The sequence below is a fragment of the Hemiscyllium ocellatum genome, chromosome 10 (genome assembly GCF_020745735.1).
Source record: "Hemiscyllium ocellatum isolate sHemOce1 chromosome 10, sHemOce1.pat.X.cur, whole genome shotgun sequence".
NCBI lineage: Eukaryota > Metazoa > Chordata > Chondrichthyes > Orectolobiformes > Hemiscylliidae > Hemiscyllium > Hemiscyllium ocellatum.
This window is the reverse complement of record NC_083410.1, coordinates 37,565,806-37,637,894: the sequence shown is the minus strand read 5'-3', so window position 1 is coordinate 37,637,894 and position 72,089 is coordinate 37,565,806. Positions and strand designations below refer to the sequence as shown.

Genomic DNA, 72,089 nt, shown 5'->3' with positions numbered 1-72,089 from the left:
AGTGACTACACTAACTCATCCCCATTTGCATGTTATTGCACATAAACAGATTTTAATTAGATTTCAAACATTCATTATCTGATTGAATGTAGGGGTGATATTTATTAGTTATTTGAAGCAAGTTAATTTAACTTACTATGTTGACAATTACTGTCATTGTCCTCATATTTCATAGTCCTAAATTAAATCAAAGTTAATTGATTTAACAATGAGTTTGTTTATGAATCTAGGGAAAATGTGTCGAATCCCATGTACTGCCAGATACAGGTGAAATTGCAAAGTCTGAAGGTCGTAAATGGTGATTAGGTATACCAAAACTCTCTGAGGAATTGGTTTGAAGTGTGTCTACTTCAACGCCAGAGGTATCCGAAATAAAGTAGGTGAGCTTGCAGCATGGATAGGTAACTGGGACTTCAATGTTGTGGCCATTTCGGAGACATGGATAGAGCAAGGTGAGGAATGGATGTTGTAGGTTCCAGGGTTTAGATCTTTCATTAAAACAGGCAAGGCGGTAAAATAGGGGGAGGCATGGCCTTGTTAGTCAAAGATAGTATAACGGTGGCTTTTGATGAGGACTCATCTACTGAGGTAGAGTGGGCTGAGATTAGAAACAGGAGAGGAGAGGTCACACTCCTTGGAGTTTTTTATAGACCTCTGCAGAGTGCCAGGGAGGTGGAAGAGAGGATTAGCAATATTATTCTGGGTAGGAGTGAAAAGAACAGGGTGGTCATTATGGGGGACTTTAACTTCCCCAACATTGATTGGAAATGTTATCGCTCTAGTACGTCGGATGGATCAGTTTTTGTCCAATGTGTACAGGAGGGTTTCCTGACACAGTATTTCGAAGAGTTGACAAGGGTGGGGGGGTGGGGGGCAACACTGGATCTGGAACTTGGTAATGAACCAGGCCAGGTGGTTGATTTAGTTGTAGGTGAACACTTTGGAAAGAGTGACCATAATTCACTTACGTTTAATTTAGCGATGGAATGGGATAGGTACATGCCACAGGTCAAGAGTTATCGATGTAACAAGGGCAATTATAATGCAATTAGGATGCATAGAATGGGGTAGCAAAATGCAAGGGATTCAGACAATGGAAATGTGGAGCTGGTTTAAGGAATAGATATTGCATGTCCTTGACAGGTATTTCCCTGTCAGGCAGGGAGGAAGTGATAAGGTAAGGGAACCGTGGTTTACTACATAGATTGTATCTCTTGTTAAGAAGAAGAAGAAGGAGGCCTATGTGTTGATGAGGCAGGATGATTCAGATGAGGCGATGGAGAGTTACAGATCAGCTAGGAAGGATTTAAAGAGAGAGTTAAGAAGAGCAAAGAGAGGACACGAGCTGTCTTTAGTAAAGAGAATAAAGGAGAACCCTAAAGCTTTCTAGAAGTATGTGAGGAATAAAAGGATGATTAGGGTAAGAATAGGGCCAGTCAAAGACAGAAGTGGGAAGTTGAGTGTGGACCCTGTAGAGATCGGAGAGGTGCTAAATGAACATTTCTCATCAGTGTTCACTCAGGAAAAGGAGGATATTGTAGAGTAGAAGAATGAGGTACGAGATATTAGACTAGAAAGGACCGAGGTTAGTTACGAACAGGTGTTATCAATTCTAGAAGGAGTGAAAGTAGACAAGTCCCCTGAGCCTGATGGGATTTATCCGAGGATTCTCTGGGAAGCTAGGGAGGAGATAGCAAAGCCTTTGGCTTTGATATTTGGGTCGGATTGTCTACAGGTTTAGTACCTGAGGACTGGAGGATTGCAAATGTTCTTGCAAATTGTTCAAGAAGGGCAGCAGAGATGACCCAGGTAATTATAGACCAGTGAGTCTTACTTCTGTTGTAGGAAAGGTATTGGAAAGGATTATGAGAGATAAGATTTATAATCATCTAGCAGGCAACAATTTGATTTCAGATAGTCAACATGGTTTTGTCAAGGGCAGGTCATGTCTCACAAACCTCATTGAATTCTTTGAGGAGACCAAGCATGTAGATGAGGGTAGGGCAGTTGACGTGGTATACTTGGACTTCAGTAAAGCCTTTGATGAGGTTCCACATGGTAGGCTGTTGAAGAAAATGCAGAGGCACAGAATTCAGGGTGATTTAGCAGTTTGGATTAGAAACTGGCTTTCTGGAAGAAGGCAGCGAGTGGTGATTGCTGGAAAATATTCAGTCTGGAGTCCAGTTACTAGTGGTGTGCCACAAGAATCTCTTTTGTGACCACTGCTGTTTGTCATTTTTATTAATGACTTAGGTGCAGGCATAGGTGGATGAATTAGTAAATTTGCAGATGACACTAAAGTCAGTTGAGTAGTGGACAGTTTGGAAGAATGTTACAGGTTGCTGGGAGACTTGGATAAACTGCAGAATTGGGCTGAGAGGTGGCAAATGGAGTTCAATGTAGCTAAATGTGAGGTGATGCACTTTAGGAAGAATAACAGGATGGCAGAGTACTTGGTCAATGGAAAGATTCTTGGTAGTGTGGATGTGCAGAGAGATCTTGGACTCCATGTGCATAGATCCCTGAAAATTGCCACCCAGATGGACAGTGCTGTTAAGAAGGCATATGGTGTGTTAGGTTTCATTGTTAGAGTGATTGATTCCGGAACTGCAACATCATGCTGCAACTATACAAAATGCTGGTGCGGCCACATTTGGAATATTCTATAATGGTCGCCCCATTACAGAAAGGATGTGGAAGCATTGGAAAAGGTGCAGAGGAGATTTACCAGGATGCTGCCTGATCTGGAGGAAAAGTCTTATGAGGAAAGGCTGAGAGACTTGGGTCTGTTCTCATTGGGAAGAAGAAGACTAAGGGGCATTTGATCGAGACATACAAGGTGATCAGAGGATTAGATAGGGGAGACAGTGAAAGACATTTTCCTAGGATGATGACGTCAGCTTGTACAAGAGGGGACAACTACAAATTGAGGGGTAATAGATTTAAGACAGATGTCAGAGGCAGGTTCTGTACACAGAGAGTAGTAAGGGCGGGAATGCCCTACCTGCTAAGGTAGTCAACTCAGCCACATTAGGGAGGTTTAAACAATCCTTAGATAAGCACATAGATGATTTTGGGATAGTGTAGGGGGGCGAGCTGAGAATAGTTCACAGGTCGGCGCAACATCAAGGGCCGAAAGGCCTGTTCTGCGCTGTATTGTTCTATCTATTCTATGTTCTATGAAACAAAGATTGAAAAAAGCAATAGGTTTTACAGTCCACAGATAACAGAAAAGACTGTAACAGGAGGAAATACAACAAATTTACTTGTATACAGTAAGGACATAAGGATTAAAAAAAGGCAGGTAAGATGGTACATTTAAAGTTTATAAGAAACAAGAGAAGAATCTCAAAGGAATCACTAACAGTAGCTATTTTATTGAAGTAAAAGCAAGAAACATTGCCATGAAATGAAAGCCTGGATTTGGAAAAAGATTGCTACACATCATCACATAGATGGTCAGTTTCATCCGCTTTCATCCATGGCCTATGTTTTCTTCTCTTTGTCACCTCCCTCAACTTTGCAGTCCTCTGAGAACTCATTAGATATTTTGAACTTGCTTTGCAAAATGATTAGTGGCCATGCTTTTAGACATTGAGGCCTTAAGTTACAAACTCTCTCTGGTACCTTGTGTGGGCAAGTTGCTATTGCTTCACAGAATAACCATGATATTGTTTTATTTGGTCTGGTGTGTGAAGGTTTTTTTTACTAAGTATTGCAGCAATCTTGAACAAACTTGTGCTTTCTTAAGATTTAAAAACTGCCAAGGGAAAAATCTGTGATTAGTATGAACAATGAAGTCTAGTGTCTTAGGAGTACCTTTATTAATAAGTAACAATTTGACATCAGACAAATACAGTGAAGCACAGAATGTTGACAGATCGAGAACAAATAGTCTCAATATTTGTATAGTACCCTGCACAACCTCAGGACGTCCTTAAGTGTTTCATAATCAGTCACATATTATTTTGAAGTGTGATTACTGTTCTAATGTAACAAAACATGGTAGATTATTTATGCACAGTCACATTGTGAGCACTGAATACAGTCTCCTCTATATTGTGGAAATGAAGTGCAGATCACTTTGCAGAACACCCAAGTTCTGTCCACAAAAAAGATTTAAGCTTTCAGTTGCCTGCCACTTCAACACAGTTGTTCCCTGGCCAACATCTCTGTCCCAGGCATGCTGCAGTGCTCCAGTGAAGTTCAGCACAAGTTGGAAGATCAGCATCTCATTCTACACTTGGGAACACTGCAGTCTTCTGGACTTGATATCGAGTTCAACAATTTTAGGGCTTGAGGCACTTTCTCCCATGTCCTTACCCAACCCCCACTCACCAGGCCTTGTCATCATGTGGGCTATTCCTACACACTACCCATTTTCAACTACTAATCACCCTTATTACCAGCTGTTCATTCCCCCAGACTGACCTTTCACCACTCCTTTGTCTGTCCAACGGTTTTTCCTCTCTCTTTAAGCATTATCGCCACCTCTTGTTTACTCTCCCATCTCCCTTCACCCATCTTCTGTACAAATATCCACCTTTTTCTTACAACCATTATGGAGGAAGAAGGGTCACTGGACTCGAAACATTTCTCTCCACAGGTGCTGCCAGACCTACTGAGATTTTCCAGAAATTTCTGTTTTTGTTTCTGATTTTCAGCATCTGCAGTTCCTTTCAGTTTTTAGTCTGCGAGGATTCTTGTCAGGCTATTGAATCAAACATTATTAAAGTAGACAGCAATGTGAAATTCAGAACATCTGCAGATCAACCAAAATTGTATTGAATGGCAGAGGAGGCTTTAGGAGCTGAATAGTCTACTCTGATCCTAATTCATATGTTTGCATGAATATATGTTGTTACTATCTATCTTATACCACCCCTTACACAGTAGTAAGTCCCTTACTGTCTGGTTCACGGGGCATATGTAACCTGTTGCCTCCTCTGTCTCCTCTTCATTTCCTTCTCATTGGAAAAGATTCCTTTAAGTCCCCATCAGGTCTGGAAGGAACAGTTCCTTCACCTAGGAGAAAGTGAGAACTGCAGATGTTGGAGATCAGAGTTGAGAGTGTAGTGCTGGAAAAGCACAACAGGTCAGGCAGCATCCGAGGAGCAGGAGCATTGACGTTTGGGGCAAAAGTTTCTGGCATGATTCCTGATGAAGGGCTTATGCTCGAAACATCTATTTTCTTGCTCCTTGGATGCTGCCTGACCTGCTGTGCCTTTCCAGCACCACACACTCGACCCAGTTCCTTCACCTCCTATGATTGTCCTATCTCAGGCCCCTTTTCCTTCTCTCTGTTTATTTGTGATAGCAGCCTGAAAATGGGGAATAAATAAAGTCTAATAAAATCCAGAAACTGCCACATAGAGAAATGGTGTTGGAGAAATTGCTGGGATTGAAAGCTGATAAATCCACAGAGCCTGATAATCTACATCCTAGAATACATAAGGAAGTGGACCTAGAAATAATGGATGCATTGGTGGTCATCTTCCAATGCAGAAATTCAGGGAGCTAGGTTGGAAGTTTAGAGCTAGAACAAACAGAGTTATTATCTCTTGTTTGTTGCCATCTACTAGTGAGGTGAGGAATAGGGAGAGAAAGAGGAGTTGAACACGTAGCTATAGGGATGTTGCAGGAAGGAGGGTTTTGGATTCCTGGATAATTGGGGCTCTTTTTAGGGTAGATGGGACCTCTACAAACAGGATGGTTTTCACCTGAACCAGAGGGGTACCAATACCCCGGGGTGGGGGGGTGGAATTTGTTCATGCTCTTCGGGCAGGTTTAAACTAATTCAGCAGGGGGGTGGTAGTTCAAGTATACAGGAGTTGACAGTAGTGAAGTCAGAAATAAGATTTCACAATCCAAGAAGGCATTGGCAAGCAAGAAGTTGGTTTGAAGTGTGTTGACTTCAACGCCAGGAGCATTCGGAATAAGGTGGGTGAACTAGCAGCATGGGTTGGTACCTGGGATTTTGATGTTGTGGCCATTTCAGAGACATGGCTCGAGGAGGGACAGGAATGGTTGTTGTAGATTCCGGGATTTATATGTTTCAGTAAGAACAGAGATGATGTAAAAGAGGGGGTGGTGTGGCACTGTTAGTCAAGGACAGTATTACGGTTGCAGAAAGGACGTTTGAGGACTCATCTACTGAAGTAGTATGGGCTGAGATTAGAAACAGGAAAGGAGACGTTACCCTGTTGAGAATTTTCTATCAGCCTCTGAATAGTTCCAGAGATGTAGAGGATCCTCAACAGGAGCAAGAGTGACAGGGTAGTTACTATAGGGGCTTTAACTTTCCAAATATTGACTGGGAATACTATAGCTCAAGTACTTTAGATGGGTCAGTTTTTGTCCAATGTGTGCAGGAGGGTTTCCTGACACAGTGTGTAGACAAGCCAACAAGGGGCGAGGTCACATTAGATTTGATACTGGGTAATGAACCTAGCCAGGTGTTAGATTTGGAGGTAGGTGAGCACTTTGGTGATAGTGACCACAATTTGGTTATGTTTACTTTTGTGATGGAAGGGGATAGGTATATACTGCAGGGCAAGAGTTATATCTGGGAAAAAGGCAATTACCATGCGATTAGCCAAGATTTAGGATGCATAGGATGGGGCAGGAAACTGCAGGGGTTGGGCACAGTTGAAATGTGGAGCTTATGCAAAGAACGGCTACTGCGGGTCCTTGATAAGTATGTACCTGTCAGGCAGGGAGGAAGTTGTCAAGCGTGGGAGCTGTGGTTTACTAAGGAAGTTGAATCGCTTGTCAAGAGGAAGAAGAAGGCTTATGTTAGGATAAGATGCGATGGCTCAGTTAGGATGCTTGAGAGTTATAAGCTAGCCGGATAAGACCTAAAGAGAGAGCTAAGAAGAGCCAGGAGGGGAAATGAGAAGTCATTGGCAGATAGGACGAAGGAAACCCCTAAGACTTTCTGTAGGTATATCCACGAATAAAAGTATGAGTAAGATTAGTGCCACTCAAGGATAGTAGTGGGAAGTTGTGTGTGGAGTCAGGGGAGAGAGGGAAGTGCTAAATGAACACTTGTTGTCAGTATTCGCACTAGAAAAATACAATCTTGCTGAGGAGAATAATGAGATACTGGCTACTAGACTAGATGAAATTGAGGTGCATAAGGAGGAGGTGTTAGCAATTCTGGCAAGTGTGAAAATAGATGTCCCCTGAGCCGGATGGCATTTATCCTAGTTTTCTCTGGGAAGTCAGGGAGGAGATTGCTGAGATTTTAGCTTTGATCATTATGTCATCATTGTCTACAGGAATAGTGCCTAGGACTGGGAGATAGCAAATGTTGTTCTTTTGTTCAAGAAGAGGTGTAGAGACAACCCTGGAAATTATAGACCCGTGAGCCTTACTTCCGTTGTGGGTAAAGTGTTGGAAAGGTTATAAGAGATAGGATTTGTAATCATTTAGAAACAAATAAGTTAATTATGGATACTCAATGTGGTTTTGTGAAGGGTAGGTTGTGCCTCACAAACCTTGTTGAGTTCTTTGAGAAGGTGACCAAACAGGTAGATGAGGGTAAACCTGTTGATGTGGTGTACATGGATTTCAGTAAGAGTTTGATAAGGTTCCCCGCAGTAAGCTATTACACAAAATACAGAGGAATGGGATTGACGGTGACTTAGCAATTTGGATCAGAAATCGGCTAGCTGAAAGAAGGTAGAGGTTGATGGTTGATGGGAAATTTTCATCCTGGAGTTCAGTTACTAGTGGGGTACAGCAAGGATCTGTTTTGGGTCCACTACTGTTTGTCATTTTTATAAACGACCTGGATGAGGACATAGAAGGATGGGTTAATAAATTTGTGGATGACACTAAGGTCGGTAAGAGTTTTGGATAGTGACAAAGGATGTTGCAGGTTACAGAGGGACACAGATGAGCTGCAGACCTGGGCTGAGAAGTGGCAAATGGAGCTTAATACAGAAAAGTGTAAGGTGATTCACTTTGGAAGGAGTAACAGGAATGCAGAGTATTGGGCTAATGGTAAGATTCTTGGTAGTATAGATAAGCAGGGAAGATCTCAGTATCCAGGTACATAGATCCTTGAAAGTTGCCACCCAGGTTGATAGGGTTATTAAGACCACATACGATGTGTTAGCTTTTATTGGTAGAGAGATTGAGTTTTGGAACTATGAGATCATGCTACAGCTGTACAAGACTCTGGTGCGACCACATTTGGAGTATTGCATACAGTTCTGGTCACTGCATTATAGGAAGGATGTGGAAGCTTTGGAAAGGGTTCAGAGGAGATTTAGTAGGATGTTGCTTGGTATGGAGGGAAAAGCTTATGAGGAAAAGCTGAGGGTCTTGAAGCTGTTTTCATTAGAGGGAAGAAGGTTGAGAGGTCACTTGATTGAGACATATGAGACAATTAGAGGGTTAGATAGGGTGAATAGTGAGAGCCTTTTTCCTCAGATGGCAATGATTCACATAAGGAGACATAATTTTAAATTGAGGGATAACAGATAAAGGACAGATGTCGGAGGTAGTTTCTTTACTCAGAGAATAGTTGGGGCATGCAATGCACTGACTGCAACAGTAGTAGACTCGCCAACTTTAAGGGCATTTAAATGGTTGTGAGATACACATATGGACAAGAATGGAATAGTATAGGTTAGATGGGCTTCAGATCGGTTCCACAGGTCAGCACGACATCGAGGGCCAAAGGGCCTGGATTGTGCTGTAATGTTTTATGTCCTTTTCTTTAGAATCGGTCATTCCCACAGATTGGAGGGTGGTTAATGTAGTCCCTCTACTTAAAAAGGTAGGCAGAGAGAAAACAGAATTATAGACCAGTGAGCCTGACATCAGTAGTGGAGAAGATACTAGAGTCTATTATCAAAGATTTTATAGCAGACCACTTAGAAAATGGTAGTAAAGTTAGGCACGGTTAGCATAGATTTACAAAAAACAAAAGCTACTGGACTTCTTCAAGGATGTAACTAATAGAGTTGATCAGAGGAACCAGTGGATACAATTCATTTGCACTTCCAGAAGACTTTCTATAAAGTCCCACATTAGAGGTTAATATGTAAAAGGTAAACTCATGGGACTGGGGACTGTGCGTTGGAATGGACTGAATATTAGTTAGCCAACAGGAAACAAGAAGAGGGACATAATGGTTCATTTTCTGAATGACAGTGGGGCACTGCTGGGATCAGTACTAGGACTCCAGCTATTCACAATAAATTCACAAATATTAATGGTTTAGGTACGGGAACTAGATCTAACATTTCAAAATTTGTAGATGACACAAAGCTGGATGGAAGGGTGAACTGTCAGGAGGATGCAGAAATATTGCAGTGTGACTTAGACAGGCTGAGTTGGTAAGCGAATGCATGGCAGATGCAATTTCGTATGCACAAATATGAAGTGATCAACTTTGGTAGCAGAAATAGAAAGGCAAGTTATTATTTGAATGGATGGAAACTAAGAGGTGGAGGGGTGGGGGGTAAACGTTTAATCAGACCTGGGTGTCTTCGGGCAGGTGTAGCACACAGTAAAAAAGGCAAACTGTAAATTGGCCTGCATTGCAAGGGGATTCAAATACATGGATGTCTTGCTGTAATTATACAGGGGGGCATTGTGAAGGCCAAAGTGGGAATATTGCATGCAGTTTTGGTCTCCTTATCTGAGGAAGAATGTTATTGCAATAGAGAGATTGCAGTGAATGATTATCAAATTGATTCCTAGGATGATGTATGAAATGCGATTGAGTTGGTTCATTTTGCATCCACTGGTGTTTAGAAGCATGAGGGAGGGATCTTATAGAAACATCTAAAATCCTAACAGAATTTGGCAGGTTAGATGCAGGAAGAAGTTCCTGATGGTGAGGGAATCTGGAACCAAGGGTTACAGTTTTAAGGATAGGGGGTAAACCTTTTAGATTAGGAAAAATGTCTTCACCCAGAGAATGGTGAACCTGTGGAATTCACTTCCACAGAAAGTGGTTGAGGCCAAGACATTATGTGTTTTCATAAAGGTGGTAGATGGAGCTCTTGTGGCTAAAGGAATCAAGGGATACTGGGGGAGGACAGGAGTACGATATTGAACTCGATGATCAGCCACGATCATATTGAATGGCCTCCACATGCTCCTACCTTTTATGTTTCTCTGTCTATGTTTCTATCAGCAGAGTTTGCTGATCCAGAGAGGTACAATTCCACATTCTATCCTTTTAATGCTTCTGACACTTACTTGTACCTGTGTAACTTATTCCCAATGTTTTGCTTGGTATAAAATGGAGTGGACAATGTAAAATCACAGACAAGTAGGCCTTTACCAGGCTTATTGATTGGTGGCTGAGAAATAGTGCGTAGACTTTGAATTTCAGTGGATGTTCACTTCCTGTTGTTGTGGGGAAAATCACCGGCCTCAGAGTCAGAGTCGGGGTTCAACAACAGAGTTTATTGTACAAGGAAATACCGGTGCTCCAGGGAGAGAGAGAGAGAGAGACATCAACAGCACAGTGGTCAGCTGTGAGTATTCTCTCTACCCAGAGCACATGTCAAGATATATTTATACATTTTGTAAGAAATAGGTCAGTGATGAAATTATTGACATTGTAATATAATTTGTTTACTGTAAACATTGCAGAATTATTGATAGTTTTGGTGCAGTCTTTGTCAGTTCCAGCACAGCCTTTGTTAATTTCAGCATGGTCATTGTCAGTTTCAGCGTCTGCGCGGAAGTCCATTATGTAGTAATGGGTGCTAGTGCTAATCGCTGTTCCTGAGAAGGATGATTATTGCAGTCCTGGCTATTAGCATTTTGTATTGAGTCTGTAACAAACAGCTAGCATTTCTATCAAAGGTGTGGGCTAGACCTTCAGCAGGCAATATATGCTTCTCATATATATTCCCTCCCCCACCCACCTTAAACTAATCAACTAAGTGGTGAGTGCATTGTGCTGGCATTCTGGTGGCCTCAGGCAGTGCCTGTATTTACTCTGCTGTCTCTCTCCATATCGTGGTCCAGTGGCCATCTTATGTGTTAGGTGGCCAACTTATGGCTCAGTGGCCATCTTGTGTGTCTATGTGCCTAGTGTCACCCTGCCCTGTGCCATCTCCCACTTCACTGTAATATCAGAAATTAGCATAATGATGTCAAACCATCAACCCAATGTCATCATGCCATATTTTAATTAGTGCAGGGAAGACAGTCTTTCTGATTTGCGGTTGTAAAAATTCAGCTCAAGATTTAATTTCCCCATTGAAAGGCATATAGAAGATTACAATGTACTAAATTGCAATTGCACTTTGAGAGGTTGTGAGCATTAAGTGTACACAATTGAAAGAAGTAGATGAACACATAGTCCAATCATTAACCAAAGAACAGACAATTTTGGCCTCTGTGCTGAGCTGATCATCACTCTGAAGAATAGGTCTTTGAAAATGAGGATTGAGGAATAGACAAAAGATGGTGGGCATGTAAGGAACACCTTACTGTTTTGTCAGACTGATACCCATTGGTGGGTGACCTGAGGAAATAATAAATTAACCTGTAGGATACAGTTTTACTTTATGGGAATGAGATCTCATCCACCTCTTGAAGTCCATTGAACTGGACTTCACTGAAGGATGGCATGGTGGCTCAGTAGTTAGCACTGCTGCCTCACAGTAGCACGAACCAAGATTTGATTCCAGCCTCGGGCAACTATCTGTGCGGAGTTTGCACATTCTCTGTGTGTCTGCTTGGCTTTCCTCTGGTGACTCCAGTTTCCTTCCACAATCCAGGGGTGTGCAGGTTAGATGAATTGGCCATGCTAAATTACCCACAATGTTCAGAGATGTGTAGGTTAGGTGCATTAGTCAGGGGTAAATGTAGAGTAATAGGGTAGGGAAAGGGTCTGGCTGGGTTACTCTTCGGAGTGTCAGTGTGGACTTGTTGGGCTGAAGAGCTTGTTTCCACACTATAGGGATTGATAATCAAAAGTTGGGGAAACTCAGTGAATATTGTTTGTTTAGGTTACAACTACACTTTTAATACAGTGCCACATCAAACATTAGTCCACAAGTTAGAAGTTGTGGCTCTGGTAGAGTGCAACTAAAGTGTGTATGAAACAAAAGATTAAGAAATGAATGCTTGTACATGGATCAATATCAGCCGATAACTCGCATAGTGTCTCTGGGATCAGTATTGAGTGTTTGCTACCTATCCTGTATATAAACTCTAAAATTTAAGATGATGTCAAATTGAAAGGGGCTACAAGTAACTGATTATCTATGGCACAACCTGGATGTGTACTGGAGCTTGTGTGGCACATTATCACTGTAAAGTGGAAAAATGAAAAATGTTGATACTGGAAACTAATAATACAACAATGTCAATATTTGCTAAGCAGTGTGGCTCCATGGGTTCAGCACAGAAGAACAGCTTGAGAGTATTAATCAAAAGATCATTGAAGGCTCCAGCAAGTTGTATGACTGCAATAAGGAGAGCAAAAAGAATCATGGGGAACATAACCAGAGAAATTTCAAAAATTAATTCTGACCTTGGACAGATTGCCACCGGGCTTTCATCCAAACCAAAGTTAAAAGTTGTCCATAACATTTTTCATCCAATCACAAATTCAATGGAATAGCCCAATGTCTGTAACAGAAGCTGAAAATGCAGTTCAACTCTCATTATTTTAAGCAGAAGATATACTTATCACATCCTAAATATTCCCACATAAGGTACGAAAAGGTGAGAGAGAGCACCAAGTCAAATTCCTGAATAAACCAAAAAGGAACCAAGGGTGATGTGTTTAATTTCGTTTCGATTAAGTAATTTGGCAAGGAACCAGGTGGCTGTGAAGAGAGAGATCCTAAATGACGAGAGTTTGCTGATAGTTTTACATTACCAGATTCTATCTAAACCTGCAGGAAGATTCAGGGCCATGACAGAAAATTTTATCAGTGTTCAAGATCAGATTGAGAGATAATAAGCTTAGTCGCAGAATTAGCAATCATCCGATCTGTGGTTTGCTAAAAATGAAGCACCAACGATGCATATCTCAGCCATAACCCTTCCATTCTACCCCAAGTAGTGGCAGACCCGCTTAGTGTTTCCAATCTCTTGCTCTATTTTAACAGTGAGCCACAGAGTTAAATTACAAAACAAACTAAAAAGGCCAGGTTTCATTAAAAAAAATACAAGTAGGTGGCAGGTCTAAACAAGTCTGAAAGCAAATTAAATTTACTTCATTTATTTGCTGTTTGAGAAAGCACTTTTCGAACATTTCTAACACATTCACTGTAAAAATGGTAATAATACTCAACATCATCCAATGTAACCTTTCATTTACCAAAACATTATGTTGTTAGTACATTCATTCATTCAGTACTGAGTAATGTAATCAGCACCCAAAAAAAATCTGACAACCAGGTGAATACATCACAGAAAACTGGTAATTTTGTTAACATGCATGTTCTAGAGAAATCCATGCTGATTTTTCATATATTAGCAGCTGGCTTTAAAACTAATATTGCATTCCTCATAAAATTTAATAAAAAAGAAAAAAATGTATATATATACCCTTCACGCAAAGGAGATAAAGAGGGGAGCTGGTCTCACAGCTCTTGTTGTTAATAGTGCACTATTGACTCCAAAGTTGCAATGGCATTTTCAGATCATCAGTGCTAAATGAGCACTGTAAGTTCAGTTTAAGATGATATTGGTACAAGTAATTAGATCTCCAAATTGTGGCTTTTTGTCTTATCGTTAAGTACCACTAAAACAAAGCTTGACTTTTTGAAAAGCCTTTTAAACTATATCACTATTTAGGCATATGAAAAGAGATTATTTCTGTCAATTAATATGAGTCAGAACAATCCAAGTCAAAGAAGTTAGAAAGGAACCAATTAAGCACATGTGGAGGGAGTTCTGACATTACGTCCTGCACTACAAAAATGTAAACAGTGTTAACAATGAGTCACCCATCACATTGCTCTTCATGTCCTATTGGTAATAGCAATTTTTGAGAAGGTTTGTAGCTCAGGTTGATGATTGTTGTGTAAGTTAGCTCAGTGATCTGGAAGGTTTGTTTTCAGATGTTTTGTCACCATGACTGGGTAACATTATCAGTGAGAGTCTCTGGTGAAGCGCTAGTAGTATGTCCCGCCTCTCAATTTATAGGTCTTGATTTCTTAAGGTGGGGCATATCATTTCCGGTTCTTCATTTCCAGGGGAAGGTAGATTGGGTCTAAATCAATGTGTGTATTGATGGAGTTCTGGTTAGAATGCCATGCCTCTAAGAATTCTCGTGTGTGTCTTTACTTCATCTGTCCGAGGAGGTGTGTGTTGTCCCAGTCAAACTGGTGTCCTTCTTTGTCTGTATGAATGGAAACTAGTGAGTGTGGGTCATGTCTTTAGGCAGTAGTCTGGAAGTCATTTCTGACTGTGTTTTAAAAAAATACTCAATAAAAACAATCCGCTGATTCCTCATAAACAAACCCAAACAAGCAGACACAATACAACCAAAAACTAGAGCCACATTACCTTATATCAAAGATATATCAGAAATGACTTCCAGACTACTCAGACCCCTTGGCATCATGGTAGCCCACAAACCTACCAACACAATTAAACAGCGACAAATGAAACTAAAGGATCCATTTGATACCACCACCAGCAAATCTCACGTCATTTCCAAGATACCATGAAAGAACTGTAAAAAACACTACCGCAGCCAAACTAACAGGAAACTTGCTACCGGGATACATGAACACTAACTGGCCACCAAAAGACACGACCCACTATCACTAGTTTCCATACATACAGACCAAAGAAGGACACCACTTTGACTGGACATTCCATACATCCTAGGACAGGCGATACAAAGAAGCGAATTCTTAGATGCATGGCATTCTAACCAGAACTCCATCAATAAACACATTGACTTAGATCCTATCTACCTTCCCTTGAAAAAAAACTAGAAATGACATCATCCACCTTAGGAAACAAAGACCTGTACATGGAGAGGCAGGACATACCACCAGTGCTTCACTAGAGATCTCACTGATGATGTTACCTGGTATGGTGATGAAACGTCTGAAAACAAATCTCCAGCTCACTGAACTAACTTACATACTTCCTATTGGTAATGCATTGATAGTCACATGCTGTTATGCACTTCAATTCAGTGCAAGTAAAATTTGGTTAACTTTTACTTTGATTATTTAGGGGAACCTTTTTTTTGCCAATTTCCCCTGTCCATGTCTGAGGTGGCTAAATCCTTATTGAGGCATGATTCAATTTGAGAACCATTTCCCTGTCCTTCAAGTGTGAACATAGACAATAGATATTAGCAATCTATTTTAATGCGTGGATACTGAAACCCAGCCTGCTTCTTTACATGTGTTTTCAGAATTGTGATCTCCATTAGGGATCACTGAATAGTAATTTATGGAGGGAATCCTCGTATATTCCTGAGTCAAACAGAGTAATGGCCCCTGTAGAGATTAACTAGCTCATTTAAAGGCCAGAGACTAAAACATAAGATACCCTGTTTTCCATAGTTTAGATATTACAAGATGAATCGTCAGGGAACAATTATAAATGTTCCCTTGTCTTAATTATAAATCTCATTAAAAAAAACAATTAAGTACGCCACTGAGATGATTAAAGTATAGATACATGCAAGATGTAAAATGTTTTCTCAACAAAAAACAGCAGATCTGTAAATAAACAGAAGTGGGCCCAACCAAATTGATTAAAAAAATGAAAGCCAATGAGGGAGAAATTTTGTACCATTTATTTCATGTCTTTCAGAATCAGTGAAAGGAATCACTTTGAAATGCTGTCAAGTTTGCGAAGCGGGCAAATGCTGCAACTACTTTGTATAGACCAGCATGCCTCAAGCAGCAATATGATGAAAGGCCATTGAAGCTGTTTTTGGGACTGTTCATCAAGGATAAAATGCGGAGGAGGTAGGAAACAGGATAGTTCGCTTCTCAACCACAAACAGTGAAACAGATCTTTTAATATCCTTCTGAAAAAGTAGATGAGGCCTTTGTTTTATGTTTCATCTGAAAGACTGCACCTCCAACCATACATCATTCCCTCTACACAGCACTGAAATGTCAGCCTACATTGTATTCAAGGTCTGAACAAAGAACAAAGAAAACAAAGAACAATACAGCACAGGTACAGGCCCCTTGGCCCTCCAGGCCTGCACTGACACATTTTGGCTTTCCATACAAAAACTGTCTTCACTTCCAGATCTGTATCCCTCTATTCCCTTTCTACTCATACATTCGTTCAAGTGTTTCTGGAATGCTGCTGTTGTGTTTGCTTCCACCACCTCCTCTGGTAGCATGTTCTAGGCACCCACCTCTCTTTGTATGAGAAACGTGCCACGGACCTCTCTTTTAAACTCCACTGTCCCAGCACCTTGAACCTGTCCCCCCCAGTAATTGACCTCTCCACCCTGGGAAAATGTCTCATACTTTCCACTTTATCCATGCCATTGCTAATTTCATAAACTTAGACTCAAGGAGTCATAGAGATATACAGAACGGAAACAGACGCTTAAGTCCAACTCGTCCATGCCGATCTGATATCCTAAACTAATCTAGTCCCATTTGTCAGCACTTGGCCATATCCCTCTAGACACTTCCTATTCATATACCCATCCAAATGCCTTTTAAATACTGTATTGTACCAGCCTCCACCACTTCCTCTAGCAGCTCATTCCATTCACGCATCACCCTCTCTGTGAAAAAGTTGCCCCTTAGGTTTCTTTTATATCTTTCCCCTCTCACTCTAGACCTATGCCCTCTAGTTCTGGACTCCCTCACCCCAAGGAAAAGACCTTCTCTGTTTATCCTATCCATGCCCTTCATGATTTTATAAACCTCTATAAAACCACCCCTCAGCCTGCAATGCTCCAGGGAAAACAGCCCCAGCCTATCCAGTCCCTCCTTATAGCTCAAATCATCCAACCCTGGCAACATCCTTGTAAATCTTTTCAGGTCACCCCTCAACCTCCTGCGTTTCAGTGAAAACAAACCAAGTCTATCCATCCTGTCTTCATAGCTAAAATCCCCCATACCAGGCAACAACCTGGTAAACCTTTTCTGTATCCTCTTCAAAGCATTGACATCCTTCTATTGTGTGGTGACCAGAACTGGTGTTGAGACAAAATAAACTGCAGATGCTGGAATCCAAAGTAGTCAGGCAGGAGCCTGGAAGAGCACAACAAACCAGGCAGTATCAGTAGGTGCAGAAGTCAACATTTTGGGTGTAACTCTTCTTCAGGACTAGGAGTGAGAGAAACAACACCTCATCTTCTGCCTGAGCAGCCTAAAGCCTAGAGGACTCATAATGAGTTCTCCAATTTCAAATAATCTCCCTTCCCACCTACTGACTCCCTACCCAGCCCCTCCCTTTCCCTTCCATTCCTCTGATAGACTCTTCCTTCAAACCAGGTTGCATCCTCTAACCTGTGTTCACCTAACCTTACTTCACCACCCCTTTTCTCACCCCCTCCCCCCCACCCCGCTTTATGTGCAGCTCCCCTTACACCCATTCCCAGTCCTGAAGAACAGGTGCTGGGCTTGAAACTACCAACTGAATCAGAGATAAAATATTAAATTACTAACTGTTTATATTGTACATGTGCATGTTTGATATCTGAAGGCTGAAATTATGTTGAGTTGTACTTGAAGAACTGCAGCTATGATGAAAGGGAATCAGTCCTGAATTTTACCAAAAATCAGCCAACTGACAATTTCCAGGAGTTTCATGGAGCGTTTCTGTCTGTGAGCTCTAGCAAATTATCTAATGCAAATATCCAAAGCCATGTTTGCATAATCTTGCACTCACCAGCATTGGAAGTATATGCCACTGATTGGACTTTTCAGAATATCCACCACCATCACCATATATACAGCCCAGTTGTGCACCAAGTCCATTGCCACAAACCATGAATAGCCCCTCTTAGTACAAGTAGTATGGGGGAGCAATACAAAATAGCTCCTGAGGACATAGGTGGCATGGGTGACAATCTTTGGAAAAATCTTTGGACAAGCTCACATTAATCAACTCACTGCTATTTGAGTGATTCGACTATCATTGTAACTGCTGCTATAAGAATTAAGCTGCACAGGCCACTCATTTTCAGCAGGATGCCGGTTAGAATCCTCCCGAGAAGAGTGCCATCTTGTCCTAATGCTCAGTGGAGCACAAAATTTCATCATTGTTCACTGTAGGGGAATCACATCTTGGAAAATGTTCAAACAGCTGAAAATATGAACTTTTAATGAACAGGAAAAGCAAAGAAAAAGCAAACACTGCATTTACTTCTGGGAATAAACAGAGGCTGCTTTCCTTTCAAACAGCAATGAACTTATATTCAATGATTACTTAACCAATTCAGATCTCTCAGAAACAGCTGTCAATTCCATCCTCTCTGGCTTGTTTGCCCAATGCCACACGACAGAGTCATGCTGAAGATGATGTCCTCCTGCTGAATGTTCTCATTTCCCTCCTCAGAAGGCAGCTTTCAGTATCCCAGCTCTTCAGTGGCCATCAAATCTCCTCACTGACTGCTGCAGTTGTATAGAGCGCAACATACTAGGATTATGCAGCACATTCTGTTTGGACTGTGCTGCAAGGATCCCCTAGAGTAATTTCAATTATCTGAACCTCATCATCAAAAGGTAGATCATCAGCTCCAAGAGGTCCAGATGGAAGAATTACTGCATTAATATCCACGCTCACCTTTAGTCAGGGTTATGCAACAAGGAATTAGAATGGTTGCAGAGTATAGCCCTTGTCTCGCTGCAAATACCCATTCTCATTAGGCATTAGCCATTGAAACAAAGCAGGAGATTAAGAGATCCCAAGGTCATGGGCATCATGGCTGCTCCCAAGGTTCCTGATACAGGAGCAAAATCAGGTCATACAGGAGAGTGGAATGCTCCTCCATTCACTGATCAGATCATGGCTGATCTGATCATCCTCAGCTCCACCTTCCTGGCTTTTTCCTTATGGATTATAAAGCTGTCTAATTCAGTCTTGAATATACTTAATGACCCAATCTCTACAGCCCTCAGTGGAAATGAATTCCACAGACTGACTATCTTCTGAGAAATGAAATTTAACTTTGGCCCCAGCCCCACATGCCAGCAACCCCCACTCCGCCCCATCACCCGAAAAAAAAGCAGCATCGCATATAAGAACATGTTGACAAATACTTAAAGTTCAAGGTGAACTTATGTAGGTCTTGTGCAGCCTATGAACCCTTGGATTGTCTTTGTGCATGGGACCCACAGATGACACTATTAAGGGCACGTATGATTGCTTCTGCAATAATTATGATAAGTTTGTAATGTGTTATAATGCGATAAGGATTTCTTATGCTCAGATTTGTAATGCTGACGGTTAGTCACTGGATGAATTTCACATGCAGCATTCTGTGATTACAGATTGCTTTAACCTTTAAGTGCAATTGTCGTGGTGGTAATCATTTCTCATTTCAATTGTGCGATTACAATTTGGATGAAGATAGAAGGCAATGCAGGTCGCACTTCACTGAGTGAGTCACAGGCTCAGCCTAATAATCTAACTGACCCTCCAAATTTTCACTTCCTTTCCTTCCTGAGCTCCCAAGCCCAACTCTTTTGTTTTAAAAAAGTCTTCTCCAAAATACTGAAAAAAAACAAGCACCCTGCAGCGATGTATAAGAATGGTAAACTGCATTTAAATGAAATAAGGCATGATAGTAGTGAGATATTAATGCATGAAGACACATTTTTTGTCTCGCCATTTAAACCTTCATTGCAAAATCAGAGTCCTTAACATCAGGGGACTGAATTGCCTACTCCTTCACCTAATTCTTCTGTTCTCATCTCTTTGCTCCAACCTCACCTTATTTTAGAACATAAGAACTAGGAGCAGGAGTAGGTAGCTCAGCTCCTGTTCTGCCACTCAATATAACCATAGCTGCTGTCATCTCATCTTCAACTCCACTTTCCTGCCTGCTCCACCAAACCCTTTAACCCATTTCTAGTAGGGGATCAGTTGGCTCAGTCAGCTGGACAGTTGATTTGCAATTGAAAATGCTGTTGCTGGTTAAAGCACAGCAGGTTAGGCAGCATCCAAGGAATAGGAAATTCGACGTTTCGGGCATAAGCCCTTCATCAGGAATTCCTATTCCTTGGATGCTGCCTAACCTGCTGTGCTTTAACCAGCAACGCATTTTCAACTGTGATCTCCAGCATCTGCAGACCTCATTTTTTACCAGTTGATTTGCAATGCAGAGTGATACCAACATTATGGGTTCAATTCCCACAGCAGAATTCCTTCTCAATTTCTCCCCTTGTCTGAGGTGTGGTGACCCTCAGGTTAAACAACCACCTGCCATCTCTCCCTCTCATGGTCGGGTAGGAAATTGGCAACATTTCCTCTGCTTTTAATTAAAAATCTGTCTATCTCCTCCTTAAATTTAGTCAGTGCCCTTGCATCCACCACACTCAGGGTCAGTTAATTCCACAGATTCATGGCTCTGAGAGAGTCTCTGCTTTAAATCTGCCACCCCTTAGCTAAAGTTATGATTTCTCATTTTAGATTGCCCCACAAGAGGAAACATTGGGTCTACAACTACATTGTCATTCCAATTTAGTGTCTTATACATCTCAATTAAATATCTCATCCTTCTAAACTCTAGCGAATACAGGCTTAAAAGGCTCAATCTCTCCGAAGACAAACCTTTCATCTCTGGAACTAATCTAGAGAACCTTCACTGAACTGTCTCTAATTCAATTACATCCTTCCTCAAGGAAGGAAACAAAAAAGTATGCATCTGAGATATTGTAGTCTCATCAGTGCCTTGCACAGCTGCAATAACACTGTCTTACTTTATACTCCATTATTTTAGCAGTAAATGCTAAAATTTCATTTGTCCTCATTATTACCTGCTCAACTGATATCCCAGCTTTCTGCAACTCACAGAAATGGACATTCAGATCCCTCTGCACTGAAGTACCTTGAAGTTTCTCTTCATTTAGATTATAAATTGCCTTTTTGCTCTTCTGACCAGAATGTATAACCTCACACTTATCCATGTTGAAATTCAATCTGCCAGATTTTGGCCCATTTATCTAACTTATCCATATCCATTTGTAAATTTCTTTTTCCTTTATTGCAACTTATTTCCCCACCAGTGTTAATGTCATCGCAAATTTGGCTATAGTACATTGTACTGGCATCCAAGTTATTAATGTAAATAGTTGGGGCCTGAGGAGCAAACCCAGTGGCATCCCAACAGATAGTTTGCCAGTCAGAGAAAAAAAAACATTTATCATGACTCTTTGCTTTCTGTTAGTTAGCCAGTCCTCTATCCAAGCAAATACATTACCCCAATGCTATGTTATTATTTCTTATGTATCAACCTTTTGTGTAGCACCTTATCAGATGTCACCTTGTCATAGTCCAGATATACTAAATCTACAGGATTCCCATTATCCACTTTGCTTCTTATAACTTTGAAGAACTCTAACAAATCAGTCAATCACAATTTACCCTCCACAAAACCATGCCGACATATTTTCCCAGTTGATTTGCTATTGCTCACGTCGTTCAAGAGCTGGGAGATTTCCACTCTTAGTCTTTCAAATTTTTGATTTTCATTCTTCATGCAGCTTTTCACAACACCTTTCAAATCCTTCATTTCTTTTGGAGATTTCTAATTAAATTTTGTAAACTATTTCTGCAAGTCATATTTAACAATCATTGTGTATTTTTAATTCTTGTTATCAAGTTTTAGAATTACATAAATGAGGTGAACTAGAGTATATTCTTGGTGTAGCGAAGTTACCACAAGTTTATATACTTTACTTTGAAGTAAAACTTTACTCATAAGGTGATAAAACCTATCAGCTTTAATGTGTCTGTCAAGTGTGACATTTAATCATACGTTTTAGAGAACCCTTTAAACTCTGAAGTTTCCCTTTCCTTCCTATGACCTCTGAACCATGATTATCCGTGAAAATTTAAGCCTTTTATCGCTATCACTTTTTGAAAAATCCACTGAACTAACATTTTGGCCTTAATGGTTTGCTCACAACAAATTGCTCTCTCTGATGTGTTCAATGGCATAGTAATTAAAAAATGCCACAAAATGCCAACTTGTCAACATCGTTAACAGAATTGAAGGTAACCTTATGACATGGTTGGTAGTTGTGTGGGAGGTAGATGATAGCACAGGAAACAGCAAGTTTCTCTCTTTGGGAGGATGTGTATTGAGGCCTCAGGTTTTCACTCTACACAAACAAATTAGATTACTTACAGTGTGGAAACAGGCCCTTTGGCCCAACAAGTCCACACCAACCCGCCCCTACATATACCCCTTACCTAACACTACGGGCAATTTAGCATGACCAATTCACCTGACCCGCACATCTTTGGACTGTGGGAGGAAACCGGAGCACCTGGAGGAAACCCACGCAGACACGAGGAGAACGTGCAAACTCCACACAGTCAGTCGCCTGAGGTGGGAATTGAACCCAGGTCCCTGGCGCTGTGAGGCAGCAGTATTAACGACTGTGCCACCGTGTCGCCCACAAATGGCCTAGCTAAAGGGCTAGAGACTTGTAATATTGCAATGGCACCAAGTGAGTAGACACAGTAAACTGTGCAGTTGGGAACAGAAAGATACAAGGAATAGCTCCCAAATGCATTGAAACTTTTTAAAGTTGAAACTGGTAGGAATAAGTAAGGAATCAAGGAAGAATGACTAAGTTAGGAAAGTGAACCAACCATAGCTTGATTGCATGGAAGAATTGCTTGAGGAGCTGATTGGTCTATTCTTGCTCTGATCTCTCAAACAGAAAATTCAAACCCTATTTTCTCATAAATACATGTTTTTCCAAACAACTTATTTCCAAATGTAAATATGATATAGGTAGCATCCCATGATTTCAGCAATGGAACATTTGATGATAATTAGCAAGTTAAATCTCTGACTCCATGGCCTGCCTTTGTCTCGTGTACACTTGCCTTAGTTGGTGAGTGATGTCTAACACAAGGTTAGTGAGTTAGATGGTACAAGTTGAGAATGGTTCAATATCCCAAATTTACTTGTGTAATGGACAATTTCATGTGGATTTCATTCAAAAAAAAACCCTTCCTTCTGGCTAATACAGAAGAATTGCAGTGTAAATAATCTGCAAATTCGTGATATCATGGGATGAAATAATTTTCAATATCTCATTGGTTGCAAAGCTGATATTCTACTCCGACTTATTATGATCAAACAAAAACACATTTTATCCTCTCCATTCATGAAGCATAATTAATGCTAATTCTGATTGTAAAAAAAGTACCAAATATTGCAGAGCATTTAGCAGAAAGTCACTACAATGAAACCACTTGGAATTAATTTTTCCTTTTATTTTGGGGGGGGCGGGTTGCGTGGTGAGTGGGTTTGCAACCCATTTTTTTCACTGAGTGGTCCCTCTGTTTCTTTCTGCGCAACAATTTAAAGGGACTGTACCATGACATTTGGGCTTCTGCAGAGGAAGTTTGAAAAGAATATTGCTCCAAACAAATAACATCCAGTCACTTTGTTTATTTGGAATTCTATTCTTGAGATTTTCTGGTTATCTAATCAATGGAAAGGTTAGAACAGCGCATTTTGCACTTCGTAAAGATGAAAAACCACAACTTCATGACTCCATAGTGTCATTGAACAATACAGCACGGAAACAAACCCTTCGGTCCAACTTGTCTGTGCTGTCCAGATATCCTAAAGTGATCCAGATCTATTTGGCCCTAACTGACGAGCATTTGGCCCATATCCCTAAAATCCCTTCCTATTCATATACCCATCCAAATGTCTTTTAAATGTTGTAATTGTACCTGTTTCCACCGCTTCCTCTTGTAGCTCATTCCATACACACACACCCTCTGCTAGATAAAGTTGCCACTTAGATCCCTTTTAAATCTTCCCTTCTCACCTTAAAACTATGCCCTCTAGGTTTGGAGTCCCTTACTCTGGGAATAAGACCTTGGCTATTCAACCTATCCATGCCCCTCATGATTTTATAAACCTTTATAACTTCTACCCTCAGCCTGTCATGATCCAACAAAAAAAGTCCCAGCCTATTCAGCCTCCCTCTATAGTTCAAACTCTCCAATGATTGTAAGTCTTTTCTGCACCCCTCCAAGTTTAACAATATCTTTCCTATCACAGGGATAGCAGAACTGAACACAGTATTCTAAAAGTGGCATCACCATGCATGGGATTTCTTTCAGTTTATTAAAGGACAAGTGTTTATCAAGAATACAACATCAGCATATTGGAACTCCCACTGGCCATTTCATTTGGGGAGATGGTGACATTGTGGTAATGTCTCTCGACAAGCAATCCATGTCCTGGGAGCATGGGTTCAAATCTCCCTAAAGCAGGTGGTAGAAATGAATTCAGATAATAAATCTAAAATATTAACCTAGTCTCAGTGATGGTTACCATGGCAACTATTTTTGTAAAAACCCATTTGGTTCAGTTTGCTAATTCCCTTTAGAGAAGAATCCTTTCCTGGTCTGTCTACCTGTGACTCCAAACCTACAGCATTGTGGATAACTCTAATTAGTCTCGCAAGCTATTCAGTTCAGAGGTAACTTAGAACAGGCAGAAAATCCTCACCTTGCCCGTGATACCCACATCCCATGACAGAATAAAGAGAAGAAAGATTCAATGGATAATGGGATTAGTTCAGGCAGATGTAATGAATGGATGTGAGTTTTTCCCCAGGTCTTGAGCTCCTGTTTACTCCTACTCCAAAGTGCTACATATTTAAAGCTACTTGTGGTGATTTTAAATCACTTACCTATGCTTTTTTCATTCCATAAGGAAGAGCTTTGAGGAATTATGCTGGCTGCTCAAGCCTGACTTTCAGACTACCACAGGGGTAGCCACATTGTTGCTGTGAAGTTTACTATGCCTTAGTTTTCAATGTGACGCAGATTTTCTCCAAGCCACTATTGATGGCATTTGCTGATTCACTCAGTCTCAATCCACAGATGCTTAAAACATGATGGATGCCTTGTGTTCAGCGGAAATATTGTACTCACTTTCCCTGTGGAACAGAACCAACAGCATGAGAGGGCACAGCAATTTAACCAGATGGTAGACTTTCCAAAAGTGCAGGGTTTCAGTAGCTGATGAGCATTATATCAATGGGGAAGGCATTTATTCCATCAATGTGAAGGTACCCTCTAGCCACAGAAACAGCATAACATACAGTTGTTCTTCTATAACGTGTATTTCTTAAATATAAGCACCAGGGTCCCTGATTTGATTCCAGCCTCGTGCAACTGTCTGTGTGGAATGTACACATTCTCCCCGTGTCTGTGTGGGTTTCCTCCGGGTGCTCTGGTTTCCTCCCACAGTCCAATGATGCGCCAGTCAGGTGAATTGGCCATGCTAAATTGCCCATAGTGTTAGATGCATTAGTCAGAGGGAAATGGGTCTGGGTGGGTTACTCTTCGGAGGGTCGGTGTGGACTGGTTGGGCCGAAGGGTCTGTTTCCACACTGTAGGGAATCTAATCTAATCCAATCATAATTTGGCTGTAATGCGATTTGTGAATTGACGACTTTTTTTTTATAAAGTGAACCTCTATTCGCTGTTATGCAATTCTCATCGCTGGCACCAGGTGTTGTGGTGCACGGAGGATTAGACTCTACATCAGAATCACATGGCCAGCTAGTTCACACGCTTTCTGGTGAGGAGCTTCTGAACGGTACAGTACTGTAGCCAGTGATTTTAGGATTAAAATGTTAAATTCACTGTATTATTTCATTAAAGTTTATGATTTAAGAATGTACTAAGACTGTGCTATCATTTGTGTTAGGCTAACTATTATTTTTGTTTCAATTTTTACTGATAGTTTTGGTGGTTTGCCCCTAACCCTGTTTTTCTCAGAGGGTCATAGAGATGTACAGCACAGAAACAAACCCTTCGGTCCAACCCGTCCATGCCGACCAGATATCCCAACCCAATCTAGTCCCACCTGCCAGCACCCGACCCATATCCCTCCAAACCCTTTCTATTCATATACCCATCCAAATGCCTCTTAAATGTTGCAATTGTACCAGCCTCCACCACTTCCCCTCGCAGCTCATTTCATACACGTACTACCTTCAACGTGAAAAAGTTGCTCCTTAGGTCTCTTTTATATATTTCCCCTCTTACCCTAAACCTATGCCCTCTAGTTCTGGACTCCCCGACCCCAGGGAAAAGTTTTTGTCTATTTATCCTATCCATGCCCCTCACAATTTTGTAAACCTCTATAAGGTCATCTCTCCAGGGAAAACAGCCCCAGTCTGTTCAGCCTCTCCCTATAGCTCAAATCCTCCAACCCTGGCAACATCCTTGTAAATCTTTTTTGAACCCTTTCATGTTTCACAACATCTTTCCGATAGGAAGGAGACCAGAACTGCACGCAATATTCCAACAGTGGCCTAACCAATGTCCTGTACAGCCGTAACATGACCTCCCAACTCCTGTACTCAATACTCTGACCAATAAAGGAAAGCATACCAAACGCCTTCTTCACTACCCTATCTACTTGCAATTCCACTTTCAATGAACCTGCACTCCAAGGTCTCTTTGTTCAGTAACACTCCCGAGGACCTTACCATTAAGTGTATAAGTCCTGCTAAGACTTGCTTTGCCAAAATGCAGCACCTCGCATTTATTTAAATTGAACTCCATCTGCCACTTCTCAGCCCATTGGCCCATCTGATCAAGATCCTGTTGTAATCTGAGGTGGCTCCATTATTTCTATTGTACAATTTTCTATAAGATGGTGATGCAAGGGAACTCAACTACCGTGTTAGAGCAGAATTATCTGTAAGTTGACATGTTCTATGGTGGGTACAATTTGGATGCAAAACTTTGCTGTGGGCAATACATTTTGATGGAACAGGTGAAATGCAGGGGTTGGCTTCTTGGAAACTAAATATACCTGATGGTGACATCAAAAATCTCCACAGCTGAGGTGGAATATTAGCATTGCAATGTGTGCTGAGATTGGCATGCTGAATGTATACAGGTGTTGTCACACCTCCCCACAAAGGACTGCTTTCTTCATCTACAGTCCCCCATTTGAGTTCCACTTCAAAATGCAGCAGAAGGAAACAAAAAAAATGCAGAAGTACCACTGTCCTCAAAAATTATCACAAAATGCCTGTCAAAGAAATAGGAAGTTCTGAACTGAAACTGTAAACAAAAAACTCAACAATGATCCCCTTTCAAGAATTTAGCAGGCCAACTCTCAGGGTCTGATGCACCCATTTTATACAGACACAATCGGCATCAGAGCTGTTGTGAATCTAAAAATGATCAAGTACAGGGAAGTTAATGTCCATATAACATTTAATGCCTCTGATGAAAGTTTACTAGGCCTGTAATGCACGCTGTGTCAGCAGCCATACATTTCTCCATAGTAAAATGTTGCGTGGCACACGGACTACAGTTCTGGTTTAATATCTTTTGCGTAAATTCTGTTCCCTATAAAACCACATTAATTTTCCTTTATGTATCATCATAAGGTAGTGAATTTAACTCATGATCTTTCCAGATTCTAAGTTTCTGTACATTAGCAATTAATTCAAGGGAATGATGAAAACTTCCCTCTTTTCTGTATGGACCCCAGATGAGTTATTGTGTTCCAAAGCAAACAGTGATCCTGAAAGGGCCCTGGTTTATGAGTGTGTCTCTGAAAACCCTAAATTAAGTTTCCATTGCTGGCAAATATCTAATACAGCATAGATTGTATAGAGTAGTTAATCTTGGATAAAGGTGAATGGTAAATATCTAAAGAATAATAATAAATGCAACAGAAACCGACCTTTTATATTATCATGATAACATATTATATAATAAATGGTACAGCATGCTTCAGTTGCCATGGCTACACCGCTATTGACTGACATCTTACATAAAACACCTGCAAGAATCGAGATTTAATGTAGATAGCATTGTCGAAAGTTATTTTTCATATTTAACAATTACAAATAAAGAAACATCTGTATTATGTTCAATATACAGATCATTATTTTCTGTTCCATGTTGGGGAAAGGCAATCTATAAACAACACTTAGGTATCAAAAGTATAAAGCTGCATTTTCTGGTTCTCAATTGTAAATTTGAGCTAACACAGTCTAAGGAATATACAAATTGTGTATGAAAAACTGACATTCCTGTAGAGTGTTACATTATTTCTAAACAATTTCTATATATGTTTTGTAATATGGATGATATAGCGAGACAGTGGAGAAGAAGTAATATCACTCGACTAATCCAAAAGCCTAGGCTAATGCTCTCAAAATACAAGTTTAAATCCATTTAAATCCCATCACAACAGAAGTATTGAATTCAGTCAATAAATGCTGAATATAAATCTGGTTTCAGTGATGGCAACCTTAACAATAATTGGTGTTTAAAAAAAAATTCTGATTCACTCATGCTCTTCAGCAAAAGGAATCTGCCACCCTTACCTGGCATGCCCATGTATTCTCCAGAGCTGCATTTGGAAAATGGGAACAGCAAGTGAATCCACTGCCAGAAGTTCCCGAAACACCATGGAAACCTCACTTGCAGGATAGCAATCAGAGAAAAGCCATTGGCGAAAAGGTGGTGTCGTTTGGGAGCAACCCTTTTGCTGAGGCCACCATCTGCCCTCCAGGATTGGGGACTAGGGACTGATTGGTGGTCAGTTGGTTATGGAGAAGGAGGAAGCTGCAGGAGATGTGGGGGGAAGATTGGAAGGATCTGAGGAATCTGAAATGGGGAAATGGGGGAGGGTGTGCAGAAAGAGGATGGCTGCAAGGGTATTGCGAGTAAGAAAGTGAGGACTGCAGATGTTGGAAAAGGACAGCAGGTCAGGCAGCATCCAAGGAGCAGGAGAACCAATGTTTTGGAAGAGGGCTTATATCAAAGCGTCGATTCTTCTGCTCCTCGGATGCTGCCTGACCTGCTGTGCTTTTCTAGTGCCACATCCTTGGGAGAAAGAGGAATATTGCAGTGGTGGTGAGAGAGACAGGGTGGTTGGAAGAGGTGGATGGAAAAAGGATGAGATCTATATGTAAGGGGTGATGGAAAGATTCAGGGAGACTGTAAGGGATGAGTGAGGAGAAACGGAGGTTGAAACAGGGACCAGAGAGACAGAGAGAGGCTGGAAAAGATGTAGAAACGGATGCTCAAAGAAAATGGTCAACACACCACTAACTGGAGTTTAGAAAAACTTGCAATCATGCAGATAGTGGATTACTTGCAGAATGTGAAATTTGTAGTTTACGATTGTGTTTGTTCATGTGTTACTCAATACTGGGGGAGTGGAAGGAGTGCGTAGTGGATGTTATTGTAATGAATACTTTGTTAATTGTGAATTTTACATCTGAGATGCAATACATCTGAGAGGTGGCACGGTGGCACAGTAGGCGGCACGGTGGCACAGTTAGGCGGCACGGTGGCACAGTGGTCAGCACTGCTGCCTCACAGCGCCTGAGACCCGGATTCAATTCCCGACTCAGGCGACTGACTGTGTGGAGTTTGCACGTTCTCCCCGTGTCTGCGTGGGTTTCCTCCGGGTGCTCCGGTTTCCTCCCACAGTCCAAAGATGTGCGGGTCAGGTGAATTGGCCATGCTAAATTGCCCGTAGTGTTAGGTAAGGGGTAAATGTAAGGGTATGGGTGGGTTGCGCTTCGGCGGGTTGGTGTGGACTTGTTGGGCCGAAGGGCCTGTTTCCACACTGTAAGTAATCTAATCTAATCTAAAAAAGAAATTGTACTAAATACCTGATTAAAATATTCCGGCTTTGTGAGGATGCAATGGAAATGCATTAGCTGTGACTGCAGCAATCTAGGTGTGTTTAGGGTAGTTTCTTTTTGTTTATAGATATGATATCATTTATTTTGAAAAAAGAATCTGTCCATAACTTACATCCATTATGCCAATTTAAATATTGTGCTATCGAGGAAATTAATGCTATCCTTGTATTTTGTAGCTTTAACAGACAGTTGGTAATTGAGGATATTGATGAATTCTTCTAATTCTGCTTCTGTGAGCCCAAATACCTCATACATCAGCACATTTTCAGAAGGTATTGTTAATACACAATTACATCAATTAATAAAAGAATCACTGAGAATGAAGTAGTCACCCCAAAATCAAAAACATAGCCCTCGCAAAAGTCTCAAGAGGAGCCCACAAAAAACAAATATATTCTGCTTCAGATACACAAAAAAATGGTTGATTCTGAAATGGCGTAAGAGCCACTTAGTTTAAATGCACCTTGACATGGACAACAAATATGCCAGTAATATCCACATCCTACAGAGTATAAATAAAAAGGACTTAGGTTTTGCGTTTTTAGTCTTTATGTAATGTGCTAAAGTATTAACAACAACAAATTTTTGTTCTGTTCCATTGTGCAAGCTACATTTCTATCCTGATTATTTTGGTGTACTCCCACTTTGCATTTCTCCAGACTCGGTTTAGAAATATGATCAGAAAATATGAACTACTTGTGAATGAATTGTTGTAATAATGCTAAAAGTATAAAGAAAGCATTTCCCTTTAAATTTTAGTTTTCACTGAAATCTTTCATTCCACACAGACTCAACTGATTTACATCAGTGTCATGTTCTGTAAACGATGTAATTTTTGCCTTTATAATCTTGGCTTGGAAAACAAGATCAATAACATCATCTGTGTGCAGAAATGGAGATCTGGAAATTATAGGCATTCGTACATCAGAGAGAAGGAAATATTATCTATTGTAATCAGTCAACAATACAACATACAACATAGAACATAGAAAAATACAGCGCAGTACAGGTCCTTTGGCCCTCGATGTTGCGCCGATCCAAGCCCACCTAACCTACACTAGCCCACTATCCTCCATATGCCTATCAAATGCCCGTTTAAATGCCCATAAAGAGGGAGAGTCCACCACTGCTACTGGCAGGGCATTCCATGAACTCACGACTCGCTGAGTAAAGAATCTACCCCTAACATCTGTCCTATGTCTACCACCCCTTAATTTAAAGCTCGTAATGGCTGACTCCATATGTGGAAAAAGGTTCTCATGGTCAACCCTATCTAAACCCCTAATCATCTTGTACACCTCTATCAAGTCACCCCAAACCTTCTTTTCTCCAATGAAAACAGCCCCAAGTACCTCAGCCTTTCCTCATACGATCTTCCTACCATACCAGGCAACATCCTGGTAAACCTCCTCTGCACCTGTTCCAGTGCTTCCACATCCTTCCTATAGTATAGCGACCAAAACTGCACACAATACTCCAGATGCGGCCGCACCAGAGCCTTATACAACTGCAACATGACCTCAGGACTCCGGAACTCAATTCCTCTACCAATAAAAGCCAGTACGCCATATGCCTTCTTCACAGCACTATTTACCTGGGTGGCAACTTTCAGAGATCTGTGTACGTGGACACCAAGATCCCTCTGCTCATCCACACTACCAAGTATCCGACCATTAGCCCAGTACCCCATCTTCTTGTTACTCTCACCAAAGCGAATCACTTCACACTTAGCTACATTGAACTCCATTTGCCACCTTTCTGCCCAGCTCTGCAGCTTATCTATATCCCGCTGTAACCTGCCACATTCTTCTTCACTGTCAACAGCTCCACCGGCTTTCGTATCATCCGCAAACTTGCTCACCCAACCTTCTAGCCCCTCCTCCAGGTCATTTATAAAAATGACAAACAGCAATGGTCCCAAAACAGATCCTTGCAGAACACCGCTAGAAACTGCACTCCAAGATGAACCTTTACCATCAACTACTCCCCTCTGTCTTCTTCCAGCCAGCCAATTCCTAATCCAAACCTCCAACTCATCCTCAATGCCATGCCTCTGTATTTTTTGCAGTAGCCTACCATGTGGAACCTTATCAAATGCCTTACTAAAATCCATATACACCACATCTACCGTTTTATCCTCATCCACCTCCTTAGTCACCTTCTCAAAGAATTCAATAAGGTTTGTGAGGCACGACCTGCCCTTCACAAAACCATGCTGACTATCCTTGATCACATTATTCCTATCCAGATGTTCATAAATCCTATCCCTTACAATTCTCTCAAAGACTTTGCCCACAACAGAAGTGAGACTCACCGGCCTATAGTTACTAGGGTTATCCCTACTCCCCTTCTTGAACAAGAGAAAAATAAAATCATATTAAAAATATAGCATAACAAGAATAAAGATTTAAAAATTAGAAATCACTGTACTATGACAATATAAAATGTAAAGGCATCTTCCTGTATCTTATTTATAATATGTGTGTGTGTGTGTGTGTGTGTGTGTGTGTGTGTGTATTATATATATATATATATATATATAGGTTTGATAACACACTTGACTGACGTTATTGGTCCACAAAACCTGTCTTCTTCATTTGTTGTGTTTCTTTTATTTTTTTCCTGTTTTCATCCCATTTTACTATACCGAAGGCACACCAACACCTTACAAAATGGACATTCTCATCATGAAAGGAAAGCTACTTATCATTAGATGCTTCATAGCCTAGCTTGATCTTTCAACTGATGTTCACATGCATTAACTTCAAACAAAGATCACAGGTAGTGATGAGAAGTAGAAATTGTTGCTGATTTCATCCTCCCATCGAAGTCAGTTGTGATATTTCGATTGCCACACATGACTATTTTCCCTAAATCACAACAATATAACATTGAAAATGAACTAGCAAGAATGTTGCCATCAACAAGGACAAAATAAACTGCTCATTTTGGAGCTGTAGCTTAGCTCCATGGTTTTAAAAACATTAACTCGCATACAAAGATCTCAGAAGTTGCGTGGAATCATCAATTGTCTGTTCATAAGTATGTGAATAACAAATTAAGAGCAAATTACAAGAAAATACAGATGAGCAATATCATTTGGTATATCTTGACCACCCATCCAAAATGATCCAAATTATGTATAAACGTTGAATGTCCATAAACATCCTCAAGAACATTTATTAAGCAGGACTCTTCTATAAATCCATGTTGACAATTTATTAAGCCACGGCTGCAGATGTATCATCCTTGCTTTTGAATGATGGGAGTTTAGTTCTCTGGGTCATATTTAACTATTTTTAGATACTGTTTCTACATTGACAGCATGGTGGCTCAGTGATTAGCACTACTACCTCACAGTGCTTGAGACCCAGGTTCAATTCTACCCTCAGCTAACTGTCTATGTGGAGCTTGCACATTCTCCCATGTTTGTGTGAGTTTCCTCTGGGTGGTCCGATTTCCTCCCACAGTCCAAGGATGCCTAGGTTACGTGGATTGGCCATGCTAAATTGCCCATAATGTCCAGGGATGTGCAGGTTAGGTGGATTAACCATGGGAAATGCAAGGTTACAGAGATGGGGTGGGTCTGGGTGTAATACTCTTTGGAGGATTGGTATGGGCTGAATGGCCTGCTTCCACACTGTGTGGGCATTCTATGATTTACTTCTAATCCTGAGCATCATCAACAATAGCCAATTAGTCTTTCATTACTATATTCATGTATTATGCTCAGTAAAGGTCTCTCATATTCACAACACTTAAAACATGAACTCCACTCTGTGGAGAATCATTTGAAACGGTCTTTTCTTTCAAAATGGTAAATATGTGTTGCAAAAGAATGCTGACAAAGGTCATCTGACCTAATCTGTGAATTCAAACACTGACATAATGTCTTGCTCGAACGAAAGGATACCTTCCAACATAAGAATGTCAACTGCTCACATCCTGAGGCCATGTAAAACAATATTTCCAAATTGAATTGAATCTTTCTGGATTGAACTTAGAAATTGTCTCAAGCCTGTCCACTCTGAATGACTATCTTCAAACAGTAAAACAAATTGAGGCTAGTCAAAATCCTAGGTGAACTTTCTGGTCCTAGAGGCTGCAGGGTGCAGGCCTAGAGGATGAAAGCAACCTAATTCCCAGAATCCAACCACCACAGCACTACAGACACCAAGACATGCCAGGGTCCTAACTGCTGATAAAGGCTTGCTGCTGCCCTTCAAATTCCCTGATAGGAGCAAGGTTGAGCAGGCATCTGAATAGTCATCTCAATGTTTCAACACCTTATCAGCAAGCAGGTGGAACACTTGATTAAAACAGAAGAAAAGCAATCAGTCAGAAGTTACATGGTTGGGCAGTCATATTGATTATTGTTTAAGTACAGTCTGCAGAACACAACAGCAGGAACATCTGTACCTTAAGAACTGGAGGCTGTGAAATAGAAACATGGAACCAAAGAACATCAGATCAGAAGTAGACCAATCAGCCCATCGAGCCTGCTCCGCTATTCAATATGAACATGGCTGATCATCCAATTCATACCCATTTGCCCATACCCTTTAATCTGTGGTCGGATGGGCTGTTCAAAATTATAGATTTATGAAAAATGGACAATAAATGAGGCATGCTGGGAAAGGGAAATAAGATTTGGCCAAAGGTAACTGTGCTCAAAGACACTGGAATAAACATGCTGCAGAATCCAGACAGGCTGCAGCTACAGACAGACATGATGCAATCAGCCTAATAGCCGCAGACCAGACAATGTGCACTTGAATTTGAATTGAATGGAATTGACTTGAATGTCATCCCCAAGACCATCAGAAACATTAAGTTGTTTACTAGACTAAGGGGCACCTCACACCCTTATTTGGAAAGGGCTACCTGACCTACGTGCCCCTAACACCTCCAGGAATGGATGCCCAAGGACCACCCTGCCATCGACATGTCAATGCCTGATTGGGACTGACTGATCAGGGTGACCGAGCCCTGAATGATCTCTTGGTGGACATCGACGACCCTCTCAAAAAGGTGTGAAGACCTCTAAGGATAAGAGTCACCTCAACATCACCATCAGGGTGGTAACTCCATAAGGCATAGAAGCAGAAATTAGGCCATTCAGCCCATCAAGTCTGCTCCACCATTCAACCATGGTTGATATGTTTCTCAACCCAATTTTCCCTGTAACCCTCAAGAAACTATCTATCACCGTCTTAAATACACTCAATGACTTGACCTCCACAACTTTCTGTGGCAATCGACCACCATGAAGAGAAGACACCCCTAGGACCAACGGGAAAAGACCAGACAATCATCATCATGTGGATCAAGGCCAAGATTTAGTGCCTAGTGAGTGATCATCCAGAGTTAAGTTAAAGTACAAGGTAGTTGATTAGATTTATAGTACAAATTGATAGTTTTTAGTGTATTTTGTTATTGTAATATTGTATTAAATAAATAAAAATGTCATTTATTACAATTAAATCACAGTTTCTTTGCTAGATATAAGAATTAAAAGAAGTGTCAGGTGCAACAGATCCCTTTAGCCCTAAGAACTAAATCTATCCCTTGAAAACATGCAGTATAAGCTTCTAAATAAGAATTATAACCCCACAGCAAAGGGCCTGTGATATGGCAGGGTATCCATGCCTGTTGGTTTTTGGGTTTACCAATACTGATCTCCAAGTAAAGAAATTAAGAACAACTAACTTCACAATCTACAGAAGGTCCACTGCATCAACATTGTCTCTAACCTCCACAAAGTAAAAGGAATAAAGACAGAGACACCTTCCAGCATCAACCAGGGCACTGGGAAATAATGACAAAAACTGCCTTGTTGACCCTGCAAAACTACATCTCTGGAATCTCATGGCTTGTGCCAAAATTGTGACAGTTGTCCCAAAGGCAAAGAAAGCAACAGCCTGGAAGAATCGTTCTCACAGAATCATCTAAACACCAAAGCCCCAATCTCTCAGTATTTCTTGTTTCACAATGGGACAGACTCAAGAGAAATGGCAGCAGTTTCAAGAAAATCCTCAACATTGACTTGGACCTAATGAAGTGTCATGACATCAAGTCATAGAGTCATAGAGATGTACAGCACAGAAACAGACCCTTTGGTCCAACTCATCCATACTGACCATATATCCCAACCCAATCTAGTCCCATCTTCCAGCACCTGGCCCATATCCCTCCAAACCCTTCAAACCCTTCCTATTCAGATACCCATCCAAATGCCCTTTAAATGTTGCCATTGTACTAGCCTAGACCACTTTCTCTGGTAGTTCATTCCATACACATATCACCCTCTGCGTGAAAAACATTGCCCCTTAGGTCTTTTTATATCTTTCCAACATGGACAAAGCAATCTCCTGCTGATTACCACACACTATTCCCCCTTCAGCTGACAAATCAGTTCACTTCCATATTCAGTAGCAGTTGAAAGATACACTGATGGTGGCAAGGGTGCAGAATGTAGTATAGGTAGGGACTTCAATGTCCATTATCATGAGTGGCTCATTACCACCAAGACTGATGGTTCTGGTTGAGTCCCAAAGGACACGGATGCTAGACTGAACCTGTGACAGATCATAAACAACCAAGAAGACACACTTGACCTAAGTCTGACCAATCTGTAGAAATGCATCTGTTGATGAACAGTAATTGTAGAAACAAAGTCTGCTTCCACATTAAGAATACGCTCCATCTTGATGTGTGACGCTACCACCATGCTGAATGTGATAATTTTGGACAGGTTAATGCAACTTGAGACAATGCATCCATGGACTGTGGACTGGGTAATGCCCAGCTCTACCATTGAATTTGGAAAGGAATGCTTTTAAAGTAAAGGATTATGGAAGAAATTACTGCCCTTTTTTAAAAGCATTACCAACACGTACAGTAAGTGCAGTTAACACTATTTTTGAATTAGATTTACTGTCACATGTACTCACATGAGCACAGTGAGAAGTTTACAAGTCACCACTTAGGTACAAAGGTTCTTAGGTACATAATCTTGGTACAAAGAAGAAAAATAAAGATAACAAAGTTAAAAAGTTAAATATTACGTTCCATTTACTAAAAAGTAGAAAACAAAAGAACACAGTTAAAAATTCTACACCACAGTCCATAAGTGCCTAGCCATACTGGGCTTGCATTCCTCACAAGGGTTTGATGTCCCATGCTGTGGGCTTGACCTCGGCTCTGCTGACCAGGCCAGACTGCCAGCTGACACCAATGACTGCCTCAGACTGCCTGCTCACCGCTAGTTGCCTCAGACTGCCTGTTCCCGGTCTCACTGCCGACCACCTCAGGCTGTTTGCTCCCACTCTCACCACTGGCTGCCTCAGGCTATCTGCCCCCGCTCTCACTACTGGCCACCCTGGACTGACTGCTCCCTTACACAATGCCAACTGCCTTTGTTTGTTCAAATAATGGGGACAAGTTACTGCAGAGGAACTACAACCAGGGATTGTGTACAAAGTGAGATTCACAGAGCAACAATTAACTGATTAATCTGTTGGTTGCAACTAATTGTTGATGACAAAGGTCATGTGCGCACCAATAATTGCTCCCAGTAGCTGAACAGATTGAACAATATAGCCAGAATCCTTTGACCCTCAGGAGATGATGCCTTTTTTTCTGTACTAAGAAGTACCTAAAGCCTACAGAAAGACAATTTATTCTGCCTCACCAGTTGCTGTGGGCTGGTCCTTTAAACCTGTAAGTCAGAGACCTTATAAATTTTTAGATTAGATTACTTACAGTGTGGAAACAGGCCCTTCGGCCCAACAAGTCCACACCGACCTGCCGAAGCGCAACCCACCCATACCCTACATTTACCCCTTACCTAACACTACGGGCAATTTAGCATGGCCAATTCACCTGACCCACACATCTTTCGACTGTGGGAGGAAACCGGAGCACCCAGAGGAAACCCACGCAGACATGGGGAGAACGTGCAAGCTCCACACAGTCAGTCGCCTGAGTCGGGAATTGAACCCGGGTCTCAGGCGCTGTGAGACAGCAGTGCTAACCACTGTGCCACCGTGCCGCCCATAAATTGTGAACCAGTTGCTTGGAGCCTCTTCAGGCAAGTGAAAATACCTGGAGAAGAGAGATCAATGAGTTACAAGTCACTTCAGCAAACCCTATAAGCAAGGACCATTAAACAGCTTTCCTTTTTCCCTCCACCCAGACCAATTTTTTGTGCATATCTCTATCTGTATGTAGGGGAGCACCCCAGGGCATCACCAGTTTCATTTCCTCTCCCCCCACCTTACCCCAGTTCCAATCTTCCATGACCTACCTCACCTGTCAATCTTTCTTCCCACCTATCCACTCCACCAGCCCTTTACCCCCTCCTCCATCCATTCTCAGCTACTTTCTCCGCAGCCCCAACCTCCTCCCATTTATCTCTCCACCCCTGAGTCTCCAAGCCTCATTCCTGATGAAGGGCTCCGGCCCGAAACGTCGATTTTCCTGCTTCTCGGATGCTGCCTGACCTGCTGTGCTTTTCCAGCAACACACTCTCAACTCTGATCTCCAGCATCTGCAGACCTCACTGTCTCGGAGTTTATAAAGGGGCCATAGTTTTATAGCTTTTTAACTGTAAGAATGTATTTATTTGTAATATATTCCTGTTTAACTTTTATTTGTAGTACATAGTAATTCTTGTCAGATGTAGAAACCTGGTCCATGCTTCCTGTTAACCTGGGTTTTAAAAGACACATAAATTTGGGAATTTTCTGCACTTTGATGAAATGTTTAACTTTGTGATGACTCAGAAATAATGGGCTTAATTTCCAGTGAGCCACTGCAGTGAGAAATGACATACGTGAACAAAGCACAAAAACAAGACCAGCAGTCATGTGTTGAATAAATATTCTGTTTTAATATGTAGAAGTAAATGGACTGAAACAATGACTCGGGAGGATGGTATGAAGATTATTGTGGAAAACTTCAGTGTCACAAATAAATGTTTTTAATCAGATAGCCTTCAATGACATTTTACATTGCCAATTTTTTATTAATTTGAGAAAAGCAAGCTCATCTTTTATTTTCTCATGGTACAACTTGCCCTTCAAATTTAGCACTGCTGCCTCACAGCGCCTGTAGACCCGGGTTCAATTCCCGACTCAGGCGACTGACTGTGTGGAGTTTGCACGTTCTCCCCGTGTCTGCGTGGGTTTCCTCCGGGTGCTCCGGTTTCCTCCCACAGTCCAAAGATGTGCGGGTCAGGTGAATTGGCCAAGCTAAATTGCCCGTAGTGTTAGGTAAGGGGTAAAATGTAAGGGTATGGGTGGGTTGCGCTTCGGCGGGTCGGTGTGGACTTGTTGGGCCGAAGGGCCTGTTTCCACACTGTAAGTCTAAAAAAAAAATACTTTCTCTTTCACTAATATTTCAATTGATGAGTAATTAATTGGCATCATCTTTGGGTGAGGAGTACTTCAGTTTTCTGTACAGGATGGCTGAGACCTTGATGATTTCCATGGTAACACTACTGTAGTCAAGTTTTAGCTCCCTGTGTATAAATCTTCTCTCATGTGAGAATTTACTTCTCAAAGTAGATATTTGTAACACTTTATATAAGAATAAATGGCTTGCACATACCAAATAACTTCCTACATGCCCAATGCAAAGTTAACACACCATCATAAGCCAATAACCAAAGAAATAGAAAATAGGCTGGAGCTTCAAAACTATTAAATACACAAAAAAAAACACCATTAACATCTGGAAGGAGGACAGCAGATACACGGGACCACCACTACCTGCAAGTTCCTCTCCACGCCACTTAGCAGCCAGGTATGGAAATATGTCACCAGTCCTTCACTGTCAATGGGGTAAAGAGGGTATTACAATTGTGAAGGGGTAATTCAATATATATGGGAAGGGAGATAATAGAACATTGAAGGGAAAATGCAGGAGGGGTTCACTGACAGTCAGTAACACCTTGACCATCGTGATGAGGGGGTGATGGGCACTGCAGTCCTAGATCTGTCATGTTTACTCCGTATACTTGGAAGTCAGGTGGTAAACTTGATTTAGATACATAAGTTGATGGAGTATTGCAGGAAGATTAAAACCTATGGGGCTGACAAGTAGGGCCAACATGGAAATGGGTACATTTGGTGTATAGGCATGAAACTCACTGGTTGAGAAGCAACCACCATTTCCTTCCATTGTATTGTAAATAACAAGGGCACAATGGAGATGAAAATGACAGGCATCTCAACCAGAGTGGATAGATTACAGTTTTCATCCAGTGAGGGACCATTAACCATTGAGTAGCGCTTGTCTCTTTGCCTTCAATGTTGCAGTTGTGGCTCCATAGACCTTTACTCTGACAGCTGAAGAAGAGCGAACAGCTACTTACAAACGTGAAAACCTACAATGAAATGCCACTCATGCCACCTATCGGCCCTTTCTCTCCCTCCTTCTACATCTCTTTACAATCCCACGATTCACAAGTGGTATGGAAGGCATACAGAATCATAGAGTCATAGAGATGTACAGCACGGAAACAGACCCTTCGGTCCAACCTGTCCACGCCAACCAGATATCCTAACCCAATCTAGTCCCATCTACCAGCACCCAGCCCATATCCCTCCAAAACCTTCCTATTCATATACCCATCCAAGTACCTCATAAATGTTGCAATTGGACCAGCCTCCACCACTTCCTCTGGCTGCTTAGTCCATACCTGTACCAATCTCTGTGTGAAAACGTTGTCTCTTAGGTCTCTTTTATATCTTTCCCCTCTCACCCTAAACCTATGCCCTCTAGTTCTGGACTCCCTAACCCTAGGGAAAAGACTTTGCCTATATACCCTTTCCATGCCCCTCATAATTTTGTAAAACTCCATAAGGTCACCCCCTCATCCTCCTACACTCTAGGGAAAACAGCCCCAGCCTCTTCAGCCTCTCCCTATACACACATCCTCCAACCCTGGCAACATCCTTGTAAATCTTTTCTGAACCCTTTCAAGTTTTACAACATATTTCCGATAGGAAGGAGACCAGAATTGCACAAAATATTCCAACAATGGTCTAACTAATGTCCAGTACAGCTGCAACATCACTTCCCAACTCCTGTACTCAATACTCTGACCAATAAAAGAAAGCATACCAAAAGCCTTCTTCACTATCCTATATACCTGCGACTTCACTTTCAAGGAGCTATGAACCTGCACTCCAAGGTCTCTTTGTTCAGCAACACTCCTAGGACCTTACCATTAAGTGTATAAGTCCTGCTAAGATTTGCTTTCCCAAAATGCAGCACCTCACGTTTATCTGAATTAAACTTCATCTGCCACTTCTCAGCCCATTGGCCCATCTGGTCAAGATCCTGTTGTAATCAGAGGTAACCCTCTTCATTGTCCACTACACCTCCAATTTTGGTGTCATCTGCAAACTTACTAACTGTACCTCTTATGCTCACATCCAAACCATTTATGTAAATGACAAAAAGTAGAGGGCCCAGCACTGATCCTTGTGGCACTCCACTGGTCACAGGCCTCCAGTCTGAAAAACAATCACTCACTACCACCTTCTGTCTACTACCTTTGAGCCAGGTCTGTATCCAAATGGCTAGTTCTCCCTGTATTCCATAAGATCTAATCAGTCTCCACGGGGAACCTTGTCGAACGCCTTACTGAAGTCCATATAGTTCACATCTACCGCTCTGCCCTCATCAATCCTCTGGAACCTTTGACCTTGGAGATTTAGTTGAAAAATCCTGGGGATATTAGTCTACAGGGACCAGACATGCTGAGTGCATCCTGCCCATAGGCAGACACACTTTTCTCAGCTTGACGTCCCACAAGGAGATAGAAGGCCTAACCATCTCTGGACTGTTCCGAGAGGAGATTTCTGAGGAGTCCCTTTCTGTTTCCTCCTCCAGCTGGATTCCTACCAGCACCACCCAGGCTCTGAGGTATGTGTGCCCTCTTCCTCAGAGATGAAGGAGAGGATGTCTTTTGGCACTGCCCTCTTGACAACAGAGATTGTGCTAATGTCATTCATACTTAAGGGAGACAAGAAAATTTGTCATAAACAAGGAGTAGAAGTTGTGGCATGGTCAGAATACATTCACAATAGGTGCAAAGCAGGAGTACCACAGCAATGGACTATGCTTCTCACTCAGAGTCATCGAGATGGACAACACGTAAACAGACTCTTTGGTCCAACTCATGCATGTCGGCCAGATAGCCTAATCTACTCTAGTCCAATTTGCCAGTACTTGGCCTACATCCCTCTAAACACTTCCAATTCACATACGCATCCAGATGTCTTTTAAATGTTGTAATTGTTTCGGCTTTCAACACTTCCTCTGGTAGCTCATTCCATACACATACCACCCACTGTGTGAAAAAGCTGCCCTTTTATATCTCTTCCCCTCACCCTAAACCGATGCCCTCTAGTTCTGGATTCCCCCACCCCAGGGAAAAGACCTTGTCTATTTAGAATCGAGAATGTGGTGGAAACTTTCTGATGAAGGGCTTTTGCCCGAAATGTTGATTCTCCTGCTCTGCAGCCCTCACTTTCTTCTTGTCTATTTACCCTATTCATGCCCCTCATGATCTTCTAAACCTCTATAAAGGTCTAGAATATCTCAGCCTCCGACGCTCCAGGAAAATCAGCCCCAGCCTAGTCAGCCTCTCTGTACAGCTCTAACCATCCAACCCTGGCAACATCCTTATAAACCTTTTCTGAACCCTTTCAACATTCACAACATCTTTCCTATAGGATGGAGACCAAAATTGCATACAATATTCCAAAAGTGGCCTAACCAATGCCCCATACAGCTGCAACATGACCTCCCAATTCCTATATTTGATGCTCTGACTAATAAAGGAAAGAATACTGAACACCTTCTTCACTGAATGTCATTCACCACACTACCTGTCCTGACTATTATATGCCATTTTCCCCAAGAATGTGAGAAACTCATAGTTATATAACATAGAAACAGATCCTTCCATCCAACCAGTCTATGCCAATCATAATTCCATACTAAACTAGTCGCACCTGCCTGTTCCTGGCCCATATTCCTCCAAACCTTCCCTAAAAATGTACTCATCCATACGTCTTTTAAATGTTGTGATTGTATGCACATCCATCACTTCCTCAGGAAGTTCATTCCACATGCAAAACAACCTCTGTGTAAAAGAATTGCCTCATGTCACCCTCTCACCTTAAAGATCTGAGAGGATGTCTCGACATTCCCCATTTTCAAGAAAAGACAAATATCATCAACTTTATCTATACCTCTCATTATTTTATAAACTTCTATCAGTTCACTTCTCAACCTTCTACACTCCAGTGAAAAATGTCCCAGCCTATCCAGCCTTTCTCTCTGACTCAAACCTTCCATACTCAGCAATATCCTGGTAACTCTCTTCTGAACCCTCTCCAGCTTAACATCCTTCCTATAACTGGGTGACCAGATCTGAACACAGTTTTCCAGAAGAAGCCTCACGAATGTCCTGTAAATCTCAATATAAAGTCCCAACTCAAAGGATTGAGAAAAGAAGGAAAGCATGCTAAGCTTTTTAACCATCCTGTCTACACGTGACACAAATTTTAGAGAATGATGTACAGAAGAACCTTGATTATCCGACATTCGATTAACTGAATTCAAATCATCCGAACAGGATCGCAAGGTGCCGATGCGTGGCTAACCACAGTATCCGGCATCGATTATTCGGCATTCGATTAACTCCCTGCAGGTGCCCTTCCGATAATCGACGTCCCTCTGTTCTACAACACTACCTAAAGGCTCTACCATCAATTGTATAAGCCCTAATGTTGTTTGTTGCACCAAAATGCAACACCTTACATTTTTTCAGATGGAACTCCATCTGCCATTTTTCAATCTTAGGTGGGTTAATGGATTGAATGAAACAAAAGTGGGTGGCACAACTGTTAATGCTAGTGCAAGTGGTTAGGTGTTCCACATGAGCAGGCAGTGTACAGGCTATACAAATTTACTAACTGAAAAATGTGTTGCTGGAAAAGCACAGCAGATCAGGCAATATCCAAGGAGCAGGAGAATCAATGTTTCGGGCATAAGCCCTTTTTCGTTTTTCAGCTCTGACCTCCTGCATCTGCAGTCCTCACTTTCTCCATTTACATTTACTAAGATGGGGTTTGGATGGGGTGGACAGAAAGAGTGAGGTAAGATGTTTCAAACAACAGTTGAGAGCAGCACATCATGAGATTTGGTGTGAAATGGGGGCTGCAACAAAAAAAATAGTGAGAGTTTGAAGTAGCATAGAACCAACGGGGGCATTTACGCTGGTGGAGAGAGAAGGTAATTTACCTTGTGGCATTGCTGTATGTTTCTCCAGACCATGGAGACCCTACTGACTGAGGGGACTACTTCTGACCACATTTGTGATGTTTGATCGTGTAGGCTCTTCTACATGGCTGGGATGTGAGGGCAAGAAGATTGCTCTCTTCTGCACCATCTAGGTCCCCATCCATAAAGCAAGGCACCAACTTCCACATACTGGCTAGGCTGGTCATAGCTTGGTCCTGCCAGTGCATGGCCTGGTGCACAGCTTTTTTTTTTACATATAGCATTGATACAGGGAACCCTGCAATGCCCTAGTGCCCACAGTGAGGGGAAGAATCGTGCTGGCATCAGATGAGCAGGGGTAATAGGACATGGTATAATTAATGATCTGATTTAGGGATGATAAATTGAGAAAGCATTAATCTTCACAAAGAGAAACCTTGCATGAAACTCAACAAAATTGACAGTGAGCCAACTTTCAGTTAGGAAGCAGCCGTTAATAATGTTTCCTTCCCCACAGATACTGACAAGTATTTCCTAGATTTTTGATTTCATATTTCACATTTCCAGCATCTGCAGTATTTTGCCCAGTGAAAACATTAGTTGAATAAAATATACGATGTGGCAAGTGGCAGGATATTTTCCAACTTCAACTGGGTCAGTGCTGGCATTAAGCTTATTACTTGTTACTGCACTGTGATGGCCCCTATTTACACATTTTATAGAACTGTATGTGACAGGCAGTGAAATGGAAAACCTGGAATAATAAATATGGGAAAAAATGCTACTGTTACCCATTCCTTAAACCACAATTATACATTAACGCATTGAATCAGGTCATCTCTCTACACTTTCAATGCTTCAGCAGGTCATCCTCGCATCACTGCTGTTAACATTTTAATTGATTCACTTTCTCAAAAAAATTCTATTAGCCTCCAGTCAAGCAAACCATAACTTCATTTTTTCCAGCCTGAAATGACACCATTAGCCTCCCTATATGTGAGAATTTAAAAGCTGAAAGATCATGTACAATTATTCAACATTAATAATGTAACCTCTCATTGCATCTCAAAGAGTAAGTTCAACAAGGAGCAGCTGTAAAAGAAGAAAATCAATTGAAGACTTGCTGTATGATGGTTTAAAGGAAGAGGATAACAAAGAGGATGGCCTTGATGGGTATTCTGAAGTATGCTGCATTTTGATTGTAGAACTTTCTGCTTTTGCCTCAAAGCAGAGAGCGTTGGGAATTTCAAATGAAGCAGAGTGAAAAGCACATAGGTATGTACTTTTGCTGATATGCAATAAGCATTGATGGCTAGGATAAGTGATTTTGAGTTTCAGCTCAATTCAAACAAGGCATTGGAGCTCTTAGCCACCATGTTCAACTTGAGCAAATCTCAAGGGTGATGGAAGGTATCAAAGCTCTTAGTTTAAAAGGATATGTAAATATACAATGATATACAAATCCTAAATTAACAAAATGTTATTTTTCTGTAAGATCACTCTACATTATTGCAATATTGTAAAGACTACACCCTTTATTTTACTTCATTTTTGATTGTGGACAAAATTAATAAAAATACTACTTTAAAACAAAAGAACACAGAGGAAAGAACGGTTATACTTTTAAAAAAGTAAGTTATTGAAACCCATTGTGAGTCATATTTACAATATTGAGTTGCAAGCAGTAGGGAAAGGTGTAAGCGATGACATGCTGGTACAACGGTGTGCATACTAAGTCAGACTTAAACAGTAAGAGGCTTGTACAATTGTGATTAGTTGCAGATGCCAAGGTTTAATGACCTCTCTCTGGAAAATAAGTAGTTGATCAGCTTGTGGGTATAAACAATATCATGAGAAATCTTTGAACCTGCAGGAGTGGAGGTACTCCTCCCTCAAATGAAATTACCTGAACGTAAAGGAAGTGACTGGTTTTTCTCCCACCAGTAATGTCAGGGACTTTATAATTTGTGAACCAGTTGCTTTGTGCCTCCTATGAAATAGTGAAAAACCTTAAGGAAAATATCAGAAAATTGAAGGATTTGGGAAACAAATGATATACTCCATTGAATCCTGAGGACTAGTACTGTTAAATTGTTTCCCAGAAATTATTTTCCTTCATCCATAAAATCCATTTTTTTTTTTGCCTGTGTATAGAGGTTTTTGAAGGGAGCAGTTTGTGATTAGAATTTACTCATTTGTAATAAATAGTAATTTTTGCTAAATACAAAAACCTAATCCGATCATCTGTTAACATAGGACGAAGAAACAAAGTGGTACTTTGTATACTTTAATAAGTATAAAATTAAACTTTGTGACAACTCCAGAAATAGCAGGGATTGATTTGCAGCAGGGTCTCTCACATAGGTGTAACAATATATGTTTAAACCAAGGCTGAAAAATGTGTTACTGAAAATGCGCAGCAGGTCAGGCAGCATCCAAAGAGCAGGCGAATCGACGTTTCGGGCATGAGCCCTTCTTCAGGATGCTGCCTGACTGCTGTGCTTTTCCAGCAACACATTTTTCAGCTCTGATCTCCAGCATCTGCAGTCCTCACTTTCTCTTATGTTTAAACCAAGCATGTTTTATACTTCAGGTTTCTTTTGTTTTAATACTTTAAATGCCTTACTGTGATAATTCTAATCAGTAACATTTTTATTTCTATAATATTGACACCTTTCAATTTAAGATCACTCACACTGCTGCTGAAACTCATTCATACTGCCTTAACTACAAACCAACACCTTGCTCAACAGCCTCTCAGCTCCCTCTCCTATATTATACCCCACATACCCAAGACTGATAATCAACACTAAGTCCCCAAATCCAAAATCACTGACTTCAGTCTTTTTCATATATGTCCCTTGCATTAACCACTCCCCGCAACCAATGTCTTCACAATCTTCTATAGCTCTATCTCACATAATTGAATTCATATGTACAGCTGACCATATCAGATGTCTTCTGGAAAGGACAAAGAGAAATATTAATTGATTGAAAAACATTTTTAACTTTAAAAGTGCTTTTATTAGCATTCATTTTCAGCACTCTATATCCTTTCAACCCCTCTGCACTGAAATGGAAATTGGAGTCTACATATGACAATAAATGACAGAACTGTGAAATTATGTCAAATCTAGTAAGGAAGACAAATCCAAGAAGGGGCTTGAATCAGCACAATGATAAAACTATTGGAGTAGCAAATGCTGATACCTGTAAGTTATTAGTAACAAAGACAAAAGGTGATATGAATCTCTATCCAGAACTCAAACTTATTGGTGACATTAAGTGTTCCTATTTAAAGCAAGAATTTTTTTTTAGCTGACATTGCAGAAGAGTCGTTTTAATAACCATATTTAAATGATAAGAATAATCAATACACCTCAACCTCAACTAAAGTTGAGTTCCTTCTCGTTCTCACCATTAGCATTCAGACTGAAAATGTCACGAGTTCTAACGTCAAGTGTATGTTTATGACAATGATTCAGAACAGGGACACCAAATGAACATGATTTTCTGGCTACCTTTTGTGTTAGCTAAACTGATATTTAGAAAAGTATTTCCTGTTTCTTTTGATATTTTGAACTTATTTTAGGCTTTAAGATAACAAGTTATCTTGATCGCCATTCTGCACATAGTAGGTAAGTTCCAAAAATTTGAATGAAATGTTAAAATGCATTTGCTGAACTCAATCATCAATATTTCTGTCAGTAATCAAAACTGCAAAGATTGTGTGTTTGTTTAAATGTAACAAAACAAAATCATTATAACTGCTGCACATGAAAAGCAAATTACAATACCTTTGACTGACAAAAAATGCAACAAAATACTCAGTGTGCTGGTCAGGCGAAGCAGAGAATTTGCAAGAAAATATTCTTAATGCAAATTTTAGTGCAATATTATTATAAAGCTGGTGACAAAATGCTGAATTGTTTATAAATCTCCACAAATTAAACAGAGAAAAAGAAGAAACAATTCTTTAAGCAAGACTAACTGCCCCACCAGCAGTGAACCTTGTATATTGAAAGATTAGTACCAATAGCAACATTTTTTTTAAATGATCGTGGAACTATGCATATTCATCACCAAAACAGCAAATTAATCTGCCCAAAAATTATTTGTAAATGATCCAAGGAAACATTACCAAAGTTCACTTTTAGAACTTTATTTTAGCAGCACAAATATAACTGAGATTGCACATCATTTGCACAAAATATTATGACAATGATGAATAAGAGTTCCTCACAAGATAGACATCTGTTCTGATGGTCTTCGTGGCAAGTGCAAAAACTTCCAGGTCCCATCATCTGTGGCACTATGTTATATTCACCTAATCAATTTTAAATACATTTTCTCGAGCACTTCACATGATTCAATGACAATTTCTATCAAACCTAATCATTAAAATTAGGCAGAATCCTGGGCCTTGGAATTCCCACCAAATCACAGATTAAAGTTGATTGGTCAATCTCATGTCCAAATTTTAGATAAACTGCTAGAAATAAACTTAGAAATCAGTAAACAGATTACAACTGTACAGAGGATTATTTGACAGTCCTTGAGTTGAGATTTTGGAATAATAATAGATTTTTCTCAGTTGTGTTTTTTGGGCTGGGCTGCCAGAAAGAGCGCTATCAAGCAGTAAATGGTCCCGCCAATCGTCAAAGCCATTGTAGTCCTGTATAGTAGTCGATCAGGGACACCTCGCTTTAAATGTACTGGCAAACCATCTGGCTTCTAGAAAATAAGCATGATAAAAATTTTAAAGTTAACACAACAATCACACTCATACAGCTAACATCTTTTTCCTGATTTACCAATGTTCCCTCTAACTTAGGAGGTTGCTAAGCAATCTACAAGATGCCCCACACATTGAATACAAGTTACACTCTCTAGGCTATGATCCACATGCAACCAAGCAAATAAACTTAAAGGTTCTGTGGACATTTTGTTTGAAAAAGAAGGAACATTGGTTTTAACACTCAAAAGGTGTGCAATGCATTTGTGATGGCCCCGTGAACTTTTATAATTAAGACAAACATGTGAATATACTTCAGTATAGACAAATGTGATAGTTTATTGTGCTAGGAAGAGGAAAGGATATACTTCCTAGAAAATAGTTATCTAAATGGAGTAGAAATATCCTGTATGGAGTAGAAGCATCTGGGGTCCAGACACCTTTTAAAATCACAAAGGACTAGGTAGAAAGTAGATAAAGAAAAACAAAGTGAATAGTTGACAACCAGAAAAAAGAACTTCAAGTTCTCTATCAAATAAACTAAAGAAAAATAAGGAAAACCCTTTTTATGCAATTAACAGATTTTGGAATGCATTTGCTGTTAGCAGACGTTATAAACATTCAAAGGAAATTAGAGAAGTATTGGAGGGGAAAAAGAAAAGAATTGCAGGGATACAGAAAGAGAATACAGAAGGAAAATAACAGTAACTGGGTTGAAACAGTCAGAGCAGACTCTATTCTTCTGTGCTGCATGTTTCACAAACATACAAGAACAGTTAGCACAGATCAATAAAGCCTAAAAAACAAAATACTGCACTGGGTTCATTTTGAAAATTACAGAAAGGCACAGACGTTCATATTGCATCGAATTTTAGTTAAACCACATGGAGTACTATGAATTGTTCTGGTCTCCATCTTATGGAAGTGATTTACAGATACTGAAGGTAAACAAAAGATATTTCAGAATGATACTGGAATTAAGTGGTTAAACCTATTAGGAAAACTTAAGTAGGCTTGGAGCCTATTCATTGGAAAGGATAAGACTGATACGTGATTGTATTGAGGTCTTTAAGATGATAATAGCTTAAGACTGGGTAAATACATATTTGTGTCAGAGCCCAGAATGACAAAACAGAAATATTATAGTCAACATTAAATCATATACGAAAATTCAAGAGATGTGTCTTTATCCAGAGAGCGAGAAAGCTATGGACCTTACTTGTTGATGTATTTAAGGTGACTAACACAAGTATATTTTAGTGAATAGTGATGTCATTCGAGGTGGAATGGATGGGAGGTGGTTTACATGGAGCATGACAACAGCGAACCATTTGAGCTGAATGAGCGATTTGTTTTGTAAAGACATTTCCCAATGCCCTCTTTTTTTAAATCTTTACAGGATACTTTTTAACAGGTCAAAACAAATTTACTCGGATGTTTGTAGAGTATTTTAATTAAATCAATGCTGCATTAAACCAGTTTCACTGGGAATGTTTAAAGCAATAAATAATTCAAATAAGGCCAAGTTCAAACAGTGAAAAAAAATTTTAACAAGACAGGAAACAAGCACTTCGCAATGGTGTGGTGCCATTTTCTGAAAAGGCTGATTATTAGGACACTTCCACTTCTAGACAAAAATAAAAATCAGCTTTAAGGGTTTTTAGAATCACAATGTCACAATACATGTTATAACTAAAGCCTAAAATATAGTTTAGGCACGAACTCCAGGCTCCCAAGAGATATGTTTTGGTTCTGTACACAACTAAATTCAATTTTTTTGCCAATTATTTTGTCTCCTACAATTATTCCAGTTAGTCTTCAATATTCACAATTCCTTCTGCTCATTTGAAGTGCAACTTGAACCCATGACCTTCTGACTCAAAGACAAGATGTTCCCACTGATCCATTGCACAAAACTCCAGAAGCTCCACAAAGATTCCTTTTAAAAATGATCAAAAAGCTGAACGTGTCAGGACCAGACAGCAGCAACTGTTGACATCTATCCTTGTCTGAAAATTGCAGCTTCTTAGCCAACTCTTTATGCCTGGTTACTGTGTAGCACAATTCCAAATATACCTTATTCAAAAGGAAGGTTGTTACATATCTATTAACGCAGCAACCACTAAATATTTCCTTCTTTAAACTCAGAAACCTGAGTAAAGGGTTATTTCAGCATAATGACCATCTATCTACAGCTTAAAAAAATGGTTAGAAAATAATTATACTGCATAGAAAACCCAGCTATACTGCTGTTAAGAAAATCCCTTGCAACAGCTATTCTCAAGAACAGATATGAGAATTGTTAAATGTTGGAAGTGACATATTTGAGAAAAAACAACACAGCCAAATGCCACTCTTTCTCTGAAAAAGTGACTCTATAATTAAGAATCTGTAGCTCCTGCTGAGTGTTGAAACATACACCATACACATTGCTGAGGTGGTATTTGGCCTAAATATAGTAATCTAAAATTTGCTTCATTAACTGGTCTGTATTGAGTACGAGGGCCAGTTTACATAAATTGTAAATGCTATACATTCAATTTGAAGAAGTGAAAACAATGGACAAAATAGACATGTGGAAATATAGTGGGACCCTATTACAATTCAAATGCAGACAATGTGCAGAGACATTCATCTGATCTAGCCAAATTCAAAGCTTATAACAGTGCATCGTTTCTTAGATTTCCGAGAGAAGAGGTTGTCACATTATTGCTTAATTTGTTTTGAGCAACAGATGAACATCCTCAGTAATTGATGCACTACACAACCAGAGCTATAATTTCATGAGTGTACATGTAAGATTATTCATCATATTACCAGGACTCTAAGGTAATAATGCAAGATCACGAATGATCCTTTATCATTTCTAAAATTCTTTGAATTCCTTAAAAGGCACAAGTAGTTTGAAATATTTTTTGTTGTAGTTAAGGCAAACTTTGATTCATACCTGAAACATTTGCTGGAAATCAGGCACCTTATTCCGTCCTAAGAAGTGCATTCCTCCTCCTTCCAATTCAGATATGGGTTTTGTGGGTGTAGCAAAAATCATAGTGGGAGTTTCTGTGGAAACTAGAGGCTTCAACCCCTATAAGAATGATTAAACATAATCAGTGAAACCCACCAGAACAGTCCTATGCAAACTCCTGAACCTGATAAATTCATCACAAGTAGGAACTAAATTGCCTGGAATCCAAAAGTTTCCTTAGCCTTGTGCATTATTTTGAATAGGGATTACTGTACTGACTAGTTACATGTAGCCATGGAAGTATCTTTTTAGACAAATATACTGATTTTAGTACAAAACTGCTCACATACATTTAAGCAATACAACTTACAACAATGTGTATCTGTACTTAATAATCTACCAGCATTCAATAAAAAAGTGAAATTCACACAAAGAGCACTTCACTTGTTTGTGTAATTTTACAAACAACTGCACAAAAATGGCTAAATTACAAGAAACCTTGCAAATGAATACTGAGATCAATACCCAATGACGCTATAATATCCAATTTACTAAACTAAAAATGCAAAATGATGTATGGATTCCCTATCAACCATTAGTTTAGGGTAACAAATCAGAACATTCCTATGTTAAGGACCCTGAAGCAATGCTTTGCCTGAAAAGCTCCACTTGGAATAAAATGACATATTGGCTGAGCATAGTTCAAAACAGAAAGCTTTGTCAAAATATGCATTTTGCAGCAATAGTTCAAATCTTTGGATGGCCAACTCGACTTGCTCTCTAGCTAAGGGGCATTTATATTCACTAAAACCAACATAAGACCAGCAAGTAACAGTTACTATCTCTGTTTCACTGATACACGTGATGACTCGGCCATTTTTGCAATTCAAAACTTTGCTATTTCTTTTTAATTCCCAACTCCTTCCTTTTTTTTCCTCTCATTTTTAATAAGTTTCCTCCACTTTCTCTTATACACTTATCAACACTGCATCTGTCAGGCTGAACATTCTTTGGCAAAGTGAGAGTTGCTTCAAGGTCAGTGGAGTGATTCTTGCTGTTAGGGCATGCGGGTATTCTTGCCACATCTTACTAATTGGAGCTTCAGTCCTTATGGCAGTAGCACATTAGATTTCTGCCCCATGTTACCACCAGAAATTCTACAAGCAACTCACCAGAATCCCAGAAGGAGCCACCTTCTCTCGCGCCAGTGTTAGATTGCAAAGACCATTGCACACCAGGACAGCCAGGGCTGCCCTGCCTGATTAGAACATAGAACATTACAGCACATTACAGGCCCTTCGGCCCTCGATGTTGCGCCGACCTGTGGAACCAATCTGAAGCCTATCTATCCTTTACTATTCTATTTTCATCCATATGTTTATCCAATGACTACTTAAATGCCCTTAAAGTTGGTGAGTCTACTACTATCGCAGGCAGTGCGTTCCACGCCTCTATTACTCTCTAATAAAGGAACTACCTCTGACATCTGTCCTATATCTATCAACCCTCAATTTAAAGTTATGTCACCTCATCTAGCCATCACCATCGAGGAAAAAGGCTCTCACTGTCCACCCTATTTAACCCTCTATTATCTTATATGTCTCAGTTAAGCCACCTCTCAAACTTTTCTCTAATGAAGACAACCTCAAGTCCCTAAACCTTCCTCATAAGACCATCCTTCCATACCAGGCAACATCCTAGTAAATCTCCTTTGAACCTTTTCCAAAGCTTCCACATCCTTCCTATAATGCGGTAACCATTATAGAAGTTGTCACCCAGGTTAGAGCAGTTTCAACCTCAAGTAATGCTCAGCACTGTAGAAAGTAAGTCAATGTCCTAATACATGCCAATGGCTTAAGTGCCACCATCCTCTCTCTTATACTTCATAGTAACTCCATCTCTGCTATTGTACTCAGCTCCTACCAATGCTCATGCTCTACCAGTCTCACAATGCATACATCTTCCCAACTCACCCTCACACACCCTAACCTGTGACATACCAACACTGCACACCATCTGTGCTGCCTACTCACTTGGTCTGGACACCAACAGTAAAACTCTGTCACCTACTTCCATCTTCCAAAAACTGGTGTTTCGGGTTTAGTTAAATATTACTTAGTTGTGCGTATCAATCTATCTTCACTCATATTTACTGCACTGCTTCACTGCCAAAAATGACATTGTGACATACAGCATATTTGACCATCTCCAGCAGGATTCCTCAAATCACTCAAAGATACACAGATAAGCAACAGTTTTTTTTAAACCACCACCTCCTACGTGCAAGACTAATAGACATTTAACAGAACACGTAGGAGACTAATTAGGTGAATGGATCAAAGAAGACAAACTTAAGTGATGGTATGTTGACTTAGTCTCATTGAATGATGCATTTTAAACATTAAGACCATATGAGTGCAAGCCCATAAGATGAAGTACAGAAGCAGGGAATTCAACCCATCAAGTCTGTTCTGCTGCTCAATTAGGTCACAGATAATACAATAGTCCTCAACTCCCTTTGTGTACCTTTTCCCCAGAATCTTTGCTTCCTTTTCTAATTAAATCAAATCTGTCAATGACAAATGAATATACTTAACACCATAACCTGGACAACCCTCTGTGGTAGAAAAATGAAGATTCATTACCGTCGGTAGAAATTCCTCATCTATCTTAAATGTGTGACTTCTTATTTTCAGACTTTACCTTCTGCTTTTAGACTCTCCCATAAAGAGAAACAACCTTTTCTCATCTGCCCCATCAAGCCTGCTAAAGAACCTTGTAGATTTTCATAAAGTCATCAATTATTCTTCCAAGTTCCAAAAGGTACAGTCCCAACCTAATCAACCTCTCTCATAACACAGTTCCTCCATACCTAGGATCAGCCTAATGAACTGTCTTCAACGCAGTATATCTAGATAAGGGCCCCAAGATGGCTCACGGTATTCCAGCTGTGGTCTGACTAGTGCCCTTTACAGATTTAACAAAACCTCCCTATTCTTATACTCTCTCCCCTTAGAAATAAAGGCCAACATTCCATTTGCCTTCCCAATTAACCAATGAATGTGGATGCTAGCTTTTTGTGATTCATGTGCAAGGTCTCCCAAATCCCTCTGTTTGGAGGCCTTCTACAACTTTCTCCATTTAATTAATATTCAGCTCCTCTATTCCATCTCCCAACTTTTTGCCCATTCTATCTCTATGCAGACTCTTTATGTAATCCTCACCACTTGCCTTCCCGCTTATTTTGTGCCATACAAAAGCTGGCTGTAATACATTCCCTTTCCTCAGTTAGTTATTAACATGTTAAAAATTGATTTGAATTCTTCAATAGCAGTGACAGTGAAACTGCCACCATTCATCACTAGTACTCCTCTAAAAGAGGCAGTAACTTCTGGAGCCTGCAAATGTGCTATTAAAATCAGAAATCCAGACATAAAAACATGCCTGCAACTTTAATTGATTGTCAAGAGATATTTTTAAAAGTTCATAAATAATCAAGACTAAAACTTTTCACAGGTTTATAAATTAACTCCAGAATGGTAAAATTTGAACATCCAATACATGCTTGAAATCCCATAAAACGTATCCCAGGGTGTCCAGAGTGACAGATGTAAATCCTGAAGCAACAACAAAATCTTTTCTTTTGCCTGACATAGGGTCTAGATATGAAAAGTAGATGCAGAATAGAGTAACCATCAAAAACAATTCAAAGATTTTGCTGCACTTGAACTGCAGAGTACATCCCTAACTCAAGCATGTCAACCTGAGTGGCAGTGTTTTTTAAACAGGATATCAGTATTATTTTCAACTATTCTGGGATCAGGAATTCTAAAAACTCACAACTGTCTGAATGAAAGAAATTTCTCATCTTAGTTCTACTTATTCACAAATAATGACTCAATCTCTCATTAGACAATCCTTTCATACCAAAATCAATCCACTGAAGGTTCATTGCACTTCTTCCCTCCCGAGTAAGAATACCCTGCCTTAGGCAAAGAAACCGAAAGTGTGCATGGTCCTCCAGTTATGGTCTTAGTGAGGCTCTATGTGATTACAGTAAGTGATAAGACCTGTAGTAAAGGCAAATAGAATGTTGGCCTTTATTTCAAAAGGGCATTGAATATAAAAGTAGGGAGGTTTTGCTAAATCTGTACAGGGCACTAGTCAGAATACAGCTGGAATACTGTGAACAGTTTTGGGGCCCTTATCTAAGGAAAGAGATTCTGGCATAGAACGTAGAAAAATACAGCGCAGTACAGGTCCTTTGGCCCTCGATGCTGCGATCCAAGCCCACCTAACCTACACTAGCCCACTATCCTTCAACTGCCTATCAAATGCCCGTTTAAATGCCCATAAAGAGGGAGAGTCCATCACTGCTACTGGCAGGGCATTCCATGAACTCACAACTCGCTGAGTAAAAAATCTACCCCTAACATCTGTCCTATACCTACCACCCCTTAATTTAAAGCTATGCCCCCTCGTAATAGCTGCCTCCATACGTGGAAAAAGGTTCTTATGGTCAACCCTATCTAAACCCCTAATCATCTTGTACACCTCTATCAAGTCACCCCTAAACCTTCTTTTCTCCAATGAAAACAGCCCCAAGTACCTCAGCCTTTCCTCATACGATCTTCCTACCATACCAGGCAACATCCTGGTAAACCTCCTCTGCACCCGTCCCAGTGCTTCCACATCCTTCCTATAGTATGGCGACCAAAACTGCACACAATACTCCAGATGCGGCCGCACCAGAGTCTTATACAACTGCAACATGACCTCAGGACTCCGGAACTCAATTCCTCTCCCAATAAAAGCCAGTACGCCATGTGCCTTCTTCACAGCACTACTTATCTGGCTGGCAACTTTCAGAGATCTGTGTACATGGACACCAAGATCCCTCTGCTCATCCACACTACCAAGTATCTGACCATTAGCCTAGTACCCCATCTTCTTGTTACTCTTAGCAAAGTGAATCACTTCACACTTAGCTACATTGAACTCCATTTGCCACCTTTCTGCCCAGCTCTGCAGCTTATCTATATCCCGCTGTAACCTGCCACATCCTTCCTCATTGTCAACAACTCCACCGACTTTCGTATCATCCGCAAACTTGCTCACCCAACCTTCTAGCCCCTCCTCCAGGTCATTTATAAAAATGACAAACAGCAATGGTCCCAAAACAGATCCTTGTGGAACACCACTAGTAACTGCACTCCAAGATGAACCTTTACCATCAACTACTACCTTCTGTCTTCTTCCAGCCAGCCAATTCCTAATCTAAACCTCCAACGCACCCTCAATGCCATACCTCTGTATTTTTGGAGTAGCCTACCACGGAGAACCTTCTCAAACGCCTTACTAAAATCCATATACACCATATCTACTGCTTTACCCTCGTCCACCTCCTTAGTCACCTTCTCAAAGAATTCAATAAGGTTTGTGAGGCACGACCTGCCCTTCACAAAACCATGCTGACTATCCTTGATCACATTATTCCTATCCAGATGTTCATAAATCCTATCCCTTACAATTCTCTCTAAGACTTTGCCCACAACAGAAGTGAGACTCACCAGCCTATAGTTACTAGGGTTATCCCTACTCCCCTTCTTGAACAAGGGAACCACATTTGCTATCCTCCAGTCTTCTGGCACTATTCCTGTAGAACGGCATTGTTGACTGTTGAGATTGTAGTAAGACACTCTAACACTTTACTCCTTTTGCAATAAAGGCTGACATAGCATATGATTTCCTAATCACTTGTTGTACCAGGATGTTAGCTGTTGATTTGTAGGCAAGGTAACCCAGAACTCTCTGAATACTAATATTTTACATTATCACATTTAAAGAAAATCCTGGTTTTTGATTTTTCCTACCAAAGTAAACAAGAATCTTTTTGCGCACACATTCAACATTTTTGTGCCCATTCTGTGGTCACTTTGCCTCTTCCTTACAGATAACGTTTTCCCCTAATTTTGTATTGTCAATAGAATTGGATTGTACACACAATTGCCTTATCAGAGTCATCTGATCCTATCCAACCATCTCAAAAGTGCAAAAATTGAACATCAGGCAAGGAACATCAGCGTGGTCTCACCAAAACCACACCTAGGGATGAACAGCCTGTCTTCTTACACTGACATGCAAAACTAACTATAATAGTCAAGTCCCTCAAGTGGAAGGAAGAACTGGTATTTTCACAGTCAAAGATCACACAACACCAGGGATTATTGTCCAACCAGTTATTTACCTGATGAAAGAGCAGCGCTCTGAAAGCTAGTGCTTCCAAATCAACCTGTTGGACTATAACCTAGTGTTGTGTGATTTTTAACTTTGTCCACCCCAGTCCAACACTGGCACCTCCACATCATGCTATTGTCATTCCAAAGCTCTTCACAACCAATCAGGTACTTTGAGAAAGTCACTAAATGCACTTTTATCAATTTATGAATAAAGAATATGGGTAGGATGTTGAAGTCAGGTCGGAGTGACCTTGATAATGAACGGGTCACTGGTCTCCTTTCCGGTCAGTCTGTCCCAGTGAAGAAGCAGCAGCTCCCCCACAGCAAGGTCAAGCCGGGCACCCGGCTGCAGCTTCGACAGGAGGCCGCCTTCACTAGTACCTCACCATCCCTCCAGCCCACCGTTTCCTACCTGCGGGCAATAGGCCACAGGCCCAGCCCCACCACTCAGTCTCTGCGTGAATCCGTTAAACTTATAGAACATGTTCAGCCCTGACGTCGGGACACTCCTGCGACAGAAAAGGCATCCAGCAGGGTCCATCCGTAAATTGTCGCCGCATACACACGTCATCTCGGGCGTCCCTGCTCCGCCTGAATGTTCCTGCCATATTAAAGAAAACCTTTCTCGTCGAGGTGGGAGCGCGCTTTAGTGACTAAAAATTGAGTGTGATTTAAAGTGTTGAATTTATTGCGTATATTTGCCGATGTATTGAGCTGAGTCCTGTAACTTTGAAGGAGAAGCGACTGCAAGGTATGTGGTTAATCGACGGGTCCATATCTGTTGAGTTGTTTTGAAATTAACCTGTTCAGAGATGTTACCTCTAGAGTAGGTGGGACTTGAACTCGGACCGCAGAAAGCTGCTGTTTGTGCCAAATTGCTGTCAGGTTGAGATTATATAATTGTTCACCTTACACTTCTCTTTCGCTGTCAGTCCATTCTGGGTTTTGTTTTGCCCATGAATGTTTACTTTTCAAAATAAGTCAATCTCTTGAAAAGAATGTTTGACAGACCCCATTATACCCATCCTGTCTATGCTGCCCCTTTGATGGAGCAATTCACTAATGCTAGTACCTTGCCTGTTCCACTCAGTCCTGTTATTCTCTTCGTTTCAGATAATGCATCAATTCCCATTAAAAAGTCTTAACTGACTGTGGCTCCACCACACCACAAGGCACCATATTCCAGATCCTCACCACTCACTGTATGGAAAATACTTTTCCTTGTATTGGTATTATTTCTTCTGCCAATTACCTTAAATCTGTGCATTATGGATCTCTATCCTTCCACAATTTCTCTCTATCTACTCTTTTTGGAACTTTCATGATTTTGAATACCATCATCAAGTCTCCTTTCAAACCTCTTGGAATGATGATCCATTTTCTCCAATGTTTCTATATACTGTAACTGAATTTCCTCACACTTAAACAATTTTAGTGAACTGTTTCTTCTTCATCCTCTCTAATGCTTTTGTATATTTCCTAAAGCAGGGTCCCAGAAATGGACAGAATGCTGCAAATGAAGCTAAATCAGTGATTGATACATAGTTAACATAATTTTGTGAGTTCTTTACTCTGCACCTCTGTTTATATAGCCTGGAATGCCATGTTTTGTGAGAGAATGCAGCTCTTATGTATCACCACCCATGTACTCCCTTTACAACTATATTCTTTATACTATCTCTGCATTCTTCCAACCAAAATGAATGACTTCACATTTCACTGACTAGTCTTGAGTAGCTGGACTTATCTTTACACCCTTAGAAGATTGGAAAGTGATGGTCAGTATCTCCATAGTTTCCATCTTATATGCTTCAGTGTCCTTGGATTCATCTCGTTGTGTCCTGGTGTCTTATTGACTTTAGACAGTTTGTCCAATGCCACCTCCTAATTAATTTAAATTCTTCCAGTGTCTGAACTACCTCGTCTTTTCAGCATGATGTCAGCAGCAATCTCTTTGTTGGTAAAGGCAGATGTACAATATTCATTCAATGATTCAGCCATGCCCCTGTCTCTGTGCATAAATCATCTTTTTGATCTCTAATTGGTCCCACACTATTGTTGGCACTCTCTTCCTATTGATATGTCTATAAAGGCCTTTGGATTTCCTTTTATGCTAGTTGGCAGTCTCTTCTCATTCTCTCTTCTTGTTGCTTTTATTTGCTTTCCCAATTCCCGTCTGCACCTTTTTGTTTGGCTCGCTTCTGAATTGTATCACCCACCTTATATCTGTCATAAGTATGCATGTTCTGCTTCATCTTAATTTTTAACTCTTTGGTCATCCACAGCACTCTATATTTTTTTGCCTTGTCTTCCTCCCCTGTGGAAATATAGTCATCAAGATGTACAGCACGGAAACAGATCCTTCAGTCCAACTCATCTATGCCAACCGGATATCCTAATCTAATTTGCCAGTATTTGACCCATATCTCTCCAAACTATTCCTATTCATATACCCATCCAGATGCCTTTTAAATGCTGCAATTGTACCAGCCTCCACCACTTCCTCTGGCAGCTCATTCCATACATGTCACACTCTCTGCATGAAAATGTTGACTCTTTGGTCCAATTTATATCTTTCCCCTTTCACCCTAAACCTATGCCCTCTAGTTCTGGACTCCCCTACCCCAGGAAAAATACCTTATCTATTTATCATATCCATGCCCCTCATGATTTTATAAATCTCTATAAAGTCACCCCTCAGCCTCCGATGCTCCAGGGAAAACAGCCCCAGCCTATTCAGCCTCACCCTATAGCTCAAATTCTCCAACCCTGGCAACGTCCTTGTAAATCTTTTCTGAATCCTTTCAAGTTTCACAACGTCGTTCGGATAGAAAGGAGACCAGAATTGCACACACTATTCCAAAAATTGCCTAACCAATCCTGCACAGCCACAACATGACCTCTCGACCCCTATATTCAATGCTCTGACTAATAAAGGAAACGTACCAAACGCCGCCTTCACTACCCTATCTACCTGCAATTCTATTTTCAAGGAACTATGACCCTAAACTCAAGGTCTCTTTGTTCAGCAACACTCCCTAGGACCTTACGAAGATTTGCTAAGATTTGCTTTTCCAAAATGCAGCACCTCACATTTATCTAAATTAACTCCATCTGCCGTTCCTCAGCCATTAGCCCATCTGATCAGAATCCTGTTATACCCTCTTGACAGTATTTGAATTATTTCTGCTTTAAAAGTAGCCCAGTGTTCAGTTACAATTTTACCTGCTCATCATTGATTCAAAATTATCTTGGGTATATCTATTCTTACCCAGCTGAAGTTGGCTTTTCCCCAGATGATTATTATTGAATTTATTTTTGTTCTTTGCCGTGGTTAACCTAAACCTTATAATGCAATGATCATTGATCTATAACTGTTCTCTTCCTGATACAGGGGATCGAAAGTGACAGGGAGAAAATGGGAGAATGGGGTTGAGAAACTTATCAGCCATGATTAAATGGTGGAGCAGACTCGATGGGCTGAATGGCCTAATTACTGCTCCGAGGTCTTATGGTCTTACTCCCTTGACTCAGCTCATCACCAAGAACCATGTCCAGCAATGTTGTCTTTCTCATTGGACTTGAAAAACGCTGCTGTAGAAAAATCTCCTGAACATACTCTTGAAGTTCTTGCTCCTCTTTGTCCTATACAAATTATCCCAGTCTATTTGGATAATTACGGCCCTCTAATGCTGTAAATCTTGCACTTCTGTACAATATCCTTGCAAATTTATTCCTCTAAATCTTTTTGAATGGTTGTTGATGATACCCAGCAATGTAATTTCACGATTTTTTGTTCCGTAGTTCTAGCCATGTAGATTATATGCTTGAATTATTTCCTTTCTAAGTCTGTGACCTGTACCACCTGGAAGGCCAAGGGCAGCAGATACATGGGGGTGCCATCACCTGCAAGTTCCCCTCCAAGCCATGTAATATTCTGATTTGGAACTAAATTGCTGTACCTTCATTATTGATGGGACAAAATCCTGAAAGTGCCTTCCAGTCAGCAGTGTGAATATATTTGCAGTAAACGCACTGCAGAACCCCCAGAAGGCAGCTCACTATCGTCTTCACAATGATGATTCAGGATGGGCAATAAATACTGGCCAAGTCAGAGATGCTCAAATTCCGTGGAAGAATATATTCGAATCAGAAACACCATAATCTTACTGAACAGTGAAACTAGTTCAAAGGGCTGAATGGCCTAACATGCTATGATTTCTTATGATCTTATGAACTACTGAATAGGGGTGATAGTGAAGCTGGGTGTGTTATGGTTTTCATGTACCGAGCACTATTTTATTCTCACGTAAACAGAAAGGTTATGGCAGGAGAATCCTGGCTTGGTTTACAGTGTATTTAACATTATCAGTTATAACAACACTACAATGAGCAAAATAAAAAGCAGGTAAAGAAAAAGTTAGAAACTGTAAGGGGTCTGAGAAGATCAAGAGGGAAAACCAATAATAAGATGTGTCTAAGACCAGAGGCCACAAGTTTAAGATAAGGAGTAAGTGGATTAGAGGAGAACTGAGAATTATGTTTTAAACTCAGAGGTGGTAAACAGGTGGAAGATGCTGCCTGTAGTGGAGACAGGTACTCTCAATATTTAAGATGCATCTGCATGAGCATTTAAAATACCAGACATAGTAGGCTATGGGCCAAGTGCAGGCAAATGGCATTAGTGTAATTTGGTGTTTGTCGGTCGGCAAAGACATGGGGCCAAAGGACCTGTTTCTATGCTTTATGACTCTATCCATGACTCTGTTGCAGTGATAGAAAGAAACAATGATCTCCTTAATCAATACCACTAAGGTTGCATTTGTTGATACCCATCAGCATGCGTAGTGGCAGTGAAATCTTTGAAAACTTCAAAAATACTTCAGCCAAGAGTATAAGTGAAGAGAAATAAAATGTTAAATAAAGGAGAATTTTTTTAAAAAGTTTAAATAATCAGCTTTATATTACAAATGCACATTTAAAAACCTTCCAAAGTGAGCATGCACAGTCAGTATTTATTATCGGATAGTTGGTGCAAGCAGAGATTTGCTACAACTAATTCTTCCCCTTTTCTACCTTTTCTGAATACCTCATGTCCAGGAATATTTAATGCCTAGACCAAGCCTGGTCTTTGTTATCACCACAACATGTTTCCACATGGTTATCTGTGTTTGCAGTCATTAATTTTATTTACCACACTATTTACATACATGCACTGTAGCCCTAATTTAGACTATATTACTTGCCCTCTTATGTTGAACCTGCCCATTACCTCACTGTCTTCAGAAAAGCGTATTTGTTGAAAAGAACATTTTCATCAGCAGATAGCAATGTAATAATTTGTTTTAATTGAATTTATATGCCTGCACTTCTCACAACTATGCCTTTAGGGTGTTTATAAATAATCATATTTGCAGAAAAAGTTTAATGAAAGCTGGTGCTATCCATATGAATGAGCAGTGTACTTGCCCAGAGCTTCTGAAGGATACTTTTAAATTAACCCAAATCCTTTTGTATGATTCCGTCTTATGCAGGCATGCAATGTGTTCAAATCAAAGTCCCCAGTGCACAACGTCGGCTGGCATTTCAGAACAGGGATGTATTGCTGTACATATTGCATATTGGATGAACATTAAATGTAAATGTAGAAGACTCCAGGGCACAATTTGGAAAAAAAAGTAGTTTTCCAAGTATCTTGGATAACATTAATCCTTCAACAATACCAGAGAGCAAGCTTCCGATAGATAGGTTCTCTGGTGCTGAGCATTTCCAACCGTGATCTGTTTGGGGTGGGTTGGGGTGTGTACGTAGGTTAAGTGAGTGGGCAAAGATGTGGTCATTGGAGTATAATGTGGGAAAATACGGGAAATTGCTTATTTCTGCAGTAATTTCTTTTTAAATGTAATTTAAATGATGAGAAACAGCAGAGCTCTTTGAAACGGAGGGATCTGGGTATCCTAGTGTATGATTTGCAAAAGGCTAGCATGATGCAGGTACAGCAAGTAATTAGGGAGGCTAATAGAATGTTATCATTTATTGTAAGAGAAATTGAATCCAAAAGTAGGAAAGTTGTTCTTCAATTAAATAGGCCAGTGCTGAGATCACATCTGGAGAACTAATGTAAAGTATTGGTCTCCATATTTATGGAAGGATATAAATGTGTTGGAAGCAGTTTAGAGAAAGTTTACTAGACTAATAACTGGAATGAGTAAATTATGTGTTGGAAAGTCTATGCTTGTAACTGCTGAAGTTCGAAGAGTAAGAGGCAATTTGATTGAAACGTGTATGATACTGAGCAGGTTTGACACGATGGCTGTAAGGAAAAGGCTTTCTCTTGTTGAAGAATCTAGAATTTGGCGTCGCTATTTAAAAATAAGAGGGAATCACCCATTCAAGAGGGATGGGACGTTTCCCTCATAAGATGGTTGTGAATCTATAGAACTCTTTTTTTTCCTGAAAAGGTAGCAGAAGAAGAGTCTTTTAAATATTTTTTAAGTTGGAGGTGGATAGATATTTACAAAGATGCAATAGGCTATTGGAGATAGGTGGGAATGTGAAGTTGAGGTTACAATCGAATCCGGTCATGACCTTATTAAAATTTACAGAGCAGACTTGAATGATCAAATGGTTGACTTTTGCTCCTTTCACATGTATGCTCAGCATTGCCCACGTTTGCCTGAATTCGATATGCATGAGACCATTTTAATTTCAGATGGGGTTTTTGATATAATTCATTCATGAGAGCATCTTGGCTATACCAGCATCTATTGCCCATTTTAGAGGACAGTAAAGGGTCACTTTGCTATGAGTCTATGGATTAACAGTCCAGTGATAATCAGTCTTGGAGGTAGTTGTGGTTTTATAAATGGAGAGTGTATGTGAATAAAATGTGGAAACTGTTACCAAGTGGAGTAGCTGTGTTAACTTATTTGAATGATTTAACCAGAAGCCAGATCAAATCATAAGGAAGAATTGGAAGGCTATATTGATAGGGCTTGATGGAAAAGGAGGGACAAGGTTTATATGGAGAGTATACACACCTTGGTAGACATTGGGCCAAGTGGCTTATTTCTGTGCTGTAAGTTCCATCTCATGACTCACACTGTCCAAAATTCACTTGCATGATAGTGTTACCTGTGGATGTAACAATAGTCTCACAGACTGTTACAGCAGAGAAGGAGGCCCTTTAGTCCACTGAGTCCTTGTCACAAAGATCTGACTACATGAGTCCCATTTTCCAACTCTTGGCCCATAGTCCTGGAGGCAATGGTAACATAAATTAATATTTAAATACTGTTTAAGTGCTAGGACAGTTTTTGACTCAACCACTCTCACAGGCAGCAGCTTTCAGACTCACATCATCCTCTGGGTGAGAATGATTTTCCTCAGCTCTTCTCTTAACCATCTACCTTTTGCCTTCCATCTATGGTCCCCTCCACCTCCTGGTTATTAATCTATCTACAAATGGAAAAATGACTTTCTTTCCTCTATCTATGCACCTCATAATCCATTTCACTGTTATCATAACTGTTCTTAACTTCACTGTTCCACGGGACATAACCCCAGCCAACCTAATCTTTCTTCATAGCTCAGGACTTCCAGCCCAGGCAGCAATCTGGTAAGTTTCCTCTGCATTGTTTCTAGTGCTATCGCACCCTTCCAATAATGTGGTGACCAGAACTCTATGGAGTACTCCAGTGATTGCCTAACCAGTGTTTTAATAAGAGTAGTAGTAACCTCTTCTGAGTTGGAAAGGATTTTACTGTGCTTTGCATGTGTATTTCTTGAAATTCTCCAAAAGCAGACTGAACCAACTCTTGGTGATGTGAGGCTTGATGTGAATCATTCAAGCAGTTTTATTTCAAAGCACAATGACAAAGAGCAATAATTCTGATTAGATATACTTCAGTCAGCACTTCTTTGCATAATAGAGTCGTAGAGGTGTACAGCACGGAAACAGACCCTTCGGTCCAACTTGTCCATGCTAACAAGATATCCTAAATTAATCTAGTCCCATTTGCCATCACCTGGCCCATATCCTTTTAAATCTTTCCCATTCACAAACCTATCCATATGCTTCTTAAATGTTGTAATTGTACCAGCCTCCACCACTTCTGTCATCTCATTCCACAAATGCATCACTCTCTCCATGAAAAGTAGCCCTTAGGTACATTTTAATTTTTTTCCCCTCTCACCTTAAACCTGTGCCCTCTATTTTTGGATACCCACATCTCAGGGAAAAGACTTTGTCTATTTACCCTGTCCGTGCCCCTCCTGAAAACAATCCCAGCCTATTCAGCCTCTTCCTCTAGCTCAAATCCTCCAACCTTGGCAACATCCTTGTAAATCTTTTCTGAACCCTTTCAAGTTTCACAACATCCTTCTGATAGGAGGGAGATCATAATTGCAATGATGCAAACAAAAAAAACACAATACACTTCTCCACATCACCTGGTCATATTGCTTGACACAGATGCTTTCAACTAGCCTCCGCCATTTTCAATTTGTTTAGCTCAACAAAGGTCCTCACACACTTCCATTTATAAAAGCACAACTATCTCCAAGCCTGATTCCAATATCAACTTTTTGTTAAGTAAACCACTCTATTGTCCCAACAATTCAAAAGTGGGATCTACCGACTTGACTTGGCAAATCCCCAGTGCTACTTTCATAGCTATGGGAATGATTACTAGGATATTAAATAATTATTTACACAGTTTGAGCTAAATTTCACTGCCCTGCTATCTGAAAATTTAGCCACTTGCGAATTAAGTTTTTTTTCAATGGGAGAATTTTGAACATAGCTCAACACCAAGGAGCCCCCACATCAATCATGATAGACTCGCGGGTCATTCATTTCGTTTCTGTGTTTGCAACGTTACTGTGTGTAAATTAGTAATTATGTTGGACTGGAATTGAGGAATAATTCTCTAGTTGTGCAGTGATAGTAATGTCCTACAAATCTAAAAGGCGCTGAAAATGTGCAAGTCTTTCTTTAGGTTTTCTTTTATTTTATTGGACGCAGGCATCCCTGCAAGGCTAACATTAATTAACCATCTGTTATTGACCTTGGGAAGTTGGAGTGAGCCACCTTCTTTAACAGTCTGCACCTTGAAGGCACTTTCGGAGATTTTGAATAGGGGACAATGAAAGGATGCTGATGTATCTCCAAGTCATACTTTAGAAGTGATGTTTTCCATGCACCTGCTGCACTTGTCTTTCTTGCTGAGATAGATTATGGACCTTGAATGTTGCAGAGATGTTTGGCACTTGCTGCAGTGCATCACGTAGATTGGGGCGGAGCAGATGTTTAGCATCGGTGTTGTTTTGATCTATCAGACTGCTTTATTCTGGATGGAGCCTGTTTTCTTGAGGCTGCACACATCCTGTGAAAGGTACAGTATTCCATCACATTCCTTTCATGTTTCATAGATGATGGAAAGGTATTGGGACTCAGAAAGTCACTTTCAATAGCAGCACTCACCTGGTCTTGTAGCCACAATATTTATATAGTCAGGGCGGTTACATTTTTTTTAATCCATGTTGACTGCTCTTTTAAGCTGCCCCCCTGTAACTTTCTAGAATGTTGATTAGATTAGATTAGATTACTTACAGTGTGGAAACTGGGCCTTCGGCCCAACAAGTCCACACCGACCCGCAACCCACCCATACCCCTACATTTACCCCTTACCTAACACTATGGGCAATTTAGCATGGCCAATTCACCTGACCCGCACATCTTTGGACTGTGGGAGGGAACCGGAGCACCCGGAGGAAACCCACGCAGACACGGGGAGAACGTGCAAACTCCACACAGTCAGTCGCCTGAGGCGGGAATTGAACCCGGGTCTCTCGTGCTGTGAGGCAGCAGTGCTAACCACTGTGCCACCGTGCCGCCCAACTGTGCCACCGTGCCGCCCAATGTTGGTTGTGGCAATTTAACATCAGTAATGCCATTACACCTCAAGTGAAGCTAGTTAGACTCTGACTTAGTAAAGTGATAGATTGTGCCATGAATGTTACTTTCAGCCTAAGCCTGGTTGTTGTCCGTATTAGGCTGCAAGTGGACACAGTTTGTTTCAGTATCTGAGGAATTGACAATGAAATTGAACTCTATGATCTTATGTTATCAACCCAACCATCACTCCACCAATTACCATAGACTTCAAATTTCATAGACTTCTTGACATTACCTGTATCGAGACTGATATCAATGGCAGTCAATCTGACCTCACCTCTGAAGTCAGCTCTTGTGGCCATGTTTCAACCTGGGCTGAAACAAAGTCAAGAGTTAAGTTGTCTCAAATATAGGAATTAAGAATCATGAGTAGACCACAGGACCTGCTCCACCATTCAGTACAATTGTGGCTAAACCTAGGCTCCAACTTCATTTTGCCGCCCACTTCCCATTTCTTTTGGTTCCTTGAGAGACCATACTCTTGTCTTTTCTGGTCACTGAGCATTGGTGAGCAAATTATTCTGGTGTTCAAGTACCACTTGGATGCATTGTTGACAACATCTTCCATTACTTTGTTGATGAGCTGATAACAAACTAAATTACCAAATTGGGTTTGTTTTCAGGACCCATTGAGCAGTTGTCCATACTGTTGAGTAGATGCCAATATTGTAGCTGAGCCAAACAGCTCAGCTAGAGTCGGGGCTGTGTTCTGCTTTGCAAGCCATCAGCATTACTGTCAACATGCTGTTTTGGCTCACTGGTTTTGTTATGTCCAGTGTGCTCAGCAATTTCTTGGCAGCATGTAGGATAAATCAAATTGGCTGAAAACTGTGTCTGTGATGCTGGAGTCTTCAGAAGGAGGCCAAGATGATTCATCCACTCAGCACTTGTGCCAAAATACGACTGCAAATGCTTCAGCTTTTCTTTTGCAATTATGCTAGGCTCAGCCGTTGTTGAGGATGGCGGTGATCATGGAGCATGCTCTTCCAGTTCAGAATTGTCCACCGCCATTCGTAACTGGATTTGAGAGGACTGAAGAGCTGTAAAATGCAATTGAAAAGCTGCACTTTTATCATACTGATTTCCACAAAAGTATTAAAATGGTTCAGCATGAAGTATCATATATCTACTCCCTATACTTGGCAAACCAGAAGTAGCAGATTTAGAATTACTCACCTGTCAAATAATATAAGAACTGATGTATTAACCTCTATGTTGAAGATCACAAAAGAAATGTGCATCAGGAAATTCATTCATCTTCTCTTCGCTGATCCACCTAGTAAAACCATTTCATAACATCCAGCTGTTCCTTAAATCAAGGCAGGGTTTTTGCCTCTTCTAATCTATCCGGAGAGCTTTTGTGTTGTTTATTCACTGTGCATGAAGGAGAACTTAATGATCTGAAATTTATCTTTCACTTATTGAAATTGGGCTCTCTGTGCTACTGATGGCCTACTTTTAAAGTTGAATGAGATTTGATTTCCCTGTATTAATCTTTTTGTAGATGTTCTGCATTTATTAATTAAACAAGTGCAGAAACAAATGAACATGTTTAGGGACAAGCCAGTTGCATGAAAAATATCTTGCCTTCCCTGTAACAGAAGGGCAAGATATTTTGTCAAAAAAAACTCAATTTGTACAGTGGTAGCTTGTAATTCTTGAGCTGCTGAATACAAATCAGAGGGAAAGACATGAGGCCTCTTCCAAAAACAAATGGTCTTAGGAGTTTAAAGTTTCCATACTGAAGATAACTTTGAGAGACATTGATTAGTCATTTTTCTTCCTGCTTAGTACTTGGGAGTAGATATATTGCCTGCTTGTTCTGTTGTGATTTGTTGCAGTTTTATGAATGTGACTTTGGAGCCCATCAGGAGCCAGGGTGCTGAAGTGTCATGTAGGAAGTGTGAAAGTGAAGCATAGAGAAAGTATATTACCAGAAAATTTATTTTAGCCCATAGCAGACCTGCTGTGGTGTTGCAGTCAGAGGATAAGCTACTGTCTGGGGAGTTGAAGTTGCAATCGGAATGCAAATTTCCATTGAAAGAAATTGGAAAGAGATATTTAGATATCTCTACAATCAGTATAAAAATGTTCTTTGATTTGTTCTGGAAAAAAAAATGTTTCCCTGGATAATTGCAGCTGACTGGCTTGACTGTATTTTAAAGCTTTAATGAAACAATAAAGTGTTTTGAATTCTTCGTAAAAATGAAGTGATGCTTGGTGCTGTAATCACCCACTTTAACTCTCCACTCTCTTTCCCTGTGTCTGTGAGACATCCTTTTTAAGTAAAACATATGTCCTGAAGAATAACTTTAACTTGAAAAGACTTCCAAAATTTTCATCTAGCTTGTGTTCAATCATTGTTAAAACAAGGACTCTGATCAAATTTTATGTGGGAAATGTCACACCCAGTTGCTTTGAAAGACTTGGATTTTGTCCTTTTATTCATTGCCAATGTTTTTCCTTTTAACATATTAAATTTCTTAGCTTGAACTTTGAATATTTGAATTTGTTGTAAAAATTATGAATGAAAGATTTATTAAAAATGTTTGTCTATTTGATTGCTTCATATTCTGGTTTTCCTTTACTTTAGATTTTCATTACTTGAGGTAATTGCAGAGTTCTGCTGTGTTGCTTCTGAAAAAAGTTTGAATTGTCTAAATGATTTAATTTAGTTTATTTTATTGATTGGTAGATTTTCCTGATTACTTTATTCATAGTTTTGAGTTCTGAATTACTGTCATTTTAATATGATGCGAAAATGCATTGCCAAAGTTCGATATTTGAAATGTGGAACACTGTAAGTGTGCCTTGTAGCTGATAAGATGTCAGTGTCAGCATCCCTGAGAGATACTGCTAATAGCGTCAAACTTTTGCAGGGGAGCCAACTGCAGTACCATTTAAATTGATCAGATATCAAATGGGAAACTGCACAGTATCAATCCATTCAGCAGGGATACAAATAAGTTGGTGGTGGACTTCTACACGTTTTCAAAAACATTGCGGTATCTCCCTGCCAGAGTCCAATGCATTCAGTAATTGCTGGTAGGCAGAGAACATTTTATTTTCAGAAAAGATAGGCCCTAAAGTTTGAATTGCTGTCTTTTCAGTAAAGCTGGATTTAAGCTTGATCTGTTATGAGGCATTTCTGTACTGTGTGCTCATGCTTACTCTGCTAATGTCAAATTGACATGTTTTCTATGGTTTAAAAAAAATGAAAGTCCACTTAAATTCATTCTTCAGCTCATGATAATTCATTTTCAAAAACACTGAAATTGAACTGTTAGAGTATTATACACACACGTTCTCTTGTCGAGCGAGAAAAATGAATAGATTTCTAGAATTCAAACTTAAAGTTGACAAAAATTGACACAATATTTCAAGTCTCAATTATTGTTTTCTCTGCCAAAGCTATGGCACGGTGGCTGAGTGGTTAGCACTGCTGCCTCACGGCACCAGGGAGCCAGGTTTGATTCCAACCTCGGGTGACTGTCTGCGTGGGTTTCCTCTGGGTGCTCCAGTTTCCTCCCACAGTCCAAAGATGTGCAAGTCAGGTGAATTGGCCATGCTAAATTGTCCGTAGTGTTATGTGCATTAGTCAGAGGGAAATAGGTCTGGGTGGGTTATTCTTTGGAGGGTCGGTGTGGACTTGTTCGACTGAAGGGCCTGCTTCCACACTGTAGGGGAATCTAATTCACCACACATTGACAAATGCCCTATTTTTAAAAGAAATCATTATAAACTTAAACTTAACTTGAATAGATGTTGTAATTTGTATTGTAATTGGAAATGAAATTTGGGGTAGATCCACAAAACTGGTGTTGATGCCAGTTTCATGTCCAAACTATCATATTTCCTCTCCTGCCCCACACAGGTTGTTTCCCAATGTGTGAGCATACAAGCATCCACTTCTTTTTTATGTACAATTCTTATATCTGCTACACATGTACTTACCTTTACTGTTCCACGTAGTTTCTCATCAATACACAAAACATCTTTTCCTCTTATGCAAAAGCTGGCTTATATTGTTTCTGTATAAGAA

The 72,089-nt window shown here is 40.4% G+C and overlaps 1 protein-coding gene across 1 annotated transcript; it reads right to left on the bottom strand.

The window, feature by feature from the left end:
• Positions 1–48,296: 48,296 nt before the first annotated feature.
• Positions 48,297–58,640, bottom strand: LOC132819725 (cytochrome c oxidase subunit 7A-related protein, mitochondrial). The gene is made up of 3 exons (XM_060831408.1): positions 58,502–58,640; positions 51,833–51,970; positions 48,297–48,884 (listed from the first exon to the last, which is right to left on the bottom strand). The coding sequence occupies exons 1-3, from the start codon at positions 58,628–58,630 to the stop codon at positions 48,741–48,743; spliced, it is 411 nt and encodes a 136-aa protein (XP_060687391.1). The 5' UTR covers positions 58,631–58,640; the 3' UTR covers positions 48,297–48,740.
• Between the last annotated feature and the right edge of the window lie 13,449 nt (positions 58,641–72,089).

Coding starts and splice junctions, on each gene's coding strand:
- LOC132819725 (XM_060831408.1), bottom strand. CDS start 58,630: ATGGACCCTGCTGGATGCCTTTTCTGTCGCAGGAGTGTCCCGACGTCA. Junction 51,971..58,501: donor CTGTGGCCTATTGCCCGCAG/GTAGGAAACGGT, acceptor TCATTCTTATAG/GGGTTGAAGCCTCTAGTTTC. Junction 48,885..51,832: donor ATTTCCAGCAAATGTTTCAG/GTATGAATCAAA, acceptor CTTATTTTCTAG/AAGCCAGATGGTTTGCCAGT.